The sequence below is a fragment of the Barbatula barbatula genome (genome assembly GCF_947034865.1).
Source record: "Barbatula barbatula genome assembly, chromosome: 13".
NCBI lineage: Eukaryota > Metazoa > Chordata > Actinopteri > Cypriniformes > Nemacheilidae > Barbatula > Barbatula barbatula.
The window spans coordinates 8946507-9018595 of NC_136776.1; the positions used below are offsets into that span (position 1 = coordinate 8946507).

The 72089-nt window shown below is 40.7% G+C and overlaps 4 protein-coding genes across 5 annotated transcripts in view; 1 reads left to right on the forward strand and 3 right to left on the reverse strand.

Moving 5' to 3' along the window:
- Positions 1-7306: 7306 nt before the first annotated feature.
- Positions 7307-9817, reverse strand: fetub (fetuin B). Its single transcript, XM_079471396.1, has 7 exons — positions 9463-9817; positions 9008-9121; positions 8831-8918; positions 8585-8751; positions 8381-8494; positions 8210-8296; positions 7307-8080 (listed from the first exon to the last, which is right to left on the reverse strand). The coding sequence occupies exons 1-7, from the start codon at positions 9679-9681 to the stop codon at positions 7373-7375; spliced, it is 1497 nt and encodes a 498-aa protein (XP_079327522.1). The 5' UTR covers positions 9682-9817; the 3' UTR covers positions 7307-7372.
- An 878-nt stretch (positions 9818-10695) lies between these two features.
- ahsg1 (alpha-2-HS-glycoprotein 1) lies at positions 10696-15299 on the reverse strand. Of its 2 annotated transcripts, XM_079471398.1 has the most exons (9): positions 15101-15299; positions 14315-14358; positions 13968-14227; positions 13734-13841; positions 13559-13643; positions 13147-13313; positions 12472-12582; positions 12240-12311; positions 10696-12134 (listed from the first exon to the last, which is right to left on the reverse strand). In XM_079471398.1, the coding sequence occupies exons 3-9, from the start codon at positions 14169-14171 to the stop codon at positions 11682-11684; spliced, it is 1200 nt and encodes a 399-aa protein (XP_079327524.1). In that variant the 5' UTR covers positions 14172-14227; positions 14315-14358; positions 15101-15299; the 3' UTR covers positions 10696-11681. The 2 variants fall into 2 exon arrangements, with proteins under 2 accessions (XP_079327524.1, XP_079327523.1); XM_079471397.1 differs by having other exon boundaries at positions 13968-15299.
- Positions 15300-19097: 3798 nt separating this feature from the next.
- On the reverse strand, positions 19098-39346 carry LOC306902533 (fetuin-B). The gene is made up of 8 exons (XM_079471163.1): positions 39109-39346; positions 38824-38934; positions 38305-38392; positions 37885-38051; positions 32436-32537; positions 26147-26233; positions 22333-24016; positions 19098-19826 (listed from the first exon to the last, which is right to left on the reverse strand). Exons 1-7 carry the CDS (start codon positions 39301-39303, stop codon positions 23576-23578), a joined length of 1191 nt encoding a protein of 396 aa, XP_079327289.1. The 5' UTR covers positions 39304-39346; the 3' UTR covers positions 19098-19826; positions 22333-23575.
- A 1765-nt stretch (positions 39347-41111) lies between these two features.
- Positions 41112-72089, forward strand: part of anos1b (anosmin 1b) — a 64440-nt gene continuing 33462 nt past the window's right edge. The window contains exons 1-2 of the mRNA XM_079471164.1: positions 41112-41388; positions 60530-60577. Of these exons, the coding sequence (XP_079327290.1) occupies positions 41203-41388; positions 60530-60577 (234 nt within the window). The 5' untranslated portion in view covers positions 41112-41202. The remainder of the gene's footprint in view (positions 41389-60529; positions 60578-72089) is intronic.

The following is a 72089-nucleotide window of genomic DNA, read 5'->3' on the forward strand; positions in this document are numbered from 1 at the left end:
CTCATACTTTTTTGTACGTGTAAGAACTCGAGCTGCCGCATTTTGGACCAGTTGGAGTTTTTGTAATAGGCCTGCAGGGCAACCACCTAATAGTGCATTACAGTAATCTAGTCTTGATGTCATAAAGGCATGTATAAGCTTCTCCGCATCTGATGATGACAGCATATGACGTAATTTAGATATATTTTTAAGATGGAAAAACGCAATCTTACAGGTTTTGGCGACCTGGTTCTCAAATGACAGAGTACTATCGAATATAAAGCCAAGATTCTTAGCTGAAGATGAGGGTTTTATGGAACATCCATCAATAGTTAAGCAGTATTCTTGGTTGTTACGTAGGGCGGTTTTCGGTCCGATAAGTAACACTTCAGTTTTGTCCGAGTTCAGTAATAAAAAATTGCTACTCATCCACTTTTTTATATCGACAATGCATTCCACTATTCGATGGAATTGCTGTGTTTCGTGAGGCTTCGAGGAAATATAAAGTTGCGTATCATCAGCATAGCAGTGAAAGCTTACTCCGTGTCGCTTTATTATATCTCCTAGGGGTAACATGTATAATGCGAAGAGCATAGGCCCTAGTACTGAGCCCTGTGGTACACCGTACTGGACTTGCGATTTGCGTGATACCTCATTGTTTATTTTTACATATTGGAAACGGTCGCATAAATAAGATCTAAGCCATTTCAAAGCTATTTCCTTAATACCGACATAATTTTCAAGTCTATGTAGGAGCATGCTGTGGTCAATGGTGTCGAATGCAGCACTAAGATCTAGCAGCACCAATAAGGAGATACAACCTCGGTCGGACGCCATAAACAGATCATTTGTAACTCTAATCAGAGCAGTCTCTGTACTGTAATGTGCTCTAAATCCAGACTGGAAATCTTCATTAATCTCATTCCTTTGGAGGAAGGAACATATTTGAGTTGAGACTACTTTTTCCAGAACTTTAGATAAGAAAGGTAGATTCGAAATAGGTCTATAGTTAACTAGTTCTCCAGGGTCCAGATGGGGTTTTTTGACAAGGGGCCTTATAACAGCCACCTTATATGCTTTAGGCACATGTCCTAATGTCAGAGATGAGTTAATAATGCTAAGTAGAGGATCTATAATTTCTGGGAGCATCTCTTTCAGAAGATTTGTAGGTATAGGGTCTAGCATGCATGTAGTCGATTTAGATGATCTAATGATTTTCGATAGTTCATCGTGATCTATAGTAGAAAATAAACGTAATTTCTCCTTAGGGGTGCTGTTAGTGTTTCTACAGTAGCAAAAAGCATATGACTGTTGTTGCAGTTAATAGAAATAAGTCTGTATAGCTTTGCCTAATTCGATATTAAAGGCATGCAGGCTGTCTTTATAGATATTATAGTGAACTTCAAGTTTTGTTTTTCGCCAAAAATGTTCAGCATAAGTTTTTTTCAGTTTGGACAGTTATTTTATTTATTTTAGTAAATAATTTCAGAATGGCAGTCAGCAAAGCCCTACTGTCATGACACTGAGACGAGGAAGAAGATTCGGAGACTCAAATGCAGGGCAAACAAGAGATCTTTATTGTCACAAGACAGATAATCCACTCTGGCACCAGCCTGAGACACAACCGCGTAAGCCCGGCGGGGAGGGGTCTCGACCCGTCGGGATTTATGGGAGAACACGAAACCCACTTCGGGAGAACAGGAACGGAGGATCCTAAGAAACCACGGGAGTCCACGGGGAGACGACTCGACCCGACGGCACTCACGGGAGAGCTGCTTGAAGACCCAGACCGGGAGAAGTGTTAGATGCAGAGAAGGCGCACGCCGGGGAGAGCTCCGTCCCACCGGCCAGCCAAACGAGAGACGCGGACCGCCGAGTGGAGAAGAGCCAGCACCGTGCCAAGCACGAAGGTCCAGAGCGCCAACGCTAACTAATGAACAAACAAAAAACTAAACTTGAAAGCAAGCGAACCGAACTACGAGGACTTGGACTAGACTAAGAAAATAAATAACAGGACTGTGACTAAGACTTTTACTATGACAAGAGGAGCCAGGAACGAGAGTATACACATACAACGATCTGACAAAGAACGAGAGGACAAGAGGGACTAAATAGAGGGGAACCAAAAGAAGCTACAGGTGAGAAAGATTAAATGATTACTTGGGGAACGAGTAAAGGGGCATGAGATATTAAATGACTAAGTGGTAAGGTGATAAGGTGATGGAAACCCGGTGCGGGGAAAGCCTGGTGTAGACAAGGGGCGGGGCAATGACGTAGACACCAAACACGTGCGGAGCTGTCAAACAGACTCCGCACGAGTTTGATACAACAACACAGTACAGACAGCCAAGACAAATACTAGAATCACGACAGCACCCCCCCCACCGGCGTCACATGACGCCTAAGGAGGGGGCTCACCTCGCTTCCGGTGGAAATCCACAATGAGTGTCCGGTCCAGGACGTCGCGAGATGGCACCCAACACCTCTCCTCTGCGCCATACCCCTTCCAGTCCACCAAATACTGAAACCCCCGGCCCCGCTGACGAACATCCAACAGTTTCCTGACGGTGTAAGCCGGCGAACCGTCCATGAGCCGTGGGGGAGGAGGGGAGGGGCGCTTACTAGCAGGGTTGAGGGGGGAAATGACAACGGGTTTGACCCTGGAAACATGAAAAACACGGTGAACACGACCAAGATTGGGAGAAAGCTTGAGCCGGACGGCCACCGGGTTAACCTCCTTGGTGATACGGAATGGCCCAATGAACCTGGGAGCCAACTTTCGAGAGGGCACCCGGAGAGGGAGGTCCAACGTGGAGAGCCATACCCGCTGACCACACACATAGGTCAGGGGAGAGGTCCGGTGCTGATCGGCCGCTGTCTTGGTTCTCTGAGAGGTTCGGGCCAGAACCCCTCTGGCCCTCGACCAGGTGCGACGACAGTGGCGAACGAAGGCCAGAGCAGAGGGAACCGCAGCGTTGAGTTCCTGAGAGGGGAACAAAGGCGGTTGATAACCCACAGAACATTCAAAGGGAGACATACCTGAGGAGGTGACCGGAAGGGAATTGTGAGCATATTCAATCCAGGCGAGCTGTTGGCTCCAGATACCGGGGGTCTGAGATGTTAAACAGCGGAGTCTACGTTCGAGATCCTGGTTGGCTCGATCACACTGCCCATTAGTCTGGGGATGAAAACCAGAAGACAGACTCGCAGAGGCCCCGATCTGTCTACAGAATTCCTTCCAAAACCGGGACGTGAACTATCGGATACCACGTTACCGAAAGACGTGGTCCACCATCAGTTGAGAAGTCTCCCGGGCAGAGGGGAGCTTGGGCAAGGGAATGAAATGGGCCGCTTTGGAGAAACGGTCCACCACAGTAAGGATGACGGTGTTGCCGCCAGAGGGAGGAAGACCAGTGACGAAATCCAAGGCGATGTGTGACCACGGGTGGGAGGGGATGGGAAGCGGGCGTAGCAGACCAGCAGGAGGACGATGAGAGGACTTACATTGGGCACAGACGGGGCAAGCCAACACAAACTGTTTAACATCAGAGAACATGGAGGGCCACCAAAACCGCTGACGGACGGAAGCCAGGGTTTCCCGATTACCTGGATGGCCGAACAACTTGGAGGAGTGACCCCACTGCAGGACCTCGGGACGTAGCTTCACCGGAACAAACAACCTTCCCACCGGACACTCTCCCGGTACTTGCACCTCTCGACAGGCCAGCTCCACTCGCCGTTTGAGATCCCAAGTGATCGCTCCGACCACCATCTCCCTGGGGAGAATGGCAGCAGCCGGAGGCTCACCCCCCGGGACCTCGAAGAGACGAGAGAGCGCATCAGGCTTGACGTTCTTAGAACCCGGACGGTAAGAGATGGTGAAGCGAAATCGACCAAAGAAGAGTGCCCAGCGGGCCTGGCGTGATTTAAGTCTCTTGGCTAAACGGATATACTCCAGGTTCTTATGATCCGTCCAGACCAAGAAAGGCTGTGCTGCTCCCTCCAGCCAGTGACGCCACTCACCCAAGGCCAGTCAAACCGCCAAAAGCTCCCTGCTACCTATGTCGTAGTTTCGCTCGGCAGGGCTGAGGCGATGGGAGTAAAAGGCACAAGGATGCACCTTCCCATCCAGACTAGACCGCTGAGACAGAACCGCGCCTATCCCGACATCGGAAGCATCAACCTCGACAATTAACTGGCGTTCAGGTTCTGGAAAACAAAGCACAGGAGCAGAGACAAAACGGGACTTAAGGTTATCAAAGGCTACCTGTGCTAGAGTATTCCACCTGAACGCAACCTTGGTGGAAGTTAATGCAGTGAGCGGAACGGCAATCTGGCCGAAACCCCTGATGAAACGCCTATAAAAATTGGCGAAGCCCAGGAACCGCTGAAGAGCCTTACGAGAGTCGGGAATGGGCCACTCGGCGACGGCTCTGATCTTGGCTGGAAAGGCTTTGCCGGTATGACTCCGCCCATCAAACTGGATGCGGAACGGCAGCACGGAACGGGAAATAGGAGAGGCAAAAGGAATGACGCCCACCCGGACTCTCCGCTCTATGGGTGGGCGTGGTCTTTTAACGGACATCGCATGACTTGATGCCCCGGCTTCCCACAATAGAAGCATAGTCCCCCGAAAAGCCGCTGTTGCTTCTGCATAGACGTCAGGCGAGAACTACCCACTTGCATCGGCTCCTCCACGGAGCTTGTTTCAGCAGACCTGGGACTCGCGCTGACGTCTCGACCACGCCAGGGGGGAGGGGAAAACTGCCGGCGTCGACGGTTGTTGATACGCGCCTCGACGCGAAGACATAGGTTGGTTAGAGCCTCCAAATCCTGAGGGCAGCAATCTCATCCGCGATGACGGGAATTTACCCCGTCCAGGAACCGAGCACGAAGAGCTCCCTCATTCCAGTAGCAAACGGCCGCCAAGGTCTGGAACCTTATGGAGTAGTCCGTAATAGAACTCCGCCCCTGAGACAAATGCGAGAGCTGAGCGGCCGCCTGATCCCCCTGGGCTGAACGGTCAAAAAGCCTTGTCATCTCCGCCCGAAAGGCCACGAAGGAGAGACAACACGAAGCCCGAGCGTCCCACACGGCCGTTCCCCACTCTCTTGCTCGGCCCGTCAGCAGAGCCCTCTGGACTCTTCAGTAGCGTAGCCACGAGGCTGGAGAGAGAAGACGATCGCGCACTGGGAGAGGAAAGGACGGCAGGCATTGGGCTCTCCACCCAAAGTCGGAGGACTGTTGACATGGGGCTCTGTCTCGGCTAGATGTCCCCGTGCCGTGGGATCGGGAGAAGCGCGACTAACCGCGAGTTCTCGGCGTAGTTCCGTGACCAGTGCTGCTAACTCCGTGACTTGACCAGCAAGAACTCCCACATCCTGAGCCGTGACATTTAAGCGTGTGGCTTGCTGTCCGAGAGAAACTCATGCATTTGTCAAGCCTCTACTAAAATAAGAGCAATCTAGACAAAAACTTACTGTCTAACTACAGACCAACAAATCTTCCTTCATAGGCAAGATCATTGAAAAGGTTGTCTTCAATCAGCTGAACAAATTCCTAAACTCAAATGGCAATCTGGACAATTATCAGTCTGGTTTCCATCAGCATCACAGCACAGAAAAAGTAAATGATATTTGATTAAATTCGGATTCAGGCAAGATATCCATACACACACTGCATCATTTGCACTACAGAACTGTGTACTGGTACTGCGATAACTCATCTACTGCACTGTAACTTTAATAACTGCATTGACTCATCTACTGCACTGTAATTGTAATAACTGCATCTATTAACTTTATGAGAAAATGCTTTGTCTTTGAGATTAAAACGCCTTATCAATTTGGGATTTTCATTAGTTGTCAGTTATAATCATCACAATTAAAATAAATAAACATTTAAAATATATCAGTCAGCGTATAATGAATTCATATAATTTACAAGTTTCACTTTTTTAATGGAAATAGTGAAATGCATCAACTTTTTGATGATATTCTAATGATATGACCAGTACCTATGGTTTCCGTAAGCCTGCTATCTAGTGGTAGTTATTATTTTTGCACGTTAGCGCATGGATTTGCAGTTGCGTATGTCCAGGATAAATGGACGGGCGTTGCCTGATACACAAATGCACAACTTCTCATTGGTATGCGCAATATCAATATACATGAACACAAAATAAAACATTGCAATCACAAATCTGCCTCTATTTCAGGGGCGTTTCCTCCGAGGAGGCAAGGGAGGCAGTGTCTCCCCTCCCCCTCGAAAATAATCGAATGAGAATATTATTAACAGTTCAGAAATAAAATAGGACAGCGGATATAACGTATTTAGCTAAATATGAGATAAATCAGCGTGTACAACAGTGTGAAACAGCGACCCCCCTCGAAAGAATTCCAAAGGAAGTCAGCGTTTCTCTTGCCTCCTCTAAGCTCATTGACTTTACATATACCCGCTAAAGCGTGCCGTGAGTTTGAGTGGGGGTATTGAAAAGAATGGAGAAAAGTCACGTGAGAGGAGGCAATGCCTCCAACGGGCTATGATTGGATTAACTCATCAGCGAGATCCCGCCTTCCTGCTCGTCTTCGTCATACGTTTTAAACTGCGGGCGCTAAAATAGATTGAACGTTAATTAAATTGTTTTATTAGTTGTATTAAACAGAGTTTAGGATTCGTGTCGGAGATGGCGGAGGCAGAGGAGTTATCGATTGTTAACAGAATATTACGTGGTTCAGATTTGTTCAAAAACTTTTGCTTGTGATCAGGCTTGCTCAGGATAACAGCAAGGCTAAAGTAAGTCACATCTATTTGATTTGATCTCTTAAATGCTTTGAGTATTTCTGGGACTGCTAATAATTAAATTGATGCATTGAGTTTGAAAGAAAAAACAGCAATGAAAAATATTTTTTTAAATCAATTTTGAATAGGTTTGGGAACATTTGGGAAAATATTGTCGGCTAAATAATAATTAAAAAATGTATCATGCTGTGACATTTTCCACCACTTTACTTGGAAACGAGATCTCTTAAACATTGAACACACAACCAAACAGACTTTTCTTGAATATAGTGCCCAAGAATAAATTCAGTTTTACAGTTTACTATCGAAATCTTGCATGGACAGCAGAAACCCAGATCCAGTCTGCCTACAGATTTCATATCCCATAATCCTGTCATTCAATTTCCAAGTTTCCATAGTAACCTTTCTTTCTCTTTTCTCCAATGATCTCAATGATCTCAGCAGTTTAGAGTTCTTTAGCCTTTTCTTATGACAATGAATAGGATTTAAGATTAAACAGAAAATAACAACAACAACCACAACCACATGACCCAAAAACTGCTTTATTGTACAAAGCTTATATTTACTCAATTTCACAAACATTCAAAGGCCTCTACTCGGTGGTTTTGAAGAGCGGATCCTCGCTGAAAAGCTGCTTGAGGATGACGTTTTCGGTCTTGGACTGTGCTGGACACTCAGGGGACGTTTTGCTTGGAAAGGGGAGAATGGTAGGTTCCCTCTGTCCTGGAATCTGTGGGTCGGGGTGAAAAGGGAGGGTGGATGGTTTCTCGGCTTCAGCGACGGGCTTGTCAGGGAAGGATGGTAGGATCATGGGTTTATCTATAGGAGGCAGGACTTCAATCTTCCCCTCAGGGTTTCTCGCTGCAGTTTTGTTCTTGTGGTCGTGGTGATGATGATGGTGTTCGTGACTGTGGAGGTGTCTGTGCTTGTGCTCGTGATCCAGGACCACCTCATGATCGTGTTCGTGGGTCTCGTTTTGTTTGTGACCATACTGGTGGTGTTGGTGCTCCCACTCGTCCTGGCCATGCTCGTGGGCCTTGTCGTGGTGAGCGTGAACATGATCGTGGTCGTGAGAGTGATCGTGAGCGTGATCGTGGGAGTGAGCGTGAGAGTGATCGTGGGAGTGTGCGTGTCCGTGGCCCTTGCCCTGCTTATGTGTGTGGTGGTGGTGACCTGAACCGTGTTTATGGGGCTTTGTGTGGTCATGGGCGTGGTCACGTCCAGCAGACGAGCCAGTGCTGCTGTGGCTGTGGTCAACTTCACCTCCAATCAAGTGTTTCTTCTTCTCCTCAGAAGATGCCTAACAACAACACATGTAAAAAAATGTGAATGAAATCCAAAAAGACCTGCTGTGTTAGGGAAAAGTGTTGACTGGTCATTTTGATTAAGATCAAACTATGTAAAAGTATGTTACTGACGGAAATCTTACCTCAGGCTCAAAGATTTCACACTCGACATTGAAATGTTCCTGGTCGGGCCTCATCACAGAGTGGGAAGCTTTGCAGAATCCTTTGTGCTAGGAAAATGAAAGATGTGAAAGATGTGAATATATATTGTAAGTGCTCAACACAACACGTGATAAGTGTATCTTGTGACTTACCGCAAACTCGCATGCCATGAGCTCACATTTAGAGATGTCATCAATACTGGTTTTGTTAGAGCATACTGTCTCCTGAATGGTGAACTCCACATGATGGAATCTTCCAAAACCATACTAGAAACAAATGCACAATCCATACATGATAAACATCTCCGGACCTCTTTATTCTTTTTTCTTCTTTAAATGATTCGCTTGCTCACTTACCTGAGCGGAAGCTTGTGTAACATTGAGAGGAACAAAGTAGTTAGCCAGACTGCTGTCTTTATTGTATTTCTCCATGGCCATCTTCAGAGTCTTCACGATCTCTTCATGATCCTCAGGTAGTTGTGTAGGGCAGTCTGGGCACCGTTCTCTGACTTTGGAAGAGGGCACTGCCAAAGAAGAGTCATTTTAATCGACTTGCTTTTTCTCAGAGCATGATAATGAACTCCAGATGTGCCTCATGTTTACCTGGCCTCACGACACAGCTGTATTTGTAAAGACGGCTCACCCTCTGAACTCTGTTCATGTAAATAACTGCCTTACACTGACCATACCGCTGTGGGGTTAAAGAAAAGGTTTTTACCAGTCTGATCAATTTACACATGAAGTTGCATTTTATTGTTTTTTTTTTTGGCTAAGACATACTGGGTATTGTTCAGGGCCCCGGGTTTCACACTCTTTCCAGTTCTTCTTGCTGAGGACATGACAGTTGGTCTCCAAGACATCAAGAGTTAAATAAAAAACGACCCCTGTCTCACCCTGAGGAAAAGAGAGAGATTTGATAGTTGGTCATTTAAAAACTGAATAAATTATTTAAAAAAGCATTATTTAGAACCAAGTATGTTTGATGAATCAAGTATGAGATATGACTATATATAAGATCATGTTGAAATTCTAAAAAGATTAAGGACAGCAATAGATTAGTTGATACTGCAGCTGTTCATGTGGTCACATTGGTTTTTTACTGTAATTTGTTACAGAATAAGGACAACAATTTTGAACAGTATCACATTCCTTTAAGGAAAAGAGACCTTAATATTAAATACTTCCAATATTTACTCAAATGATTAACACGAGAACAACAATATAAAAAGACTCACATGCTTCATGTAGTGAACATTACTGAGACGATCCATACTGAATATGTAACCTTCTGTGCGGTCTAGATTGATCTGGTTCAAGGCTTCTGCCGCAGATCCATTAGCTGCAGCGTCCTGACAGGATCCAGGGGTCAAAGAGTCCACTGGTGCCCCACGGACACACAGGGCGACCATCATCAATATCACGCACTGCTTCATGGTGGAGCAGTGCTCATTCATCCAAACACATCAACCAAGTCTAAAGGATGCATGCAAGCTTATATACACATCCAACAGCCCCTGCCCAGGTCAGTACACAGAGCTATCTCTCCTTGATGTCCCGATTCACTTTGAATCAAAAACATAGCTTCACTCCACCCACTCTTATCACTGGCCTCTAACATGACCGATGATCAAATTATCGATCAACACGACCTGTTGCAACATGCTGTAAACCTTTTCTGAGAAAACGCTGAGTTGTTTTTGTGTCTCACCCACTATTCAACCTTGTATAATGAAAGAAATACTATAATATTACCTCTGATAAAGAATAACAGACGTTTAAACGATTTCCTTATTAAAGAACCTCTTCTTACAAAGGAGAGATTCATTTTTTCTATCATTTTCAAGATGGAAATGTCATAGTTTTCTAAATTAAACCCACAAAACTGAATCTGTTTTACCTGCAAGTATAAACATTCCAATATAAGCAGTAGCTTATGGTTTTAACTTTAACTTGTTGGATGTTTGATTTTAAAGAACATTTAACAAGAACCCAAGGTTGTCCAAACCGCTGTATAAAAGCAAACAAAGCCAGTAAACATATGACACACATAAAAAATGCAATGAAGTATCACACAAGAGTTTAGATTTACAAACAGACAGAGATGATTGTATTTTATTAGATCTTGGGGTTTAGGATTGTTATGTTTTCTGATCAAAAGCTTGAGATAAACATGATTAATCTGGTTTTGCTATCACTGTTTAACTATCACAAGAATTTGAGGTGTTTATTGGCTTCTATTTGAGGCTCTTATCGAGAAGATAATGCAATATAAATCTTCATTGGTTCTTCAGCATCGTGATTCGTTTTTTGCTTTTTTAAGCTGAAGATTATGTCATGCTTTAGTCTTTGCCCTATAACTTCCCATGCACGTGTACAGCACATTCTAATTGATTCAAGGGGTCATGACATAATTTTTTGAGCATCACTTACAACGTTAGTTTGATCAAATCCGCATCACACGTTTGCATACCGTTTTGCACTATTTGCCTGAGTTTTTGTGTTTATTAATATAACCTTAAAATATAACATTGTGCTTCATTTATGTATTATTAAATATAGGAATTTATAGTGCGACTTGACATACTGTTCATTAACCTGGAAGATCACACTAAAACAGAGAAGTGAAGAATTTGTTTCAAATAAAGAAATGTCAATGCTCATTTTAAAGAGTGGATTCTTCATAAAGATGTAAAAAAACACAGAGAAGCAGAAGAACACACAGCAGTTGTATTTTGTAATATTTGTAAGGGCTTTCTCCTTATCACCTCACCTTGACTGGCTGTAGATTTACAGATAGGTTTGATCAAGTTGTTTGATCAATGATTGGCATTATTGATGTGTAAACATCAGTTCATGTGTCCAGGACCGTAAATGTGTTTCCGTGGTAAACCCAAGTTTTAAGCTCTAAAAAGGACATAAAACGGTCAGTTCTTGTCCTTCTGATTGGTTGACCCGAGTTCTAAACCGTTATAAAATACCACCATTTATAACTGCCGACTGCATTACATAGACAAAATATCACTGTATTTACTTTATTTCATGAAACCTTGCAACGCATATGCAATAAGCGTTTTATAAAAGCATGTAGGGGCTTATTGCCTTAGTACAGAATGGGCCAATGAAAGAATAACAATGAATGCCTCACATTAGGGTCTCTTTGTACTGTACAGTAGAGTGTAAGTATATTCGTCCATTTTTGTTCGTTTTTTATACATCTTCAACATCTGAAAAAAACTTTCACACAAAAGTCTTTGTAGTGGAAAAATATAATTATTTTGCAGCACCTTATAGGTGACTATTGTAAACTATTCAATCAGAATGTTCAATGAAGAATATTTTATTGTGCATGACCCTAAATGTTTTAACACTTCTAAATATCTCTGTAAAACTCTCTTTTTTTGCATTCTAGTTTTGCATCCAACCATGGAAACACAGCCCTAATCAGTGGATTTATTTACTGAGGAGGTGGAGGTGCAAAGTCTGGAGGTCCTCTGCAGGGACGTGGTGGAGGGAAAGGACAGATTGGGTAAATAGATGGGGGGATTTTTACAAAGCCATGACAGGGGAATTCATGGTGGCCCTCAGACCTGGATTCTGGGACCACTGAAGGGCCTTTTGAACAGTGGGTTATGTCTTTGTCAGCGTGATGTGAATGTTCTGATCGGCCTCTGTGATCAGGTGTTTTCTCCTTATGGCCATTGCCTGCGTGTTCAGGTCGGACCCTGTGATCAGGTCTTTTCTCCTTATGGCCATGGCCTGCGTGTTCAGGTCGGACCCTGTGATCAGGTGTTTTGTCCTTATGGCCATGCCCTACGTGTTCTGGCCGATGATGGTGGTGAGGTGGGGGACCATGGGATTTGCAGTCTCTTCTTGAATGTCCATGATGGTACATGTGTTGAGTTGAGTTCTGGAAACATATAGAGCAATGGCACAACTAATCAAAACAGGAGAACATAACCAAGTCTAGGCCAGTATTAGTGTGTGTGTGTGTGTGTGTGTGTGAAATACGTACATGAGCTTCAAAAACTTCACATTCCACTATTGGTTCCAAATTTGGAACCTTACTGGATTTACAGAACCCATACTGTTGGAATAAGAAGCACAGAGATATTTTACAAGGAGATAATGACTGTAAATCTCGACCCTCCTTTGCCCACTGTATATGACAATATTAAATTAATAAAGAACTCATTGATGATTTATTATTAGTGGACAAAATACAGTAAGAATTTCCTGTCACTTACAGCCTGATCCACACATAAAGCCTTGCACGCTTCAGGGGATGCTGGCTTGTTTGGACAGTTTGTCTCCACAATGGCAAATTCAGCAAAAAAGCTTTGACCTGAAAGCATCCACTAGAAGAAAAAGATAGATGAGTGATGAATGTACATTGATGTGTTCTTATTCTTTAAAAAAAGTTCAATGAAAAAGTTGGTATGAAGAACAGAAATACAGAAAACATGGCCAGTGGACTTGGTCCAGTTGTACCAGTACAATTTTTCTACTATTTTCATTTTTTTATGATTTGGTTGATTACTTATAAGTATATATCCATTTTTCTTGCCTTAAATTAGCCCCAACTCTGATGCAACAAACCGTGACAGTGATTCAAGGGAAAGTGATCTGCTTTAAGTTCAACACGTCTTTTCCTGAAGACTTTGATTAGCTTGTTCATGTCTGCTTTATCAGGGTTGGGGCTAAGCTCGGCAGGAAAATGGATCTCGTGGCCCAGAGTTGAGAACCAGTGTTCTATATCATTTCTTTACTTTACATAGATATCTGATTCTGTGCCCACTGAGTGAAAACGCTTGGAATCCTAACTCATGTTATGAATTGAGATCTGATGCATTTTACCAAGAAGCAACGACTGTCAATCAGCAAATGTTACTAGAGGTTTTTGCATTCATGTGCTTACACACCTGCGTTCTGATTCTTCCTACTTCCACAAGTTTAAAATAAGACGTTTGGTTAGATTCTTTGTTGAATTTCCGCAGGGCAGTTTTTACAGTTTCCAGACCCTGAGGGTCATGCAGGGGCAGGAGAGCAGGGCAGTCTGGACATTGTCGCACCAGCAATTCACGAGATGCTGGAGAAAAACTGCATTATGAGCGTCAATGGAATCTAAATAATTGACTGGGTCAAAATAATGGTCCAATTGTATTCTGATATTAAACTGATTTTGTGTAGCTATTGTTTTGTTATGGCACATAAACATAAAGTGACTTTGACCTCATTTGACATGAGGGTTTTGAAAGCTAAACTATAGATTTGAGCAGAGGTTAAGTGGTAATGCAAGTAGAAACAATCATTGATTTGTTGGTGTTATAGTACCTGGTTCAGTGTCACAAATGTAGGATTTCACAGCTGCTTTTCCCTCCACACTATAGATGGTCACATTACATTTGGCTGTCACGCTCTATGTGGAGAATGTAGCAGTGGTAAATGAATAAATGCAACAATAAAGACTGAATATCTGAAATAACATCATGTGTGACGTTCCGCTTACCGTCTCACTCTCTGATCTAATGTTACATTGATCTAAGGGTTTGGGGTTCACAATATGACATTCAGTTTCCTTTAAAGTCATTTTGAGGACCACCTCACAAGCATCAGCCTGAGAGAAACATAACAGCATGTGCACAACATTTGTTTTTCTTGTTTAATTTGGGTTGTTTAAGACATTTTGAGTGTCTCATTCAATAACTTGAAGTAGATATGAAAGCAAACATGGACAACTGACCTTCCCTTCTGCTAAGCGACTGTCCAAGGAGACAAACTTGAACTTGTACCCATGGCGATGATGTTTGTTAATGAACTGCTCGGCTACACATGTAGCATTGTTGTCTTGATCTTCTTGACACTTATATTCCACTTCACTTACTGGCGGGATGCTGATGGCGTACAGGGCCGAGATCATAGCCGCTACTATCACCAGCTCTCTCATACTGCATACGGCCAGTAAATCTTCAACTAAAAAACAGACCTCCTCTCCCACCCAGACTTTTATACAAGGGTTGAACAAACAATATAGTGCCAATGTAAATGAAACCTGGCTGGGGGGATGAATATTAAAGATATTTACTGTACCTGATGTTGTGTCAGTGATCTTAATTGTTACCTCAGTGTTACACCTCATAACACAAAGCAGAAGAACACCAGACATTTCTGAATAAACTTTTATTCAGTATGAGCGTGTATACAATGAGAAAACATTAATTCTGCTAATTGTTAAATTACCACAGAAAACAATTTTGCCTGATTACAGCTTTCAAAGAAAATGAAATGCATGTTGAAATAAAGTTTTATTTATGAATGATCGAAATTACAAGAAGGGTTGTTAGGCTTCATGGAAAATCAACTGTGAGAGTGTTTAAAGTGAATGGTCAGCACTGAAAGATAAAAAAATCAATATGAATGAAGGTAACATTTCCCCCTAACAGAACTTGCATCATTTAGAAGGCAAATTGACTAAAGTTTAGTAAACAAAAGCTGATGATACTTTGCCCGTGTTGGAGTAAACATAGAAAAAAAATGACAAATCCATCAAACGAGTTCATCATTCTCTCTTTCGCTTCCTAAAGTCCAGATTTCCACACTGTTATACTGAAGCAAAGAAAACAAATAGACAAGACATGTCTTTCTGTCTTATAATTTATGATTTAATTTCATAACATTTAATGATGTATTTATGCAGTTTAAAAATTTATAACATGATTCAAATTTAGTTTGAATGAAAAGTTAAGGCTCTCTGCATTACATTAATGTACATAATTTTTTTTCCAGTTACTGCCTATAGATGGCACATATACATAATTCATAGATGAATCCCTAGCCCAAAATACATGTTAATCAAAATAGGCTAATACAACTTACCTGCTTAAATACTCCACCGCTTAAACAGAGCATAAGCCTGTATTTCATCAATAATTGTGTTAAATTTGCATGGCAACACTAGATATAGTAACCCTAGCAAAAAAGCAATACATTTAAAATACATTTCATTACATTAGTACAGTTTGTATCTCCACTCTCTAATGCAGACCTATGTTCCTGCCAGATCACTACGGTCTGCAAAGGAACAACGACTAGTGGTACCATCCCAAAAAGGAAAAAAGTCACTCTCCCGTACCTTCTCTGGATCTGTTCCACATTGGTGGAATGATCTACCTGCTGCTACAAGATCAGCAGACTCTGTTGCCATCTTTAAAAAACGCCTAAAAACGCATCTCTTCCGTCAACACGTCGCTGATTGATTTTTCCTAATTTTCTTCCCTTTCCTTCTTTCCAAAAAAAAAAAAAAAACACTTACTAACCTCACTTTTCTTAACTTTTTATACTGTGCTAGGCTTTAATGGACTAGTTTGATGCACTTATGTATTTTGTTGCTTATGTTGTTATAATTGCTTCCAATGTTTCCTCATCTGTAAGTCGCTTTGGATAAAAGCGTCTGCTGTATGTAAATGATGCTAATTACCTGTTCCGGTTCTTGTCTGCATCGCTGCCGGTGGTTTGTTTGTATCACTGCACTTGCACTTTGCTTTAATATTACTGTATTTTATTATCGTTACTTATCACTGTCGTTGCTTACTTATCCTGATATCTCAATAACCCTTTCCTGGTTATTTACTTGAAGATCTCAAACCAAAATTGATAGTTAAATCAACGCTATTAGCATAGCATCAGCTTAAAATAGAGACAGTGTCTTTCCCCCGGATTAGAAAACATAAAATAATGCGTAAACCTCTCAAAGGTAATTTAATTACATTTATACTACTTTTAATTAGTCTGTCCCCCAAGATTATTATTATAAACATGAGCCTTGTCTATAAGGCAGAGGGGGAGGTGTTGCTGCACTTTACCATAACTCTTTTAGCATTTCCCAGAAGTCTAACTTTAAATATAATTCTTTTAAAGTCTTTACCATCATACATTTCCCCATTCTATCTTTGTACAGAGTCTGACTTATTTTAAAAATATAATCTTTCTTTAAAAAGCAACCCCCACTCCTATATTTGCCATCTCCATTGTTGTAAAAAAACTCCTTCACATCTCTATATAAAATCATTCATAATTTGAGATACGGGGAAAACTCCGAAACTTTCCAATTTCTCTAAAATATTATTATCGTCCAGGTAAACTGACAAATGCATGAAGGAAACAAAATACTCTTTATTTTGCAGTTTTCTTAATTCATATGTATTCCGTCTGATCATGACTTCAGAAACGCACAAGTCCTTCATTTTCCAATGTCAGTTCATATTCTTTGTTTTGCCTATATCCATCCATCCATCCATCCATCCATCCATCCATTTTCTACCGCTTATCCAGGGGCCGGGTCGCGGGGGCAGCAGTCTAAGCAGAGATGCCCAGACATCCCTCACCCTAGACACTTCCTCCAGCTCTTCCGGGGGGACACCGAGGCGTTCCCAGGCCAGCCGGGAGACATAGTCCCACCAGCGTGTCCTAGGTCTTCCCCGGGGTCTCCTCCCGGTCGGACGGGCCCGGAGCACCTTCCGGGGAAGGCGTCCAGTAGGCATCCGTAACAGATGCCCAAGCCACCTCAGCTGACCCCTCTCGATGTGGAGGAGCAGCGGCTCTACTCCGAGCTCCTCCCGGGTGACCGAGCTTCTCACCCTATCTCTGAGGGATCGCCCAGCCACCCTGCGGAGGAAGCTCATTTCAGCCGCCTGTATCCGGGATCTTGTCCTTTCGGTCATGACCCAAAGCTCATGACCATAGGTGAGAGTAGGAACGTAGATTGACCGGTAAATTGAGAGCTTCGCCTTGCGGCTCAGCTCTTTCTTCACCACGACGGACCGGTACATCGACCGCATTACTGCAGAAGCTGCACCGATCCGTCTGTCAATCTCCCGTTCCATCCTTCCCTCACTCGTGAACAAGACCCCTAGATACTTAAACTCCTCCACTTGAGGAAGGAACTCTCCACCAACCTGAAGTGGGCAAGCCACCCTTTTCCGACTGAGGACCATGGCCTCGGATTTGGAGGTACTGATTTTCATTCCAGCCGCTTCACACTCTGCTGTAAACCGTCCCAGTGCATGCTGAAGGTCCTGGTTTGAAGGGGCCAACATGACAACATCATCCGCAAATAGCAGAGACGGGATCGTGTCGTCCCCAAACCTGACACCCTCCGGCCCCTGGCTGCGCCTAGAAATTCTGTCCATAAAAATTACGAACAGAACCGGTGACAAAGGGCAGCCCTGCCGGAGTCCGACATGCACTGGGAACAAGTCCGACTTACTGCCGGCAATGCGAACCAAGCTCCTGCTCCGGCCGTACAGGGACCTGACAGCCCTTAGCAAAGGACCACAGACCCCATACTCCCGAAGCACCCTCCACAGGATGCCACGAGGGACACAGTCGAATGCCTTCTCCAAATCCACAAAACACATGTGGATTGGTTGAGCAAACTCCCATGAACCCTCCAGCACCCTGTAGAGGGTGTAGAGCTGGTCCAGCGTTCCACGGCCTGGACGAAAACCACACTGTTCCTCCTGAATCCGAGGTTCTACTATCGGCCGTATTCTCCTCTCCAGTACCCTGGCATAGACTTTCCCGGGAAGGCTGAGAAGTGTGATCCCCCTGTAGTTGGAACACACCCTCCGGTCCCCCTTCTTAAAAAGAGGGACCACCACCCCGGTCTGCCATCCCAGAGGCACTGTCCCCGACCGCCACGCGATGCTGCAGAGGCGTGTCAGCCAAGACAGCCCCACAACATCCAGAGACTTGAGGTACTCAGGGCGAATCTCATCCACCCCCGGTGCTTGCCACTGAGGAGTTTCTTGACTACCTGAGTGACTTCGGCTTGGGTGATGGACGAGTCCACCTCTGAGCCCTCAGCTTCTGCTTCCTCAATGGAGGACGTGACGGTGGGATTGAGGAGATCCTCGAAGTACTCCTTCCACCGTCCGACGACATCCCCAGTTGAGGTCAACAGCCTCCCACCTCCACTGTAAACAGCATTGGTAGGGCACTGTTTCCCTCTCCTGAGGCGCCGGACGGTTTGCCAGAATCTCTTCGAGGCCAGTCGATAGTCCTTCTCCATGGCCTCACCAAACTCCTCCCAGGCCCGAGTTTTTGCCTCCACAACCACTCGGGCAGCAGTCCGCTTGGCCTGCCGGTACCTGTCAGCTGCCTCAGGAGTCCCACAAGCCAACCAGGCCCGATAAGACTCCTTCTTCAGCTTGACGGTTTCCCTTACTTCCGGTGTCCACCACCAGGTTCGGGGATTCCCGCCTCGACAGGCACCGGAGACTTTACAGCCACAGCTCAGAGTGGCTGCTTCGACAATGGAGGCGGAGAACATGGTCCACTCGGACTCAATGTCTCCAGCCTCCCTCGGGATCTGGTTGAAGCTCTGCTGGAGGTGGGAGTTAAAGATCTCTCTGACAGGAGACTCGGCCAGGCGTTCCCAGCAGACCCTTACAATACGTTTGGGTCTGCCGAGTCTGTCCAGCTTCCTCTCCTGCCATCGGATCCAACTCACCACCAGGTGGTGATCAGTTGACAGCTCCGCCCCTCTCTTAACCCGAGTGTCCAAAACATATGGTCGCAGGTCAGATGAAACGACCACAAAGTCGATCATCGACCTGCGGCCTAGGGTGTCCTGGTGCCATGTGCACTGATGGACACCCTTATGCTTGAACATGGTGTTCGTTATAGACAAACTGTGACTAGCACAGAAGTCCAATAACTGAACACCGCTCGGGTTAAGATCAGGGGGGCCGTTCCTCCCAATCACGCCCCTCCAGGTGTCACTGTCGTTAGTCTGATTTCTATTAAATATGGAATAAACAATAGTGGATGCCATTTACATTCTTGCCAGTTTCAAGTTATTTCAGAGAAAATTGTGCAATGCTGTTTTTTATGGAGGTGTCCAACAAATTTGAGCATGTCTGTATTTAATACATAGCCACTCTCTTAGCACCACATACTGCATACAGTACATTACTAAAATAAATAATTAAGAAAGATTATGCAGAATAAATAATAAAGTTATTCAAATACATGTGAATATCACATTAATCGATCAATCTGCAACATTTATATTCCAATGTGACAACAACAGCCACAAATCCATATATCCACATCAACTGCTGAATCATTATTTAATAGAATGAATTTCTTGATATGATGTTCCCCAGATATTCATTCTGATTAGCACAAGTGTTTATCTATTACATCCACAATATATTAATAATAAAAATACTGGTGCATCTGAAAAATGACAAATAGCTTCTAGGTACACTTTTGTTTCTTAGGAACTCAGAACGATGGATAACACAGCAGCCGCACCAGGCTGAACTACATAAAGTTTTTCTAAGTGCCATGCTATGTGAAACAAAACCGCAAGATATTCAACATCTTCTGAGGTTGTGGAAGCTGAGTGCACCTGCAATTTTTAAAGACAAAATCAAGACAGATGGTGTTCACTATACCTGGCTGTCGAAAGGGTGGTCTGTATAATTAAAAACCAAGGTGAGGAGGCAATCCGGAATCTGTGTGGAGCCTTTAAAAATTAACATGCAAGTGCTCTGTGTAGTGATTATACTAGATATATAGCCTTTATAAACTAAAGCTTGGTGTTGAATTATATGTTCTCATTTATCATATTATTTATGTAACTTACTTTTGTTTTGTATTTTTCTTTATGTATGCTATTGTGCCCATGTGTGATCAAACAGGCCTTTTATTTTGACTTGAGTTGAGTGGGAGTGAAGCTCTCTACAAGTGTGTGTTTTTCTGCTGCTCGTGTGTGAGCGCTGATGTTCCCTCGTGTGCTGATGTTATTCCAGTGCATTGAGATGTAAATTAACAAATACTTCGAAATCACTACGCCAGTCAGGGTAAGCCTAGAATTATCGCCTTATACACTGAACTTACTTCGTTATAGAAGGAATCTGACGAGACGATAACAGACTACATTATCCGAGCCGAGAAAGCGGTGACTTCCCTAAGAAACGCAAAAGAAGTAATTAGCGACGGACTGATGATAGCTATGATTCTAAAGGGCCTGCCAGATTCCTACAAACCCTTCGCTATCCATACTACACAGAGTAGTGAAGAATTGACTTTCATCCAGTTCAAAAGTAAACTAAGAAGCTATGAAGAGACAGAGAAATTCGATGATAAACCTAAATCTGACAATGTGATGAAAGTGCACATAGCATCTGTGACCTGCTACGGATGTGGAAACCGCGGTCATATTGCACGCGATTGTCGCCAAAAAGGCATACCATAGAAGTTCAACACACAGTGATGAGACATGCTGCCGAAGAAAAGACGGGCACAAAGATGAAGCAAAACAGGCTGCAGAAAAACAAGCGGAACCTGAGAAAGAACAAACTTTTGTGTTCAAAGTAAGTCAAACATTTCTTCCAGATAATATTACTAAAAATGGACTAATGGTAGACTGTGGAGCAACATCCCACATCTTAACAGAGGAGAAAGACTTCACGAAATTTGACGAGAGTTTCGACCCAAAGTCACACTACATGGAGCTGGCAGATGGAACCAGGGTGAACAACGTGGCACTAAAGCGGGGCAACGCAGAGATGTTACTGCTGGACATGGAAGGAAAATGCGTCCGGATCACCCTAAAGAAGGCCTTGTTCATACCATCATACCCACAGAGCATCATCTCTGTTCAAGCTGCCACAACAGATGGAGCCAGGGTGATCTTCCAGGAAGGACAAAATAATAATAAACTGATAAACAAGGATGGAGCTGTGTTTCGCATAGAAGAACACGAGAGACTGTACTATCTGAAAACGGTAAATGACAACAAACAATGTGTTGATGCATCAGTTACTGATATAATGTCCAGGGATAAAGTGAGTCTAACTTGTGATGTTAAAACATGGCATGAGATCATGGGACATTGTAATATTAGTGATGTGTTGAAATTACCTGAAGTGGTAGAGGGTATGGAAATCACAGGTAATACCAAACTAGACTGTAATGTTTGTACTGAGGGGAAGTTTATCAACAGCAGAAATAGGAAAACTGACACAAAAGCGGGTGAGGCCCTTGATACATACTGATTTATCAGGTCTCATTGAACCAACTTCTCAAGATGGATAAAAGTATGCAATTTCATTCACAGATGATTTTTCAGGGGCAGTATCAGTTTACTTCCTTAAGAACAAGAGTGACACTACTCTAGCGACAGAAAAGTTCCTTGCAGACAGTGCACCATACGGTAAAGTCAAATGCATTAGATCAGACAATGGTACAGAATACACAGACAATGCATTTCAGTCACTTTTACGAAAAAAGGGTATAAGACATGATACATCATCTCCGTACTCTCCTCACCAAAAAGGTACAGCTGACTACGAGCTGTGTTTCAAGAGAACTGACAAGGCTTTAAGCCTAATAGCTTTCAGTGATTCTGACTGGGCATCTTCTGTAGAAGATAGGCGTAGCACCTCAGGATACTGTTTCAGCCAAACAGGACAAGAACCAGTTATTTCATGGAAGTCTAAGAAACAGCCGACAGTGGCACTGTCGACATGCGAAGCTGAATACATTGGTCTAGCAAACACTACTCAGGAAAGCCTGTACCTAACTCAACTGCTAAATGGCATGGACAGTAATGTTTACACTTGCTCCACGATGTACGGTGATAATCAGGGAGCCATTGCGCTGAGTAGAAATCCTGTGAATAGATCTAGATCTAAACACATTGATGTGAAATATCATTTTATCCGTGATGCTGTCAATGAGGGAAGAATACATATTGTGTACTGTGCAACAGAGGACATGGTGGCCGACATTTTGACAAAATCTGTATCAAAAATTAAAATTCTGAAGTTCAAAGGTTTTCTGTTTGGGAACTAAATATTTTGTGATAACATTGTAAATGGCTTAAGATAATGAGAACAAGTGGGGGTGTTGAATTATATGTTCTCATTTATCATATTATTTATGTAAATTACTTTTGTTTTGTATTTTTCTTTATGTATGCTATTAAATTAACAAATAAATAACACGAAGAAGTTATACCTAAAAGAGTCTTTGGTGAATGGATGACGGCAACATATTGTATATTAACATGGCGGATGGAAATGAAATCGTAACACTTGGTGTGCATACAAATATATATTTAAGGTTGAATCCAGCTGAAGTTGCCTAGCAGAGATAAAGGATGTGACATCAGCAGACTTACTGTCCTACAGTCTGAGAACAACACCCATATGTATGTTTGCTCCCAACTGTGCTCCAACTAAGAGAAAATCAGAGGAAAATGGAGGCCAGAAAAACTTGACAAAAACTTCACTAGACTGACTGGATATCACAGAGACCTTGTGATCATTACATAAAGAGGAAACAAGGGGGCGGGGCCAGGAGAGGACATGACAGTAAAAACAAACAATGGCCATGTGCTTCCACAGAAAACATGTGGGTCTGTCATGATCCTGCCGCAAGAATAGAAAAGCAAGATCGTTTTTTGACAGTACCACCTGGCGTCCCTCAAGAGGACATGGGACAAGACAGACTGAGACAAAGACACGAATCAACAAAACATAACAAATAATAACATAGGCAGACAAGAATATACAATAAAAGGGTTGGGGAAAAGGGGAGGAATAAAGTTCACAAGGGGAGGGCAGGGTGGGGACTTTGCCTTTATTGGGACAGGACAGTGGAGAACAGACAGGAAAGCATTGGGCAGAGATGGGGGAGTGGTACAGGCAAAGAACCATCGAGAAATCAAACTCATCTCACTGTGAGCTGACTGGCGCTATATGCTAGCACACTAACAACAGGGCTATTGGCGCTAACAGCAGGTTACATTTCAAAGTGTCAAAACATGTAATAGAATGACAAAGAACCAGACTGCCAAAATGTTAGTTTGAATGGGCATAAATCCATGGTATGGCACTTTATGCAACTCCCATTTAATTGACAACAATTGAATGAAATTAAATAATTGCAAATGTACAATGATGGCATTATACCATATTACATTATTGTTCAAAAGCAGAACATCAGACAAGACTGGCTTTAGACTTTAGCAAAAGAAGGGGTATTGGCAGGTGATCAGTATTTATAGGTGACCTATATTCCAGATATTGGACACAAAATGACACAACAAGCACTACATTACAATGCAGTTCCTGAACATCCATTGAAAATACATTTAAAATGATTTTTAAGAATGATTCTGGTCTTATTTAAATGTTGCTGCCAACATTTAGTTGCATACAACATTTAGTTACATCCATGAAAGCACTGGTCAATACCTCTCTTAATTGTTTGCCATAGTATAAAATAGTTTCTGCATATCTCATTGTGCTGAATTGTATTGTTTTTGTATTCTCTTTATACAGTGGTGTAGCGAGAAACCCCTGGACAGGAACGGAAAGGAGAAGGTATGCTTGGGAAAATGCTCAGGAAGATGGGTGTATGAGGGGATGTCGTGGCTGTGGGCGTCTGCCTCTTATTGCGGGGCAGCACATAGCGGAAGTTCACCGGAGGTTTGGCAACACGAATAGAACCTTCCACTTCCTCGGATGAGTCCGAGTCGGTCTCAGGAGACTCATTTGACTCGCTGGATGATTTGGTACGGGCAACTTCTGAGATAGGGTGTAATCTGGGCTCAGCAGGTACAACCTGATACACAGGGTCAGCAAGCTGAGCGCTTACTGGTTTGACATTCTGGAATGGGGGTGCAGGGATATGAGGAACACCCATGTCATGGGTTGGAGTCTCGGAAAGCATGGTGAACTTTCCATTATGGTGGGTTGGTGTAACAGCATGCACCTGCGGGTCAGAGACAACAAAGAGCTAGAGTGCAGAGCGAAAAGACATGAATTACATTTATTTGTGATAACTTGATAATAAAAAAATGGGTGTATGAGCAACATGAAAAGTTAGAATAGCAGAACATAAGAATGCTTTGAGTGTTTAAAGCGCAATATCGCATGGTCCTGTATTCCAGAGAGAAAAGGGTAGTCCTAGTACATTGAAAACAGTAGGTATACAACATGTTCCTAGGTCAATAACGGGAGGAGACAGATTTCAAAAGCTTCTACTGAGAGCATTAACTTTTAATCTATTTTTTGGTTTTGGTTTATCACGGTCTGCTGTGTTATTACATTGTGGATTTTATATGAATATTATGGAACTGAATACGTTATTATTTATATAAAATGAATTTAAGTTATTGGTAAAGGTTATGAGTGGTAAAGACTGATTATTTTGCATTGGTTACATTTTTTAGAGGACCTTTTTCTGTATCAGAACTTTGCGAGTAGTGCACAACCTGATGAAGACTTATTAGGGCATGTCATTTGTTGTTTTTAATTCCAAGACATCGACCACTACATTATTGAGTGCCTTGGTTTGATGTTTCAATGAATTATTACTGCATGTTGTCCAGATAATTTTATGTATGCATAAGCATATTGATAGCAATTTTTTAAATTGAAATGCAACTTGCAAAATGGCAATGCAGAATGTAAAATTACAATGCATTTATGTCTTTAAATATACATTTAAAATAACGTATGTGCAAAATGAGCATGAAAATTCAATAATATAATTTACATTTGTCAGTTCCTGGACAACTTTTAACATAAATGCTAACTAAAAGTTGTAGTATATTTACTAATTTAAATGGATATTTTAATGCTAGGTTTTTGTCCAGGATATCCCTGTACTTGGCCCCATTCATCTTTGCTTCGATTGCAACCAGTCGTCCGGTCCCTGCAGCTGAAAAACACCCCCACGGCATGATGCTGCCACCACCATGCTTCACTGTTGGGACAGGTGATGACAAGTGCCTGGTTCTCCACACATACCGCTTAGAATTAAGGCCAAAAAGTTCTATCTTGGTCTTATCAGACTATTTCTCACCATCTTGGAGTCCTTCAGGTGTTTTTTAGCAAACTCCATGCAGGCTTTCATGTGTCTTGCACTTAGGAGAGGCTTCCGTCGGCCACTCCGCCATAAAGCCCCGACTGGTGGAGTGCTGCAGTGATGGTTGACTTTCTACAACTTTCTCCCATGTCCCGACTGCATCACTGAAGCTCAGCCACAGTGATCCTTGGGTTCTTCTTTACCTCTCTCACCAGGGCTCTTCTCCCCCGATAGCTCAATTTGGCCGGACGGCCAGCTCTAGGAAGGATTCTGGCCATCCCAAATGTCTTCCATTTAAGGATTAATGAGGCCACTGTGCTCTTAGGAACCTTAAGTGCAGCAGAAATGTTTCTGTAACCTTGGCCAGATCTGTGCCACAATTCTGTCTCTGATCTCTTCAGGCAGTTCCTTTGACCTCATAATTCTCATTTGCTCTGACATGCACTGTGAGCTGAAAGGTCTTATATAGACAGGTGTGTGGACTTTCTAATCAAGTCCAATCAGTATAATCAAACTCAGCTGGACTCAAATGAAGGTGTAGAACCCTCTCAAGGATGATCAGAAGAAATGGACAGCACCTGAGTTAAATATATGAATGTCACAGCAAAGAGTCTGAATACTAAGGACCATGTGATATTTCAGTTTTTCTTTTTTAATAAATCAGCACAAATGTCAACAATTCTGTATTTTTCTGTCTATATGGGGTGCTGTGTGAACATTAATGAGTAAAAAATATACTTAAATGATTTTAGCAAATGGCTGCAATATAACAAAGAGTGAAAATGTAAGGGGGACTGAATACTTTTCCGTACCCACTGTATATACACTGACAAAAAAGGGTAAATTGTTTCTTAAACCTGAGATTTGTCCAGTACCTCAAATATGTAATATTTTAGCTACTTTCCTTTGAAAATAGTTTGCAACAGTTTATATTTTTTGGCACATTTCCCTCAGTATGTTTAGGTACTTCAGTCATCTGCCTCTTCCAGAACCATAAAACACTCACTTTACAAATGAGAATATTAAGAGTACCTGTGAGCGAAATATATCACAGGACACCTTCACCTCTTGCTGGTTGTAATCGGTGTGAAGAACTGAGCCAACACAGAAGCCAATGGGCTAAAATTAAAACAGAAAAAAAACTACATTAATGACAGAGAAACAACAGTCTTGACAAACTGGGAGAAATTAATCACATAAAACTTGTACAATGTGACAAATTCAAAATGGTATAAATGGTGGTGACTTAATTACATACACATTTAAAATATTTTCAGTGATATTGTCATGATCCTGCCTCACCTTGTCATGTTTTTCTATTCTTGTGACAGTCCCACGTGTTTTGTGTGGAAGCGAATTGTCAATAGGCTTGTTTGAGATGCGCCTTGCCTCGCCTGAAATGTAGGCGAGAGTAGACGGCTGCAGTAAGGGGAGGGGTCAAAAAAGACCTTTAAAGTCGGACACTTCTTGAATCTCGCTGTTTTGTCGCTTGCAAACGTGAACAATGGAGGAGATCGCGTTCGCCTTTTTTATCGCAGACGAAGTGGATGTAATCGAAATACCACTGTTTTTACTCACAGAATGTCCAAATATGTATGTGTGCATGTATATTTTTAATGGATTGATTTATTAATTCACACAAACATACAATAGAATGAAGACAAAATTACAACAAGGAAGAATTCTAATGAAGAGAAATATAAAATAAACGCATGTCCTAATTCTTAACTTCACTAGGCGTGTTTTGTTTGCATGTAAATATAAATAAATAGATGGGTAATCTAATTCTTAGAATGAAGAGAAAATGTATCAGTTGACATTCTCAGCCAATGAGCATGAAGCTGTGTCGTCAGTCAGTCTTTTCCCATCATGCTTTTGAGTAGCGCAGTCGGAGGAGAGCAACTGCGCTCGACTGCTCAATCCGACACAGCCGCCTCACCATCGCGAGAGTTTTTTGGCACACGTCAGCATGACATCAGAGCAAGGCGGACGTAACTCAGACACTTTTCTAACCGCCATGCAGCTCGCGGTGATCACCGGTGATCGGTTCTGCGCAGATTTTGCTCATCTCAAACAAGCCTATTGTTTGTTTATGAAGCCATGTGCTCTCCTGTCTTGTCTCTTGACCCTGCCCCTCGTTCTCTTGTTTAGCTTGCCGCCAATGTTTCATTCCCCTCACCTCCTAGTGTAATTATCCTGTGTAAGTTTACCTATTTAATGCTCTTGTGTTTGCTCTTTCATTTAGCTTTGTAGATGTATTTACCTAATGTCCAGGGACCAGGTTCAAGCAACACTGAGTTAAAATATGAACTCTGAGTTGATTTACTCAGATAATCGCTACTCTGAGTTTTCTGTTTCAGAACAGCTGGTTTCAATGAGTTCAATCCACTCTGAGTAAGTTGACTCTAGGTTACGTGTGTTCACCGCGGCTTTAAAAAGCCATCATCAATTGAGCGAAGATAACACGATTCACCATGGCAATGGCACGTGACAAAAAGTGCTCCGTTTATTTCTCGCCAATAGAATAGGAGGCACTGTATATATATCTATATATGTATATATGAACATATATACCTACGATTTTTGTCATGTAGGTGCAATCCTTCTGCAATAAAAAGAACATGGCAGCAGCTGAAAATGAAATATAAAAATATCCTTCAGTCCGGTGAGTTTAAATGCTCTTGCTAGTAGGATGCCTGACTGGGAAATGTTTGATATATTTAATAAACTGGCCTTGAAAGTTATGAGGACATGAGAACCGAACACTGTGGCTATAGAAGACAAAACTGGCCATGCTTGCCCCTGCTCCAGCTATGTCTTACGGAGGCCAGCTAGTGAAGAGCTGTGCAGTGTGAGCCTCACTCCCCGACCAACAGAGATGCTCTAGCGACAGACGCTATAGGGACTGCGGTCTTTAGCCTCCTCGTTAGAGCGCCCGTCTCTCATTCTGACCGACGGCAGTTTGAAGCCCGCGCAAAACGGGGCGAGTGGGACCTTTTAAATGTGCACCCAATCACAATGGGAAATCCTAAAGGGTATTTGAATTATTATCTAATTCCAGAGGTGGCAGCTAGACCACATTTTTTTGATCAGCCTAATTCAGATAGACGTTCACCATTCACCTGCAATCCTATGAAACTCCTCTTTGATGGCTCTCAAAGGAAACTTAACACAAATGTATAAAAAGTGCTTGAGAGCTATGCACACATGTTATATAGAAAGCTTCCATTAGCAAAGAAACGTAAGGCCATACAGAGAATCTGCTCAGATGTAAGAGCGCGTTCACGACGAGTGAGGTTTGTGATGTAAGGATGAAGCAGAGTGTGGATATATTTAATGGACTGTAAAGAAAAACTGTATCGCTCAAATAAAGAATCCTCCGGATATGATAAAACATCCAAACGGGGCTTCACCATATATTCTCTCCCGACGTAAACTTAACTCTCTCTGAATGAACGGACATGCCATTTTAATGTCTGTGTTACGAACTTCTGCACGATTAAGGAAAACGAATGAATAAACAAACGGCGAAGGCAATTTCAACTCCGCTCGCGCTTCTAAAAGGGGCGGAGATTGTAACCTCGGGTTAGAGGAATAAAACCTGCTCCCGACCAGGTTAGGTTCACAGAGTAGGTTACTATGGTCACTCACTCTTAGTATAAGATACCTTGATTTCTGAAACGGGCTTGACTTACCCCACGGTCACAGGTTTGATATACCTCGCGTTTTGAAACTGAAAACCCAGAGTATCCCGTTTTCTGGGGTTAACTTACACTGAGTTGCACTTACCCTGCTTTCTGAAACGGGTCCCTGGTCCCTGAATAGCGTGCAGAGTGTTTAGATAAGTTGATCCTGTTGCACTTGGTTTTTTGCACCCTCGTGAGAAGTATTTGTTTTGAGTTTTTGTTCTGTTTTCGTTTTGTATTTATGTTCTTGTTAATACGATATGTTTGACTTAAACATTAACCTAAAGTAGTTTAAATAAATGTGCATAACTACTAGAAGTATTATATGTGAAGTTATTTAATTAACCAAGATAAGTAGATCATGTTTGGGGTCTATGAGCTGCTTTTGTGATTTCCTTAATGTTTGTTGTGTTTTGGTAACTCTTCTATTAGTTTTATTAAACTCTTTAAAATTCTTACTGAACATCCAATCAGCTTCCATTTGCAAAATAAATGTTGGAAGACAAAGACCATAAAGGCTGCAAAGGCAATCTCCTGATTGGGTCAGTCACGTCTGTAGGATGTTACAGCTTAAGAGACCACCATCTTTTGTCACACTGCATTTACTCCTATTATTGTTACTTGCACCTCATGTCATATTTAGCTTAGACTTCTGTCAGCGGCGAGGGTTTAATATGCAATAAACGGAGGGGAAAAGTTGAGAAGATGTTAGAATTAGTCTCGCATCCAATCTTTATCTGAGGATAGTAAGGGGGTAAGGACCATTGGGAACACTTTGGATGCGAGCAACGTTAACGCACACAGCTCGATTTATGGTTGAAGATCCCTGCAGAAGGGAAACTTCGTGACTGAGACTGTGTTGTCGCATATCAGTCACTAACAGTCACTAACAGGTTTGCCCCACTCAGTGAAGCACCGACTGAGAAACCTACTGAAAGTGCCCTAGTTATCGGTGATTCTATTGTTCGGAACGTTAACATAGAGGCACCAGCCACCATAGTCCAATGTTTACCGGGAGCCAGAGTGTCTGACATAGTCAAATTTAAATGTGCTGGCTAAAGCTCATTTTAAATTCAAAATATTGTAATATTATATTTCAATTCTTATAATCATAAGCATATATCTTTGCAATACCAATTCATAAAAAGCTTGGCCTGCTTAATATAAGATCACTAAATTCAAAGGCAGTTATTGTAAATTAAATTATCACAGACAACAGTTTAAGTTAACAGTTAATCTAGGCCATGTCCCAGTACCCTTTAAAATGGCTGTCATTAAGCCTCTTACACGAAAAATTTCAGTCAGGCTTTAGACTTAAAATTACAAACAACCTGCTTATAGCATCAGATAAAGGTAACATCTCACTCCTAGTCCTGCTTGACCTGATTTGTTTTTAGGCCCCTTGCTATTCTCCATAAACATGCTGCCCATTGGAAACATTATTAGAAAACATGGAATTAGCTTCCACTGTTATGCAGATGATACTCAGCTATATATCTCATCAAGACCAGATGATTCCTCCCAGCTATCCAAATTGGTAGAGTGCATCGAAGATATAACACATTGGATGACTTGTCATTTCCTTTTAAATTCGAATAAAATATAAATATTACTTATCGGACCACAGTTAATCTAGGCCATGTCCCAGGACCCTTTAAGATGGCTGTCATTAAGCCTCTGACACGAAAAATTTCAGTCAGGCTTTAGACTGCATCATAGTACTTCAAATTACACGTAAACCGAATATTTCGGATTATAACCTGCAAGTAGAAGGAGAACTTCTCTAGTTTCCCAGTCCTTCATGTGCACAATACTCTCAGGTATCCGGTCTACCTAGATTTTCAAAATCAAGTGCCGCCGGAGGTAGATCTTTTTCCAATATATCGCCTAAACTTTGGAACAGTCTTCCGTGGAACTGTCTGAGAGGCAGACACACTCTTTTTAATCTTGCATACACTACACTGCCATAATATAAATGATCTGAGGGTTTAGGCTGCATTAGTAAGATCAACAGAAACCAGAAACACTTCCAATAACAACTGATGTACTTTTTACATCAAAGAGTGCAGAACAATACTCTACTCTCAGCCAGTCTTGTCTCATTGTCACAAGGTTACCACAGCAGGCAGGATGCATTTTATGCCCAGATCTGATGGTAGAGCGAAGAATGGGAAGCGGCGACCTGACGAGCTGAGATGATAGGGTTGGATAAAGGATGCGGCGACTTAACACGTCTTCACTAGAAAATTCACCTGCTATTAGATTATTAATGATAATCTTAAATCTATCATTACCTTATTACTAAATTTATTTATTTTTATTAAGAATTGTTGTGCAAGCACTGTTAAAGTTGTGCAGAGGCTGCAGCTTTTGCCAGAGGGAAAATGGAATCCCTGGGTTCTCCATTGGAGTTTTGGGATCCTCGCCAGCATTTGCATACTGTTTTGGATTGTTTGCCTGGCTGGGGAGGCTGCTTTATAATTAGAATTTATAAATTTCATTTAATTAATATTACATTTAGGAATTTTTTGTTTGTTTAATCTTTGACATGTTTTTCTCTCCTTTATCTTAAATGTGTGCTTCTCAGTGATAACCACTGTGCGTCTGTCTGCATGTCCGTTAGTGTGCATTTGTGTGTGTGTGTCTGTGTATTAGTACGTGTGTATATTGTGTGAGTGTGTGGAGTGTTTTGTATGTGGGCCATTATAGAGAGTATGCAAATATGGAAACAAAGATGTTTTGTCTCTCCTTAATTTGTAAAATCTTACGAATATGAGCAATTGTGAAAGTGTTAGCCATGAGTACCTGGCATCATGCAAACTGACTTCCCAAAGTATTTGGATTCTGTTTTTGTAGCTTGTCTTTGGACCAAATAAAAGAATGTGTGTTTGAATTGTCTTCTGTGTTTTCACCTTTTTACTTGTATAACTTAATGTTTTGCTTAGTCAACTTTGTAACAATGGAAACTGTAGAAAGCACTATATAAATAAAGTTGACTTGACTAAATCTTTACTCAGCACAGTAGTGTCGCTTCCATAGGAGCCTTCTATCTTCATTCCTTACTCGTACAGCTGAGCTTGCTCCAGCGGAGCCCAGTCCTCATCCTCAGAGGCCGCTGCAGCTTCTCCTACCTTCGGTCCCACAGGTGCCTTTTTTACACATACTATCCCTCCCTTGTCATGCGTACTTATTATCTGCGAGGCGAACTCGTGAAATTCTTTGAGAAGCTGAATGTAAAGATCGGGTACCATGCTCTGTCATGCATTCTGACTACTTTACACTGTTAAACGTGCTTGCTTCTCATGCTTAATATGGTCAACTAATATAAAAAAATCAGTTGGTCTTATGACACAGTATTTCTGTACTTGATAAACTCCCCCAGTACTCCAACTTGTTTCAGAACCTTTTTAATAATTCTGGATTACTGTGTCATCACACAGGGATCCTATTCCTTTCACTGGCCACTCTCCCGGAAAAGCATGACAAAGCAAAAGAAGGAGCCCAACCACGAGCCAACCGACGAGCTTGACCCACTTACCACCACGTATCCAATACTACTGTATAGTCACTCAAGATTAATATGAGATTTAGTCCAGCAAGTTATTTGTTGATAAAGCACAATGACAGGAACTCACGTCTTTTCCTTTGTTTACCGGCTCACACTGAACCTCTGGGGAAGGACTGATGGAACATTCCTGAATGGTGTACTCCACAAAACTAGTGGAAACAGGGGATTTCTAAGGAAGAGAAACAAAATAAAACTCAAAAATACAATTAGAAAGAAAGATTGTTGGTACAGTGTGCCTTTTACGATTAAAGGCAGGATATAAACAAGTCATAACATATTTGAAGGCTCATCCAAGATATTAAACTTAAAATAAACATATTTTATGTGACTATTAAATTTTGTTTGTGCGTTTGCCCTTGTTCAGAGGCGTAGGAATGGAGCAGGCAATTGCCTTATGCCCGATGTGAGGGAGGCCCCGATGGCTAACCATTGAAACAGTCAAAAATTGTCAAATTGATTAAATGCTCAACAACATTTCGTCAAAACCCTTTGCTGGGCCCTCTCTCCTGCTACGCACGCTTTGATATCCTCAAAACACATGACAACAGTGGCAGACTTCATCTCTGCCTACTCTTTATTTAGAATGCTCTTCAATCCTGTACGATTGCGTATCATGTACGATACGCAAACTCTATGAATTATTGGGCATTAAATCTGTTCATACCAACGTTTTCCACCCCCAAACAGACGGCCTGGTCGAGCCTTTTAATCGCACATTAAAAACCATGATTCGTAAGTTAGTTCACGAGGACGCCAAAAGTTGGGATAAATGGTTAACAGAGTCAGGCTTCATAGACAGCATAACAGAAATCTATTTGAATGTGCACAAGCGTAGTGATGAACTTCCGATGTTGTTAGAAATTGGGATATCATTTTTATAGTTTAATTTCTAAAACGACTTCATACTTAAACAACAACTGGGGTAAACCACATTTCTGTCAAAATATTCTATTAATAAACACTAGCCGCTGTAAAAATAGCTCTTATTCCATGGGTAAATTGAATAATCTCACATTACACATTTTCTCCCGCATGAGTCCATTAGGCTGAACTGTAAGGAAGAGATTAAGTCTTTAAGTACCGGAACAACAACCAGGGAAAACTAAATTCTTTTTTTTAAATATCGATATCAAACATCAGCATGATATCAGAAAAAACGTATGTTCTCAGTTTGCGTTGCCTTGAGCTGAGCTGTTTCCTTATAATGGACTTCTATGGAGGAGAAAAGGCAGAGGACCAGATTAAGCTAAAACCGTGAAATGAGCTGTATAATACAGGTGTATAATTTAAGTGATAGATAGAAACCTATACATATAAGGGCCCGCATTTACAGACAAGGCCCACTTAAAATTTGTATTCTGGCTATGCCACTGGTGTCTGCTATATGTGCTGGATGCTTATGTGCAACGTAGTTAGTTATTTATAACATATCACTATTGACAATATGTGTGTCATGACCGAAACAAGGGATGTTTTGTCAAAAATAAAGTATATTAAATTGTCAACTAAGATGTTATAATAGTGTTTGGTTCAAAGTCTGTCATGATTCCGCCATCATGTCATGTTTATTCTTGGTCTTGCAGCGGAGTCATGGCATAGCCTTAGGTTTAGTGTGAGAAGGCCATGTGCTTTCTCGTGTCTCGTCAGTGTTTCCCGCCCTTTTGTCTCGTTAGCCTTCCCATTAGTGTTTCATTACCTTCACCTGCCCCTTAGTAATTATCCTGTGTTTGTTACCCTATTTAATCCCCTCTTGTATATCGTCTTGTGCTGGTTCGTTGCCTTGAATACTTGTACTTGTACGCTGTATTTGTTACCCTGTAAAAGAAGCCTTGTCTGTTGCCCTAGTAGTCTTGTCTTGAAAGCTACGTTTAAGTTTATTCTAGTCTTGTGAGTGTTTGTTTCAGTCTTAGTGTTTTTTTAGTTAAGTTCTTGTATGTTCTTTTACCCCATTGTGGGCTTTTGTTTTGTATTTATTAAAGTCTTGTTAACCCCTTCATCATCCGTGTCTGCCTGCACTTGGGTTCCTCCGCCACGTTCACGACAGAACGAACCAGCCATTACAGAACCCAGCAGGCAAGATGGAAGCAAGGCGAGCGACCCAGGCTCATCGTCTACTCCGTCTACGCCAGGGCCATTCAGATGTGTTGGAGTTTGCGGACCGTTTTTTTGAGGTGGCAGGGGAGATGGTCCACAGTGAGCAGGAACAGATGGTCCTGTTCAATGGCGGCCTCAACCAACCTCTAGCGGGGTGGGAGATGCAGATGTTGAGACCGCTGGGCTTCACTGACCTGATCAGGTATGCCATGAATCGGCCGGAGCCCAGTGTCTCAGCTCAACCCAGTCTTTCCCCCTCGCTGGCCGCCATCCCCGAGGGTCGTACCATGCAAATCGGGGTTGTGGGCCTCTCCTCACCCTCTGCAACCTCCACCTCGTCCACCGCACCACCTCCTACAGTCTCCCCACCCGCAGTCAGCCTTGGTGGCAAGAGGGGTAGGCGAGAGTCCTGGGGGTCCTCGTCCGAGGCCTCCAATCCCGAGCCGCCCGTGCCCTTCTCGTCATTCCTTCAGCCGACCACCAGACGGGTGGCTCGGCTGAAGAAGAAGAGGCAACGGAGGGCGGGTAGTAGCCCGGTGGTCCCGGTGGTCCCGTCGAGTCCGGTGGTCCCGTCGAGTCCGGTGGTCCCGTCGAGTCCGGTGGTCCCGTCGAGTCCGGTGGTCCCGAGTCCGGTGGTCCCGAGTCCGGTGGTCCCGAGTCCGGTGGTCCCGAGTCCGGTGGTCCCGAGTCCGGTGGTCCCGAGTCCGGTGGTCCCGAGTCCGGTGGTCCCGAGTCCGGTGGTCCCGAGTCCGGTGGTCCCGAGTCCGGTGGTCCCGAGTCCGGTGGTCCCGAGTCCGGTTCCTCAGCCGGCCTTCCAGCCGGCCTCAAGCCATGTTCCTCAGCCGGCCTTCCAGCCGGCCTCAAGCCATGTTCCTCAGCCGGCCTTCCAGCCGGCCTCAAGCCATGTTCCTCAGCCGGCCTTCCAGCCGGCCTCAAGCCATGTTCCTCAGCTGGCCTTCCAGCCGGCCTCAAGCCATGTTCCTCAGCCGGCCTTCCAGCCGGCCTCAAGCCATGTTCCTCAGCCGGGGACTCCTACAGCCCCTGGGACTTCGCGCTCTCGAGCGCCGCCCCCCAGGGTGTCCCCTAAGTCCCCTGGGACTCCGCGCTTCCGAGCGCCAGGGACAAGAACTGTTCCCCCTTATTCCAACCCTTTTGGACTTCCCCCCATGGACTCATGTGTTCCCCCCATGAACTTTGTTGTTCCCCCTCCCCCCCCTCCCTTGTTTGTTATTTTTAGTATGTCACCCCAACCCCTTTGTAATTTATGCTTGTCTGCCGTTGATCTTGTTTTCCATGTTTTGCCTTGTCTTGTCATTGTCCCAGTCTGCCCTGTCTTGTCAGTCTACCCCTTGATGAACACCTGGAGGTGTTCATTTAAGGGGGGGCTTATGTCATGATTCCGCCATCATGTCATGTTTATTCTTGGTCTTGCAGCGGAGTCATGGCATAGCCTTAGGTTTAGTGTGAGAAGGCCATGTGCTTTCTCGTGTCTCGTCAGTGTTTCCCGCCCTTTTGTCTCGTTAGCCTTCCCATTAGTGTTTCATTACCTTCACCTGCCCCTTAGTAATTATCCTGTGTTTGTTACCCTATTTAATCCCCTCTTGTATATCGTCTTGTGCTGGTTCGTTGCCTTGAATACTTGTACTTGTACGCTGTATTTGTTACCCTGTAAAAGAAGCCTTGTCTGTTGCCCTAGTAGTCTTGTCTTGAAAGCTACGTTTAAGTTTATTCTAGTCTTGTGAGTGTTTGTTTCAGTCTTAGTGTTTTTTTAGTTAAGTTCTTGTATGTTCTTTTACCCCATTGTGGGCTTTTGTTTTGTATTTATTAAAGTCTTGTTAACCCCTTCATCATCCGTGTCTGCCTGCACTTGGGTTCCTCCGCCACGTTCACGACAAAAGTCTATATAAACTATTGAATCCATAACTTTTAAATCAGTGTGATCAATTGTATGCCTTTTACAAAGAAAGATTGGATTCAAAATACAACAAATCTCATAAATTACACTTATTGTAATTAATTTTGATAATTACAATATGCGATTATTGTATAATTTGGTATTATAGAATTTTCATATGTAAAAATATTCCGGGTAATTTAATTTTTTTTTCAAAATATTTTCAATTCTGATTTTGCATCAATTCTGTAGAATGGCCTTTGTACAAGTAAGTAAGAGTAAAGTAAGAGATGTGGCTTTCTCCAGTCTTTGTTTAGTTATGATAAGTTGTTTAAGAAATTAAACTGGAAACTGACATCCGACCATCCTGACAACATCGGAAGCTCGTCCCTATGCATTAAAAACAGAGAGAGTCTTTGCAATAACCATTCACATATTTAAAAAACTACAATATTAATTTCTCGCAAGAAATGCTATCAAAAGTTATAGAAAGTGAAAATTAAATGTACATATATACAAAACTTTATAAAACTGTTCCAACCGGTGTTTAGGCTGCCATTTAATTTTTTCGAGCTTGATGCTGCTCCACCAGTCACCTATCCCGCATATTGTTATAGAAACGACTGGTATCGCTACTCGCTTGTCATTGGTTAGCTGTAAAAAAGGTGTCTCACTAGGGTGTTTTTTCAAAATAAATTTGAACTTTGTCTGTTCTTATTGTTTTTTGATTGTGCCCATATTTTAACATACAGTATTGTTTCCTTGTATTACTGTCTTGACCATTAAAAAGCTGCCAATAGATCCATGCTCTTGACACAATGTTTTGTACTGTCCAGCCTAATCGAGCCTGGTTTCGGACACAATTTTCTACTAACACTTAATTGAAGTGTAAGGCCAGTATCACAGACAAGGATAAGCTTTAGACAGGACTATGCCTTAGTTAAATAAGGATATTTAAATGGATTGTAAAAATGAAATACCCAAAAATTCTGTCATAATTTACTTGCCCTAAAGTTCTGCCAACCTGTAGAAATTACCTTGTTCTACTGAACACAAAAGAAGACATTTTAAAGAATGATTGATGTCTTACATTCCGACATTGATACATTCTTCTAAGTATCTTCTTTTGTGTTCAACAGAACACAAAAATGCATATAGGCTATACAAAAACAATTATACTTTGGCAGTCAATGGTTCCACAGAACAGAAAAAAGCTAAGATTCTTCCAAATATCTTTCTTTGTGTTGAACAGAAAAAATAAATGTATACAGGTTGGGAACAACTTGACAGCTTAATTTTTGTGTAAACTATTATTTTAAGTCTTGTCTTGGAAAGAACATTACTGGTGTGCATCTTGAGACAAAACAATGGCACCGATATGAAAATTATTTTTAGTTAAGACAGCTCAAACATTCATTTTAGTCAGGGACTAGGCTTAAGTTTTGTCTATTAAACCAGGGCTTAGTTTCTTACAACAGGAACTTTAAACAGAATGACACAGTTTAATGAATTTGGCGTCCATTGTAACCTGATGGGATGCTCGGTTAATGGTGTCCACAGTGAAACCGACAGGAAGTGTGCTTTGTCTGTTATATTTAAGGAGGGTCGTACGAGCAGTCGACATGGCTTCCTCACTGTTAACAGGCAGCAGCAGAGGGCAGTCTGGACAGGTTAACTGTAACTTCTCTGGAGGGTCTAAGGGAAGTAGAAGGGAATTGTGATACATAATGATGTGCATGATATGGATACATATGAGATGATCAACAGTTTCCAATAATGAATCAGTGAGTCTTATCAATATAAACATGATCATTCAGTGTTTTAAACTAAGCAACTATTTATATAATTACTGCAACTTTTTACTTTAGTCAACAGATATCTATGGTGAAGGTGCAATGTTAGTGATTTTGTATGCAGTGAACTCATTAAAGAGGAGTAAAAGGCTGACCTGGGACCAGCGTGCAGTCATAGCTGTGAAGGTAAGAGAAGCCCTCAGGTGAATGCAGTACAGTAGTGTTACAGTTTCCAGAGATTTGCTACACCACAAGAAACACACATTGGCTTTCAGTCAATTGAAATCCTTTTGTTCATACACAGTCTCTGATCTCGGAGAGATACTGCTAAACATTTCTGTGTAAAGTATCACTTTTGTTTATCATGCAAAAGTACTTCCACGAAAATACTTCAAATAACCTTGAATATTGATGTTAAACCAGAAGCAAAATACATGTTTAAACAGTTTGACTGCAAAAAAAAACGTTTTTAAAAAGTGTTTTGCACACTCTACACAGTTCTGGTTAATCCTCAACATTTGATCAATATCTACAGTAATGTTACAGAGATATAAAAAAGTTTCTAAACTCTGAACCAGAGGCTTAAGAATTTTTAAGACATTTTTGACATTCCCCTTCTACATTTTAGTAGAAGTAAATCATATTTTGTGAGCAGCAAGGGTCTGAAGTCTTACTGTTTCCATGAAAGGTCGTATAGGACATTTCTTCCATGATTTTGGACTCAGGATATGACACTTGGTCTCTAGAACATCTAAATTCAAATAATAGACTTTTCCCGCTGGACCCTATGGCACAACAAAGTGGACTGATATTGTTAACATTTGAAAACTCTTATAAATATAATAATATAATTTCTGGTATCTAAATCTAGAAAACATTAACGTTACTGACAATAAATGTAATAATTTTCTAATGTTGTGGATGCCTTTCCACTGGTAAAAAATAACAGTTTTACCAACCTGTGGATGCGCCTGGACGTTGGAAATTCTATTAAGGGCAAATTTGTAACCTGTTTTTCGGTCCTCATTTATGTACGTGGTGGCCAGGCGGGATAACTTCTCCACGACCTTGTCGTCACAGGGAATGTGCATTAAACTTGTCCCATGGACACACAAGATATTTGTGGTCAGAATAATCCAAATCAGAGTTAACATCTTACTTTCTTATTGCGATCACGGTCTTGCACAAGATAACCAGTAAAACCTCTTTCAGCAGAGTATATGTGTATATAGGGACATAAATGTGACTTTGGAATTAGGTTTGATAAAGATTAACAGGTTGAGCAATCTGCAACCTCATACAGCTGCAGTGTAAATAGTGTGTGCGTGTCATAGGTTTGGGTTACGTTGAGCTCCTTATATTTACTAAAATTTATTTTTACTAATATAACTAATGTCTTGTAGTATCTTGTGTAATTTATTTGAATAATATCTAACACAAATCCTGCTCATTAAGCTCAGTATAAATCTGATATCAAAAGAAAATCGATATGTAATGAAAAAGTTCTGATAGATCTAATTTTAGAGAATGTAGATTATTTGCTTTATCTGCACTAGTTATACCTAATCAGTCCACATGATGGCGATGGTATAAAGCAATAATATTGAACACACAGTACACACCAACACTTCTGGAAGTGAAATGCTATTTATTCAAAAACGTAAACACAAAAATGTTAATTAATATTATACTAAAATTAAGAATTATTAAAAATAAGAAGTAATAATTAAAATTCAAGTAATTATATTTTAAGTGTATTTAATTGGATGCCAATATTATTACAATTGGTTACGAAAGGTTCTTTACAGCGATGTTTAGTTTTCGAAGAACCATTTACTCAAATGATCTAATGAGAAGAATGATCTTTTATAAGCTAAGCAAGCATTTTCCACTACAATTTACCTTGTAAAAAACAGAAACGTTCTGCAGATGTTAAAGGTTCTTTTCTGAACTATATACCGACAAAAACGCTTTTTCTATTGTATTATGACGCACCTGTGTCTGTTTTTCCATGAATGGATGAATTGATAAAGTAGGAAATGTTGAGGGGTTTGATATTTATTTACAGTATCTATACAGATAGGGGTGCATATAGGCTATCATGGCAACCTTATAAATGACCTTTCTTTTATATGCTTCCACCTAACTTGTAATACCTCTTAAACAAAGCCTGTTGATATTGGGAAGAAAACAAGAAAAATAGGAAAGAAACTAAGAATAATGGCACACTTTACAATAACTGTACATCAGTTATCATGTACAAACCAAGTGTTACTTTAATATGAACTAATGATGATTTAAGGCATGTACTTATCATTAACCTTAACTACAACATGAATCACACGAAATTATAATAAAGATTTACAGTTTAAAAAGATTTAAAATAATTGCATATATAAAATAAGAATAATGTACAGAAAATGGGAATAATAACAAGAGAAACTGTGTGTTGTTGAATTTAAATATTTACAGATGGTATAGGCACAAAATATTATTTGCGCGATCCAAAGGTGTTTGTTATTTATTTAAAACAGGGCACTTTTAATTGATTTAATTTATCCCAGTGTTAATTAATAGGCCTACATGAATTAACAAACATGCACTATTAACATGTGAGTAAGGTAGCCGTTATTCACACATGAATTCGTGCGACTCATGTTGTACTTAAGGTTAATTCTTGATAAGTAAATTTCTTAGTCATCATTAGTTCATAATAAAGTAACACTTGGTTTGAACATTAGTACACGATCATTTATATACTGTAAAGTGTTACCAAAATAATAGGGGACTCTACACGCGTTCAGTGCACAAAAGCTTTACATATTGGTCGATACCCTGCTTACCGCATGCATGCGTTCAGTAGGCCTACATTTCAAGTACAGAAAGTGTCTGGCCTAAATTCACAAATCTGTCAGTCACTTGAAAATCACACTTTTGTATGTGCGTATTTGGGGGCGTGTTCGGGAGCGCGCATCTCTCAAACACACGCGCAGCTCGTATTCACCAGCACACACACAGAATAACACACGTGAAGGCTGTGAGATCCGCCGGGGATGAAGAAGAAGATGACGTTCATGAGGAAGATCTGCTGTTTTCTGCTCTTCTGTGTGTTTGACGCGACTGTTACCCGCAAGACTGAAGACGCGCAAACTGTGGAGAAAATCGAGAGCGCGCGCTGCGTGTCACGCTGCCTCGCGCTGCACATCACTCAGATTACTGCGTCATTCACACACCTGCAGGTAAGGGTGATTTGGAGTATTTATTGAACAGTTTGACTAGAGGAAAAGCCATTTACATTTTCACGTGCCAGCGAAATTATGCATTTACATTACATTTAATAATTGAGTTGACGCTTTCGTCCTTACAAATGAGCGAGCATTTGTCAATGAGCTGATAAACAATTGTAGATTATATAACTATTTATAACACGTTATTAAAATAGAACTTTATGAGACAATTATAAAAGTCAGTTTTGATAAATATAACATCTATTTCAAAAAGTAAAACGGATTTGGCCTGGAAGGTCCACAGATAAGTATGTCAGGTTTTTGTTTTAAAACTTGAGCTGCAGTTCAATAGGTTTGCCTTAAAGTGATAGTTCACCCAAATTTAAATTCTGCCAACATACTTGTCATTTCAAACCTGTGACCTATAGCTTTCTTTCTTCCGCAGAACTCAAAAAAGATATTTTGAAAAAATTTTGTTAGCTGGACCCCATTCACTTGCATTGGTTTGGGTCCCTCCATACAATGAGTGAATGGGGTCCAGTCCTGTTCCGTTACCAGCTCGCTTCAAAATATTTCTGTGTTGTGCGGAGGAAAGAAAGTCATAAAGGTTTGAAATGACAAGAGGTGAGTAGGGTGTCGGTGAGTTTTCATTTGTGTGTGAACGATCACTTCAAGTGCATTTGCAAGTTTAAGTCTCACTCGACAATGCATGTAAATCCTTGCATGTGTAATTTATACAGTATGCAGGGACTGGGGAATACTGGCCTAATCTGTTTGCATTTAATAGCATTTTGAGGCCAATAAATGAAATGAAACAGGCATGCAAAAACACAACTGTGGCCACCGAGAAAGTGCACTGCATTGTTGCTAAATAAAAGCAGTAACTGATGCTGTCTGGAGTTGTTGATTACTATGATTGATTACTGATGTCAATTGTAGTAATCAACAACAATGTATAACACTGAAGGACATAAGGCTTTATAAAGAATGATGTGAATGATGGAAGGCATGTTTCATTAGCTAAAGAAAAGTTGATAAATGTGGAAATTCTGGGAATGTACCTCATGAATGCAATTGATGTAATTTAGCATGAATGAGATTATTTACCACACATTTAAATACAGACATGCTCAAATTTGTTGGTACCCCTCCACAAAAAACAAAGAATGCGCTATTTTCTCTGAAATAACTTAGTTTATCTCACTCTTCCTTAGCAAACTACTCCAGCTCTCTCAGGTTTGATTGGTGCCTTCTCCAGACTGCAAGGTTCAGCTCTTTCCATAGATGTTCGATAGGATTCAGATCAGGACTCATATAAAAGCCACTTCAGACTTGTCAAATTTTTTGTTCTTATCCATTCTTGGGGGATGTTAGCTGTGTGTTTTGGGTCATTATCCAGTTGGAGGACCCATGACCTGCGACTGAGACAGAGCTTTCTGACACTGGACAGTACATGCCGCTCCAGATTGCCTTGATAGTCTTTAGATCTCATTTTGCCCTGCACAGATTCAAGGTACCCTGTGCCAGATGCAGCAAAGCAGCCCCGAAACATAACCGAGCCTCCTCCGTGTTTCACTGTAGGTATGGTGTTCACTTCTTCGAAAGCTTGATTTTTCTTGTCTATGAACAGAGCTGATGAGACTTGCCAAATCTCCAGTTTTGACTCATCTGTCCAAAGGACGTTCTCCCAGAAGAATTGTGGCTTGTCAATGTGAATTTTAGCAAATTCCAGTCTCCATGCCTTTATGGTTTGAGTCCTCCTGGGTCTTCTTCCATGGAGCCCACTTTTGCTCACAGCGACAGATGGTGCGATCAGAAACTGAGATCAGAATCAGGTTCATTTTCTACCATTCAAACTATCCGGGGTTTGATCCGGGGTCGATTTTCCTCTTGCTTCCACGCTCAGGGAGGTTGGCTACAATTTTACCTTTACCATGCTTGTCTATTATTTTCTTTCTGAGCTCCTCAGACAGCTCTATCCTTTGCTTTTTCTGGTCCATGGTCAGTGTGGGGCACACAATAATACCAAACAGCACAGTGACTACTTTTCTCTGTTTAAAAAGGCTGAATGACTGATGACAAGATTGGATACATGTGTGATACTAATTAAAGAAACACACATCACTATAGTCCAATGATGTTTTATCTTTTCTTAGGGCTACAAACACATGACACATGTCCAGGCCATTTTAAAATATCTTTGTAGAATACACAATAATTCATCTCTTTCCACAGCTTCTTTGCTTTATTCTATGACATACCAAAGGCATGCAAGTATAAATGATACAATAGCTTTTAATTTCATCACGCTTCAGGATGAATGAAGCATTATTTCAATGAGCTGTAAGGGTATCAACGAATTTGAGCACGTCTGTAGTTATCAGGTAATGTAAGTATGAGACAATGTATAGGGTTCATATTACTCGGGGTGTCCTTTAATTTCACCTAAACCTCTTACAAGACAAAACACCAAATCCTGCTCAATGGCTTTAAATGCACTGGATACTGAGAGGCTTTTGAAGTGAGAGAATGCTTCATGAGTCATAATTTACACAGCTCTCTCGCTCTTATCCTTTCTTGCAGCACCGTCTCTGTGACTGCAGGTGTACAATTTACGACTACTTCAGACAAGGCTATTTGTTGTCTTAATGGCAAAGCATATCGAGTGTCTCTGTAAATGTTTTTTTGCTGAAGTAAAAATGCAAGTTATCACACATCAGTCGGTTGGACAAGAGAGGTGTAGAATGACGGAGATTAACCACGTTTCATCTAGATTTAATTACACTCCTTATTTCTTCTTCTCACATTACTCCGTTCACACTGACAGCAGCCAAATAGCCTAAAGGGATAGTTCAATTTCTGTCATCATTCACTAACCCTCAAGTTGTTTCAAACCTGTATAAATTACTATGTTCTGCTGAACACAAAGAAAAATATTTGGAAGGATGTTAGCAGTTTTCAGTTCTGGGACATCATACCATAGCAGTACAACTAAAATGGCAGTCAAAGGTGCCCCAGAACTGTTTGCTTTCCTAAATTCTTTAAAATATATTTATTTTGTTAGTAAATGGTGTTCTAAAACTGAAAATTGCTAACATTCTTCCAAAAATATTTCTTTGTGTTTAACACAACAAATACATTTTTACAGTCATTACAAAATGTCCCCTTTAAAGATCGGGTAACACACTCCGTTTCTGCCAATCTCATATTGATCTTGAGCACCTATACAGTAGTTTTGCATATGTTGTATCTTCGATTGATCAAATTGATAAAAGAGAGATACAGCTGTACGATTATTTCCTGAAAAACATGAGTTGCTGGAGGCTAGCAGTGGGACGGAATTACAGCATGAGGACACAATTATGTGCTGTAACACGGATCCATAGAAAGGATGGAAGGAGTAGGGAACCGGCGAACGTAACACAACATTTAATAAAATAAACAAAACAAACTTAAAATGCCGGCAACTCCCTCAGGGTCTATCGCCGGCCACTCATCATCACTCGCGTCACCGGCCTTGGCCGTTCCACTTTGGCTCTCGCCCACCTTACTCGTTACATGCACCGATTGCTAACAAAATACAGACATATGACTTATATTCACTTACTGTAATGTGAGAATAAGAAATGAGGAGTGGCATCTTTTATCACTGGGACCAAGCCATCTATCAGTTTCAAACGATTTTCTAACGTTATGTCCACCGTTTATATAACATCCATCACTGAAATGCCGTGAACAAACAGACACACCTAAACTTCACTATCGCAAGAGTAACGAGCTGCAGCGCAGCGCATCTTGACGCAGTGCAGACAATCTTGATGTCAAGCGGGTCTTGCTCGTCGGTTGCTGTGTGGGCGGGCTCTTTCTTTCTTCTTTCAGTGCTTTCCGGAAGGATTGCCCAATAAAAGGAATAGGATCCCTGTTACGAAACAGGGATCCAGACTTTAAAAAAAAATTTCCGAAACAAGTTGTTGTGCTGGGGGAGTGTATCAAGCACAGATATACTACATCACACGTCCACTTTGACAAGAGCCTCTGCAGTAAGGTGTGAGTCTAATAGAAAGTGAAACGAAAGACAGGCTGATTTAAAACCAACCCTATAATCACCACCTTATAACACACCTGTCAAGTTAATAATCTGATCTCTATAGATATCTGTTTGTTATATATAGCTGTTCTCTGCAATGTTTATTTATCTTCTGTGTTAAATAATTCCTCATTGTCTGTCTTTAATATAGGTTTGTAGTCTTTCTGCAAGTCCCTACAAAGCTAATAAATCCCCCATAGTAGTACTTTACAGAGCCCTGTTCATAGTGCACAACAGAAAAGTGGTTTGTGTCCACTATTACTGCTGATTAAACATGTTCTTTAGTTTGAAAACAGCTTGCAAATAAAAACGTTTTTTAAATAATTATTAATAATACATCAGAATTGGAGGACGAGGTGTATATAATCAAGAGGCAAGTCAATATTCTCAGCTCTATTCATGTGATTTTCTATGGCGGTCAATAGGTGTTACTTGGAACAACTCATTTAATTAAAGGTGGTACTTGGTCTGAAAACCACTGCTGTAGATCATCTCATGAACTTACAGTGTATTGAAGCTATACATTTGATTAGTATGCGTGTTCCCTGGGAATCAAACCCATAGTTTTTGTGCTTTTAACACTCACTAACTAAGCTACAGGGAACTATTGATGGTAATACATCAAGCACAAAATCGCTAATGAACAGGCTAATGAATGCATACCATCTTTAAAATGAAAGAAAGACACAGGGATGAAATGGAAGAACTATCAGATCAGATGTGTGCGCTCGTAGACTTCGAAACTTGAGAAGAGAGTGACATGTGGAATTTATATGGTTATTTGAATGAATTACTCAGACTCTTTTCACAAAGCTCGGGATTAATTTAAGATACTGCTTACTTCTCACTCTAACATGTTATATGTTATATGTTATATGTTATATGATGTTATGTTATGTTATGTTATGTTATGTTATTTTATGTTATGTTATGCAAACTGACAGCACTACAGATCAGCTGTTGCACTACAGATGTTGAATGCCTCTGTAATCAAGCCTCAAGTTGTGCAAAAGTTTATTTAGTTTTTTATTATATTTGTGAATGATGCTTGAAACATATATCTTGAAGCCTTTCCCCCTTTTGGTTGTTGATAGAGTATATGATGTAGTGTTTGAATTATTGCCTCACATCATTGATCGTAATCCTAGGTGCATCTTGAGTGAAAAAGTAACTGTGCAGTCTGAGATAAAAAGTGTTTTCTCCCATGCTAATTAGGGGTGTAAAGATACATAAATTCATTCGGTTCCGGTTTTAGTTGCTTCGATAGGCCGTGTGCACATTAACATTTAGTCATTTAGCAGACGCTTTTATCCAAAGCAACTTACAAAATGAGGTAATCGATGGAAGAAATTGGAAGAACATAAGGAACAAAAAGCATTGGTGCAATAAAAGTTTATAAAGCAAAGTTTTTTTTGAAAAAGTTGAAAAAAGATGAACTGATCAGTCAGGTGCTGTTGGAAGAGATGTGTTTGCAGACGATTCTTAAAGATGGCTACAGAATCTGCTGATCTTGTAGCAGCGGGCAGATCATTCAACAAATGTGGAACTGATCCAGAGAAGGTAGGCAAGAGTGATTTTTAACCGTTTTGGGATGGCACCTCAAGACTTTTAGGGAATCTGCCGGGAGTAGGGATCTGCCGGGTACATATTTCTGCATTAGCGAATGAAGATAAGGAGGTTCCAAACCAGTGGTGGTCCTTGTAGCCTAGGAGCAGAGTCTTAAATTTGATGCGAGCGACTATAGGGATCAAGTGTAACTTAATGAAGGGAAGAGTGACGTGTGCTCTCTTCGGTTCATTGAAGACCACTCTTGCCGCTGCATTCTGCATCATCTGTAGAGGTTTGGTTGTGCAAGCTGGAAATCCAGCCAGTAGCGCATTGCAATAGTTCAGTCTGAACAGAACAAGAGACTGGACTAGGTCTTGCGTAGCATGCTCGAATAGGAAAGGTCTAATTTTCCTAATATTGTAGAGGATGAAGATGTGCTCAAGTCAGTGCCGGCCCGAGCCTCTTGGGGGCCCTAAGCAGAATTTGATTTGGGGGCCCCCCTCCCACCACGCGGAGTCACCATTTCCTTGAAGATTATTGACATAAATGTCATGCTATAATGTAACATTATAAATTTATATAGTGAGGTTATGTATTAATACAAAATAAATAATACAAAATCGATACTTAAATAAAATACTTTACTCTTAAACTTCTGAATACAAACTATCGCAAAACATGAAATAAATAATTTGCAATCTTAAAAATAAAACAAAAATAGACAAACATTAATATAATCAAAAATAGAATGTGTTGTGTTCATGAGAAATGTCCAATATTACTATTTGTGCATACTGTTTGTAAATAGTAACGCTTGCTGTTGTCACGTGATGAGTTGTGACTTACGTACGTAATGACGCACGAAAGAAGAAGAAAGTTGAGTAAAGAAAGTTACGGATTCACTACTCTCGTGTTGCCTGGATTATTCTTAAATCATCTTTACAATACCACAGAATGTTACAAAAAAATAGATACTTAAATATTGAAAGCAAACATAAGAACAGCAAGCGGTTCAACAATGACAATTGTACAACAATGACTTCAAAATCGCATAACTGCAGCCTGTAAATATGAGGATAGCCCTGCTACAACACTCGCCACCATATTAATAAAATTGAAGTCTATTTTCATCACAGAAGTCTCCCCACGGTATAGGTATATTTTCTAACGTTCACTTCAACACACACAGCAATGCTAGCTGGCATCGCTTTCACCGAGAAGGTTAAGTTCCCCTTCGGCTGTTTTCACCAACTCAAACTGATATATATATATATATTCAATACGTGAACTACACCTAGATAAATGTATATTAATCATGCGAGACATTTTACTTTTGATGGCGGGGACGTTTACGTTAGCTCTGGTGATGGCTTATATAAGATCATGAGTGCTACCTGAAGTGACGTGAGCAAACTTTGTGCTACCGCTAATCTTGCTCATTTTTCTCCTTTTCTGTCCTTTTCTTCTTTCTCTTTTCGGCACCAGAGGATACATCCTTTTTTGTTACATGGCTTACCATTTATTACAGTGACGCGCACTTGCGCACCGGCGCTAATTGTCAACGCACACGAGATGTCTATTGCGCATGACTCAAACGCTAGCAGACACAGCAGCAGTTGTCGGGAAATCTGAATTTTCTTGTCTTGAATTATTCATTTATTTATTCATTCATATTCATTCGTTCATTCATTTATATCACTTGTTTAAGTTATTTAATTGTAAAAAAATTGAGGGGCCCCCTGGTGGTCAGGGGGCCCCAAGCAGCCGCTTAGTTCGCTTATGCCTCTGGCCGGCCCTGGCTCAAGTTATGTTCATGTCTGTTAAAGATGTGATGGTTAATGAGCCCAGTTGAATGGAGAAGTGAGAAAGTGATGAATCTTTCTGTAGGCCGGGATTGTACATGACGCGCAGTGCCGATTGAGGGCATGACGTTATTTTCTCCATTGGAATTCACTATAACAAGCTCAAAATACCTGTGTTTTGCGTCTTTTCAAATCGATCAAACCATGAAAGGTATTTTCATTGTGTAGCAAAAGTTGATTTTCATGAAGGGGGAAAATGCAAGTATTGGAGATAAAAGTGGCTTGCAAACCTGATTCTTCGGTTGGCATGAGCTGAGCCGGATTACTTTCTAAAACGCTTAACAAGGTTTAACGTACCCAAATGACGACCAGTTTACAATTTACTGTTTAAGAACCCTGTCATGGGCGCTTCAAACATCGAGTCCTGATTAAACAGAGAAAGTGATAAGTCTCACCCATATAAAATCATTATAATGAAACAGCTTAATATACCGAAACACATACACTTAAAAATAAACATATTGTAATAGAGTACCTACTGTTAAAAGAACAAACACTTATTCTAGGAATAAGAATAGTCTCACGTTAAGCTTTTCACTCATTAAAGTTAATTATAAAGAAACCACATAACGTGGCTCAAGGCAGCAACAAACTGAAAACATAAAACTTTTCTATTTATCATGTTTGATTTCAGTAATAAACAAATGTCTTTATTTTGGTTTTCCGTGGTTGTTGTTTTGGTATGCTTAGCTGTTACCTTATCTTATTGCAAGATTTTTCACTTTCTCCATTTAATAAGGGCTTGTTCTTTTAACAGAAGCTAGTATTTATTACAAGTAAGGTTTGACAGAAATACGTGCTTACCTGGTCGTTGTTCAGGTCATCAACATATGTACTTCGACAGTGAATTCCTAAGGAGAAAAATCACTTGCTGCACTCCAGCCGCGCTGCGTGTGTCAAAAACCACGTGACTGCACACAACCTTTTCTGTTCGATTTGGTGGCAGGGTTCATGGCATGGCAATAGCAATGCTAAAGAACACTAGATTCACTTTTAACCTTATAATAATAATAGTATAATAATTAATAATAACATCAATGTAACTTAATAACTTTATACACTGGCTTCACATTTGTCTTTGGAAGACATTCATTTTAGTTTATAATATTTAGAAAAAATACAGCTCTGATTAGTTTTTAACAGTGTTCTTACCATTTTTTTATGAAATGTAAAGGATAACAATAGTTTTGTGATATAGCCCTAAGGCAAACTGATGAGTCACTAATGTGAGCAGCACGTGTAGGGAGGGCATTTCTAACTTGCACCGAGCCGAATTTGGGTTGCCCAGAGCGCAGTTGCACTACATGTTTGGAGCACTGTCCACACAGCCACAGGCTTCAACTTTAGCTCATGCTTTGAAGGAAACTATAAAAGACGATTGAGCGTTAACTCAGCGTGGGAAGAGTGATTGACAGCATGATGCGATCTTTCCCCCTCACACATATGCAATATTAGCACATAAAATTATGTCTAAATGTGTTTTTTTGTTTCTCTTAAGTTAAAGATGAGAAATTATTATTCACTCCGGGCAGAAGTGGTTGACAGTATAATTGGCAATACACAACCACAGATAGTCGGTATATACAATAATTATACCCAGAGTTGCATCCACACCAGCAGACGTTAATTCTAAACTTAGGCTACTACTGTCACACAAATGGTTGTATAGCTAACCTAAATGTGGTGTATTAAATGTTTATATTTACACCTAAATTTGTAGTAATGACAATTTTTGAGAGAGTTTTGGTCAGCTGTGATCTTTCTTAAAAAATAAAACTTTTAAATATTAGTTCAGTACAGAAAAGAATAACAGCCCATTAGTGTCTTAATCTATATTTGTGTTAATTACAACAAACACAGTACAGATGTTGCTTTACGACTTCATTGCTCAAAACGTCTTTCCTTTAAAATGTCTCTGCAAATGCTGCTCTCTGAAGGCTGTAGGTGCATTCATCATATCACAGGGACGCAAATAATATCTTGCCAGCTTGCTCATACTTGTAATATGTAAGAAATATATGTATGTAATATAAGTAATATAATACGTGTTAAATTCGGCCTTAAAACAACACTTCTCAAATGCTTTTACATTAATGATTCCAACAATTTTGTGTGTCGGATCTGTATTGGTATAGTTGCGATGGGAACTCAGCTATTCTCCTTCATTAAAAGTTATAACTTGGTTGCCATTTATCGTTATACTGTGAACGTCCATTAAAGCTTGGTATATATCTCTCTGTTTACTATTTGTAGCAAAGTTCCATAGAAGGGAAGGAAGGAGGCGGGAACCGGCAAACATTCAAACAATAAAACAAACAATAAACACGGAAGTAAAGACCGGCAGCCACCTCACGGTCGACTGCCGGCCATAAAACAAACACAAACTTAACACAATGTCCGGGCCCGGTCCTCTCTCGTCAACAGTCCTGCCGGTCGTCCTTTTAAGCTCCCAATCTCCTCCGTGAGAGATGCAGGACCGGTGCGCGCACAGCTGATTGCAACTATCACTCACACCACCGGCCCCGCCTCACGGCTCTCGTCCCGCCTTCCTCACCACACTATTACAATCATTTAAAAGTTATTTTTTCATATCAATCACCAAAGCTCTACTACGCCAGGTTTGTAGGACAAAATGGCGGTCAGTCACGGGGCACTTAATATCAGAGTTATGATTGGTCAGATCGCATGTCAATCAAACTGCTTGAGAAGGGGCAATTGTGTTTTGTAGAGTAGCGATCATACATCAATGCATACATCAGTGTTTGTCAATGGTGTTTACTGAATTATCTAAATTCAATTATTACTATGTGTATACGTGTATGTTCATGGTGAAAACCACAAGGGCTTCTGGTAATCTGTTAAAATGTGAGGGCTGATTAGTCACAGATACCCTACTATAAAATTACTTTGGGTTGGGCAAGCGGTGGTGAGGCTGTAAAGGCAGTTCAGGGAAATTTCGTCAGGACAGTGTGCACGCTGTCATTGGCCGTGGACTGTGGTCTGAGAGGATTACAGCACTCTTAACAATGTTGGGCTTGTTAAAATAAGAAAGTTCTTTAGTGGTCAGTGTTGGGACCACAAAATGAACAACTGCTTTTTAAGATTAGTTTTGACTTTTTAAAAGTTTTGTAAGTGTGACATGTTGTTGTTTAAGCATAAACAAGATCTTCAAAGTTACAATGCTAAACGTTTAGAGCAAAGGGAGATGTTCTCTTTAACAGAAATATTTTTTTAGGACTAAAGCAAACGGCTCGTAGGGATTACAACAAGATTCTTCCCGAGTTTGTGACTTCACAAATCCTGAATTACATTAACTCTGCCCCCAGGAACACACAAAAAAAGAGGGCAAGGCATTGTTGGGCTGCATTTGAGAAGACTTGTTTCTTAGTCTGACCTGGGCTTTAACTCCTAGGGCAGAACTGACACTGCACAAAGGCATGGAAGGTGTTTTGGCCATTTTTTGTTTTTCCCAGAACGTTTCCCACCACTGGACATCAATAATGAAGACAGCGACTACAAACTGAGAAGCTGGAGCTCACAGACATGCTCAGAAAGTTTCTAACTGTCATGATCCGTTCCATGTTTCCCCTGTCATGTTAGATTTTTAGTTACTTCCTGTCTGTGTCATGTATTTTGTAGTCCGTTGTACATTTAGGTGTTAATTAGTCTTCCTCAGGTGTGCCTTGTCATCCTGTTCTCTGTACTTAACAATTCTTATACAGTTAAGTTCTCTGTGCCTTTCAGTTGTCTGGCGTCAGTCGTTGTTTGATGTAGTTTTGGTGTCCCTGTTGTTTTATTACTTTAGTTCATTGTTTCTTCGTACTTTTGTTGGGTCATACTTTGTCTGTTGAATGTCTGTTACATATAATACTGCGTGTGGACCCACTTCCTGCCTAGATAAATCCCTGTTAAAGAAAAACTGCACACTATGTATCCAGCAGTTGCCCTTGTCTGCCTTCGTCAAGGATCTCTCACCCTTGAGGACCACATTAAGGTTTTTTTGGACATTGCAAATTTTATGCTCATTGACTTTTTCTGTTATGGACCAACCACTCCAAACTAAACTTGTCCATGATGGTCCTCGGGGGCCATTGCATACAATTTTGGAATATTCTCTGGCGTATGTTTGGTCTCCTCTCACCGTTGGAGATGGACAATTCCCCTTAGACTTTTTTGGGTCTTGCAAAATCCCGCTTGCAAAATGGCCACCTAACCAGTGGTCTCAGGTCTCGTGGTCATTGAGGTGTCCGTTCCTGATGTTCTGCTCTTGGAGTCTTCTCTAATGGTGGTGGCTGCTGCCCTGCTGTGTGTCTAGGCTGTGCGCTGTTCATCTTCACCAGAGGCTCCAAGATGGCTGCTTCTGAGTTTCCTGCCTTGTCCAAGATGGCTTCTTCTATGTTCCCTGCCTCGTCCAAGATTGCCAACTTTGAGCTACCTGCCTCGTCCAAGAAGGTTCTATCCACTAACTACTCCTTCACTCACTCTCCCCACCAAACTGGAAGAGGAGGAGGCACAGGTTTGCTTATCAACAATAATTGATACTTTTCCACACTATCTTCCATATGCAATAACTATTCATTTGAATACCATGCTGTTAATATCCCTTCTCCCACTCAGCTAAGTATTGTCATAGTTTACAGCCCACAGGTCCTCTTCACAACTTCATTGAAGAGTTAGAACTTCATTCCTGGAGCATGCCAGCTCTCTTGTAGTCTTTGGGGACTTCAACATCCACCTGGACAAACCCTATGCGTCTGACTTCCACACCCTCACCGCCTCGTTTGACCTCACGTGCCCAGGCCACAGCCGGTACTCACAGATCAGGAAACCAGCTTGACCTTAGCTACACCCGTAAATGCACCACAGACAACATTAAAGTCACACCTCTTCACATTTCTGACCACTTTCTTTATCACTCCTGCACTTGGCTGTTTAGATTAGATAGATTAGATTCAACTTTATTGTCATTACACATATACAAGTACAGTGTAACGAAATGTAGTTTAGGTCTAACCAGAAGTGCAGTTAGCAAGTGCAGGATATACAGTTAGAATAAATACAGAATACAATTTGAGAGAATATAATACAGTGGGCATGGACTATAAAAATATTTTGCAGTAGGAATGTTCTATGAAAATATGACAGAAGGTATATACTATGAACAATATATACAGATGGCTATATACTATGAACATTAATGTACAGGTGGCTATGAACAGATAATAATTTAGACTAAAAATAGTGCAAGTGACTAGGTATGCATAAATTATTGACATTGGCTATTAAAGTTGCAGTGCAATAGGTGAGTTAATGCAGTTGTTGAAGTTAATGCAGTTATTAAAGTTACGGTGCAGTATACGATTTAATGTAGATTAGTTAATGCAGTTATTGAAGTTACAGTGCAATAGATGAGTAGATGCAGTTAATAGTTACCTTGCAGTAGATTAGTTAATGCAGTTATTGAAGTTATAAATAGTTACCGTGCAGTTATTAAGAGTTACCGTGCAGTAGATTAGTTAATGCAGTTATTGAAGTTACCGTGCAATAGATGAGTAGATGCAGTTAATAGAATTACAGTGCAGTAGATAAGTTAATGCAGTTATGGAAGTGGTCCATTAGTGCAAATGAGCATTCAGTTAAATATTCCTGGTGTGCAAGTGAGCAGTATAGAGTGCAAATGATGCTGTGTATGTGTAAACAGTCCAGTAGAGCAGATAACATGAAGTACTGGTGTGTACAGTTCAGTCATGCATGCATCCCCGTTGTGCAATGTAAACAATGTTATAGCAGCATTGGAGTAAAAGGTAAGAGAGGTAGTGGAATCAGTGGGGGGCAGAGTTCAATAATGAAACAGCTCTGGGAAAAAAGCTGTTTCTTAGTCTGCTGGTTCTTGTCCGGAGGCACCGGAAGCGCCTACCGGAAGGCAGGAGACTAAACAGTCTGTGAGCGGGGTGAGAGGAGTAATTGAGAATGCTGCGAGCTCGACGCAAACAGCGTTTCTTCTGGATGTCCTCAATGGCAGAAAGTGTAGTCCCTGTGATGCGCTGGGCTGTTTTCACCACCCGCTGCAGTGCCTTGCGGTCAGCAACAGAACAGTTCCCGTACCAGACTGTGACACAGTTGGTCAGGATGCTCTCTATCGTGCAGCGATAGAAGTTCACCAGGATAGTTGAAGACAGTTGGTTCTTCTTCAGTGTCCTCAGAAAGAAGAGACGCTGGTGAGCCTTCTTGACCAGGCATGAGGTGTTGGTGGTCCAGGACAGGTCCTCCGAAATGTGAGTCCCCAGGAACTTAAAACTGGAAACACGTTCAACAGCCATCCCATTAATGTGGATGGGGTCATGTGTGCCTCCTTTCGCCTTCCTGAAGTCCACGATGATCTCCTTTGTCTTGGAGGTGTTAAGGAGCAGGTTGTTGTCGGTGCACCATGTGGTTGTTGCTGATGAGACCAATCACTGTTGTATCGTCTGCAAACTTGATGAAGGAGTTAGATCCGTTCACAGGCCTGCAGTCGAGTGTGAAAAGGGAGTAGAGAAAGGGGCTCAGTACGCAGCCCTGTGGTACACCAGTGTTGAGGGTGGTGGTGGTGGTGGAGCAGATGGGGCCTAACCTAACAAGCTGAGGGCTGTTCGTCAGGAAGTCCATAATCCAGTTGCAGGTAGAGTTGTTAATGCCTAGGTTTCCAAGTTTGACGATTAGCTTGGAAGGGATGACGGTATTGAAAGCAGAACTGAAGTCTACGAACAGCATACGTGCATAAGTGTCCTTATTGTCCAGATGTGTGAGCACGGAGTGCAGTGCCATGGACACTGCATCATCTGTGCTCCTATCTCATTAACTCATCTTCTGGACTGCAACCTATTAACTACATTAATTCGTATATTGCACCGTAACTTTAATAACTGCATCAACTTCTACAACTGCATTAACTCACCTATTGCACTGCAACTTTAATAGCTAATGTCAATAATCTATGCATACCTAAGTCACTTGCACTATTTTAGTCTAAATTATTATCTGTTCATATCCACCTGTACATTAATGCTCATAGTATATAGTCATCTGTATATATTGTTCATAGTTACTGTCATATTTTCATAGAACACACCTACTGCAAAATATTTTTATAGTCCATGCCCACTGTATTATATTTTTCATATTGTATTCTGTATTTATTCTAACTGTATATCCTGCACTTGCTAACTGCACTTCTGGTTAGACCTAAACTACGTTTCGTTACACTGTACTTGTATATGTGTAATGACAATAAAGTTGAATCTAATCTAATCTAATCTATTGTTGCGAATTGGTATGGGTCCAGTGTGGGTGGTAGAGAGTCCTTTAGGTGTGCCAGGACCAGCCGCTCAAAGCACTTCATGACAATGGGTGTGAGTGCTACAGGGCGGTAGTCGTTCAGGCACGTCGGGTTAGGATTTTTTGGCATGGGCACAATGGAGGTGGATATAAAACATGCTGGAACCACTGCTTGGGCGAGGGACAGGTTGAAGATGTCCGTGAACACCCCAGCGAGCTGCTCTGAACATGCCTGGAGTACGCGACCAGGGATGCCATCTGTGCCAAGCAGCCTTGCACGCGTTGATCCGACTTAGTGCATTGTGAACATCAGTGGGGTTAAGTGTGATGATTGGGTGGTCAGCAGAGGGTGTGAGCTTGGTAGCTGTTTCCTTGTTGTCTCTCTCAAAGTGAGCATAAAAGTCATTAAGCTCGTTCAGGAAGACGGCATCTGTGGCTATGGGGGTGGAGTGGTTGGGTTTGTAATCACTGATGGCCTGGATGCCCTGCCACATGCGTCGAGGGTCAGAATTGGAAAAATGCTCCTCTAGCTTCAGCTTGTAGCAGTGCTTGGCCTTTTTGATGCCCCTCTTCAGATTTGCCGTAGAAGTACTATAGGCCTGTGCATCATCCGATCGGAAGGCAGTGTTACGTGCTTTCAACAGGAGGCGCACTTCCTTGTTCATCCCTGGCTTCTGATTAGGGTACGTGGTGATCAGGATTATTATTTAGCCTAGCACTTAGGCCTCCGCGCTTCCCCCGCCTTTGTTTACGATCTCGACGCCGCCGACAAGCACTTCCTCCCGGCCGTGTAAGGTGCGTTGCATCGGTTGTTCTGACGATCTCAGGGACGAGTTGAATGTTGCTGATACAACTTCCGGACATGCGTAAACTGATATCCAAAAGCTCCTGCCGGGTGTACGATGTAAATGCTCAACTGATCTGGACGAACAGACCCGAGATGAGCAAGAAATACACTCTATAAATGCTAAAACTGGAGAGACGCTGAGCCTCGCGATGTTCACGCGCCGCCATCTTGGTCTTCCTCCGTGAACATCCTCTGTGAACAACGGAGTACACTCAGGGCTGCTGAAAGGAAATAGCACAAGACCAAGAATCCTGCTGACCTAAGGGACTACCAGTCACTACTTTCCTATTTCTCTAATAGTGTTACCACAGCAAAAACATATTTTTATACCACCAAGGTGAGCCATGCACCTATAGCTCGGCAGCTTTTCAAGACCTTTAACTCTCTTCTTTCAGAAAAGTGAAAATAATAAGTTCACAAACTGTAAACAGGAAACAGGGTAGTCCAACAACGGGGGGGATAATACTGTGCACGCAAGACATTAGTGTTGAGCATAAACACAAACATTAGACAATGCACCGACACTGAACAGAGGGAAACTGAGACTATATAAAGGGAGACACTAACGAGGAGTGATTACATGGGGAGAGTGGTGACAGGTGATTGGAATGAAACCATAACGAGAGTGATTAACAGACCAGGTGATGGGAATAAAACCCTAACGAAGGTGAAACACAAAGCAGTTGATGGGAATGAAACCCTAATGAAATTACAGGAGATAGGAGGGTGGGGCTGAGAGACATAACAGGAAGACACGTAGCGCCAAGTTACAACATAAAACCACATGTCTCCACACATAACACAACAGAAACCCGAAAGATGTGGCAATGTCATGACTCTGCCCAGGGAGCTAGAAAGCTCGAGATAGGAAGGACAGAGTCCTAACAGACCGCTGCTTTTTTCCATCTACAGGATATCCTTGGGACCCATCATACGGGCACACAGCTTCTCGTATCACTGTTATGCTGATGACACCCAGATCTACATTTCGTTTTACCCAAACGATACCACTGTAGCAGCTCGCATAACAGCCCATGTTTCCGGCACACCCCACGGTGCAACACAATCTTACCATCCAACTTGGCAATACCACAGTCACTCCTTCCAAAACAGACAGGAACCTCAGAGTCATATTTGATAAACAGCTGTTCTTCAACAATCACATTACAAAGACAACGCGATCATGCGGATAAGCCTTATTCAACATTCGAAAGGTTAGACCCTATCTCACTGACCATGCGGCACAACTCCTTGTCCAGGCCCTGCTAATCTCTAATAGTTGGACTATTGCAATGCTCTCCTTGCTGTTCTTCCTGCAAAGGCTATCAAATCACTCCAGCTGGTTCAAAATGCAGCAGGACGCCTAGTCTTCCAACAGCCCATAAGGGCTCACGTGACACCCCTTTTCATCTCTCTCCACTGGCTTTGGCACAAGCCCCTATAAGATCCAAGTCACTGATGCTTGCTTAAAGGACTATCACTGGATCTGCACTGGCAAACTTTCACACCCTCCTACACCCAATCAAGAGCCCTGCGTTCAGCAAACAAGCGGCATCTTGTATTGCCTTCTCATAAGGGCATTAAATCACTTTCCCACTCATTCTCCTTCACAACTCCTTCCTGGTGGAACATTCTTTCTAACTCGGTCCGGTCAACCACATGTCTCACAACCTTCAAAAAACTACTTAAAACCCATCTCTTCTGTGAATACTTGAAAGACAAATGAACATAATAATAATAAAATAAATAAATAAAATTATTAATGTTCACTAGCCCTTCAGCTTTTGCTGAAACTAGTAACTTTTAACCTATTGCATTATTGCTCCTTTATGACATATTGCTTATTGCACCCTGAACTCTTTGTCGCTTTGGATAAAAGCGTCTGCTAAATGACTAAATGTAAAAGTAACATAAGTACCTATAATATATGTTACCTATAATCAATGGTCTGAGCTGTCTCGATTGAATTGAGGCAGGGATTAATTTGCATAAGTGAAGCAAGGGGGGAACTTTTATATATGCAATTGTAATGCTTAAAGATTAATTTTAAGTGATAAAATTATCAAATGCAGTGGGACTTATATATACTGTATGTATGGTTTTCACATAGTGATGTATATCTGCCTGCCGTCTACTCTGAGAAGACAGTGATTTTAGATAATTTACCTCAAAGTAAGGGGATAACAAAAGCTCTCTTCTCCACAAGCAAGCAAGTCTTTAATCTAAAGAGTGAGGATTTACCTTCTGTTTGTTTTCTTGAGATAATCACTCACACAGTGAGTTTTCATTTCTTCATTAAAATTTGTCACATGAAGCTATGAGTGTTTTGAGTTTTGGTTTTGTTTGAAGGTGAGGCTAATCAAGACGGATTTAGGTTTGATGGGATCTCCTGGGATGATGTTACTCTCCAGCATTCCTTTGGAGATCACCAGTGAAGACTTTGTGACACACAATGGGCTCTCTCTGTCCATGAAGTCCTAATTAAAACTTCACAAAAGCCTGCTGGGACCTCAGAGGAGGCGTGAGTCATGTTTGCAGGGGAGAAATATCGGTTCCCTATAGGGATTGTTAAAAGGATTATTGTGGCATTGGCCTGATGAGTGAACACATAAGTGTGTTCGCCGCAGGTTTCGAAACATTTGGCATTTCGAGAACATCAGTTACATGCAAAAAATTTTGTTTGTCATGACTGATGTCCAGTCATTCACACTGTGACATAACAAAAGTCCAGACTCCAGACACTCCACATGGCCACTCATCAAGATACATGCAGCGGTTGGGTTTTGACGTACACTGTAGGCTTTGGTTACGGTGTGTTTACTTCTTTCTACATGATTCATTCTACATGATTCAGTGTCGCCCCAGACTGGAAGAAATTCAGACCTCAGACTTTAAATGTCTCATGACAAATAGGCTATATGTTAATAGTAACAGAAATGTTCTCATGCTTACTGTTGCACATGGGTTCTGATTTATTCCCCGGGTATTAAAAAGATGCCTTAGAAATGTCCATCTATATGTAAATATGAGACTTTCATTCTGCTCAGAAGGATTTAAGGCATACGTTTTTCTCAGTTGGTGGGTTGCATTGTGATGCATTGCGAGTCTATTCAAACAAAATGACAGACAGGTGTATGTCTCATGGCAGTACATAACTACTTTTAGAGGTGGCTAGTTTCTTTGAAAAAAGTACAGTGTTGTTTGTATGTTTTAGTATCTGCTGTGGCGCCAGTGATGTTTAGGAGTGTGGATAAGGGTGGTGCTTCATATTTCTATTTATCGTGTGTTTTTAATTTACACAAAACATGCACTGAAATAGTCAACAAAGTTATGAATTCCCATGAGATCATACTGGTATGTCTTGTCAGCAATTTCTTTGTAATATATTTTATTAATATAAATGTTGTGTGATATAAATGATCAAATATAAGTTATCACATGTTGTTTTAAGGTTGTTTTTCTTTCATATGCTTCTTGTTTTGTTGTTTGTTTCAGAATGACCGTGTGTTAGGCTGGTGTAAAATCCACAGGAGATGTTCACAGGTGAGATCTTCTCTTACTGCAAATGTCCTTTTGATTGAAAAATTACATCATCACAGTCAAATATGATTTTTCTTTAATGAGCAAATGGTCAAATGTTAATGCCTTCACTTCACAGGGCATAGCCCTTTTGAACTGTATTTAACAGAGGCTTTCATTTAAAGTGACTTCAATAAAATAATAATAATTATAAATAATCGAAAATAGCACCCAAATTCCGCACTTGGAAGATCAAGCTGTCATTTAATTGTATGCCATTTATTAAAAGAGGTTGAAGTGCCAATCAGTAAAACCTCAGAACATTTATAAAAGAACATTTAGCATCTTGCCATTTGAATCAATAAACACAGTATACAAATCCAAGTTTGAGGAAAACTACAATTCTGAAGTAGTACATGGACCACCAAACCAGTCTGTAAACAATGGGTAATGATGCATGTTCTGTAAAAAGTACAGGATATGTGTTCTGCTAATGTGGCCAGACCAACATATTTCAGAGCTGTCCAAAACGCATAAAAATACAGATGCTGACAATGTGTTTAGCAGTAATCTCAAAGAGAAAGACTTAATTGCTCAGTGGAACAGTGAAGTGCTCAAAATGATAAAACAATACAAGAAGAGCAAAGAAGGTCACATGAAGCTTAAATGGCGGATCGAATGATTGCTGCGAGCACGATCTCAGAAACAGGTGTGCTCTGTCCAATGACATGACAGTTTACACAAACTTTTTAAAATATTGCCATGTAAAATCAAACCAAAACAAAAACATAAATGCAACATTGTAACATTTGAATCCCTATTTCAAAAGATAGAAAACGATCTTCAGGTTTCAAAACCCTCTTACACGGTGTCCCAACAAAACATGGTGCAGCGCTTTGGGACACTGTGACACATGATAAAAGCTATAACTCTGTATGTGCACTCTCTTTAGCTGTTCGGATTAGCTGTGTTTTGTGCTGGATTGTTGAGCCCGCCCCTTTTTTCGTGTTTTTTCAATAGAAAAATTGCTAATCGGTGGAATCTTATCCAGTCACATTTGATAAAATGCAGTATTAGACTTATTGTAAATGTTGCAACATCAAACCCAGTCTCATGGCAGATTTTAAACAACCGAAGAATTTCGAATCTATTGATCCATAAACACAAATTTCCCCCTTTAATTTGTTGGGGTATCCGTATATGTACAGTATATACATATTTTATGGGAGGCGCAAAGGCCAATTTTGCTAAAATGCACAAATTTTCTTTGGTGGCAAAGCATTGATAAAGGCCCACCCTAACCCCGCCCCTAACATCACAGGGGCAAAGTCAAATCATGATTAACATCAAATTTGTGCTGAGTGACACAAGAAAAGTGGGAAATTCCTGTGAGACTGTGTTGCAACATCAGCACACATGCTTGACTCAGGGACCAGGGTGGATAAATAAATACACAAAAGCTACTTCCAAAAGATGCCATGAGTCTTAAGAAAACCAAAAACAATGTAATCCGAGAGAAGTGGTTTAAGCAGTTTTAATATTAATACAAACCTTGGAATTTTTCATTAAGATAAAAATGATTATTAATTGATGTCATTATAAAGGCATATGGAAAAGTTTGATCTCCAGAGTTTAGCTCATTAACAAAGGTTTAAATCATGGACTATGAAGACTAGGCGAGATTGAGTTTACAGGAAGAAGTGATGTGCGATAAGCCTGTAAACACGGTTAGCTCATTAATGGTAATTGCTTTAACCCAGAAAACTCTCACCGGTACTCAACAGCCGCTGCTCACCGAGGCTCTGAGCTTTAAACCCCTTTCCTCTTGAAAGCTGTGTTTCTCACACCACCCGTTTGAGCCGTCCTAATTGCTTTCAGATGGAAGTTATCCATTGTCAGGCCTTCCAATAACAGGTAAAGTAAATGTTGTGTTTCTTATGAAAATAGCGAGGGTCATTTCAGATCCTCCCGGGCTGAGCCGTGCTTTAGAAATTACCTGCTGTTTATACGTTTAAAGGCCAGGAAGACACTGTTTATCATTCATTTTGTTTGAATGTTTTGTTTGGTTGTAAAATACTTTCTGTGTCCCTATTTGTGGTTCATGTATTTTGAGCACAGGATCAGTTGATCTGTTAATATGAATGCTCCTCAAATCCCCTCTTCACGATACAAAAATGAACAAGCTAAATCTAAAAAACATTTTGAATGAGCAGGGTCAGTGTTGGGAGTTTGATCAGGGCGTCACCCTGGTTCCTGTCCAGTCTAATCCTCCAGATCTGACCCTGGACAACCAGTGACATTGCTGCTGCGCACATGTGGGCCAAGACGCCTTTGGAGTGGGATTACCCCAAAGCTATTCTCTCTTTTCTGACGTAAAGCTTAGAAGCAGCTGGGAGCTGAGCACACCCCTGCCGGTGTTGACCCTGCTTGGTCTAGGGCACAAGCTTCAGACCTCAATCAGCATGACCTGAAGGTTTGTCTTCAGTCATCATAGGCTTTGAGGCCGGCTCTCTTCTCTTGCTAAACCTCTTTTTTAGTTTTTGAACCGTCAAAAAAAAACCACTTCTCTCAGTACTGTAAGGTCAAGTTTTAAGGCTTGCAGTAGGCTACAGAATCTAAAGCAGTCCAAAAAGGTTTTATATATGGAGAACAATTATTCATAGGTAGTGTTAACATAAAATAAAAGTCTTTTAACATTTTGCAGAAAAAACCCTGTTTTTCAATAGTTTTTTGGCATTGTTAACAAAGAATTTAATGAGCTTCCTGAAATCACTCACACTGCGTTCTGAAAACCATTATATTAAGTTCTTGCTGCTGACAAACTCTCTAGTAGTATAGTATATAGGGCCGGGCCTTTTTTTTACTTCCATAAAACACATGTAAGAGATGATAGCATTGATGACCTTGGATTCGCTCGAGATCATTACATTAGCAGTGTTGGTGCAGTCAGACAAATGAATGGTAATACCAGTGGGGGAGAGAGTACTGGAAATGTGTACTAAAGTACACATTGTTACATTGCTGAAATTGTACTCAATTACAAGTAAAAGAACTGGTGTAAAAAAAGTTAAAACTACTCAGTACTAGTTACTCATTACTTTTTAGACGGTTTTATTTGATGAATTGTGAATTATTATTAATAATCAAATTTGGAGATGTATATAGAAAATAGCTACTTTTAACAAAACATATTTACCTTACTGATAAAGCATATAACTAAATACAACTCAGACAGACAGAACAACACATTGAATGGTTATTTTGTCTATCATGAGCTCAGTTTTCCAGTTAAAACTAATAATGCACTTCCAACACTGTTCAATCATGTGTAGGCCTACTAGGCCCAGCAATGCAGAATGAATAAATAAGAGCCCAAAATACTGCATGCAAAAAATGTGTTGCCTAAATTGGATTGGATTAACCTTAGCATTAACTGTCATATCTGTAGAGGAGCTGGCTGATCAATTACTCAACCTCAAGCCATCCAAGATGTACGTGACATTATTTCTTGGGTAGAACACTAAAGATTTACCTGGAGTTGTGATCCATGGTTTTTCATTAAAAGTCCACAGGTTCGTGTCTTTATAAATTCAAAATACAGTTAGAGGCAACATAAATGCGGCTTCTTTCGATGTATTAACTACATCTTAATCAAGCGAATCGATTGATTTGTGCGAGAAATTGAACACTATTTACAATGTTATAACTGGTAATGCATAGCTTGCGAAAGTGCTTCGCAAGCGTTCCAATTGCATATCTTCCCTACTCGCTTATGAGAGCAGAGCACTTGATGTAGAGACTCTGTAGAGAGATGGACACATGAAAATTAAACATATAAAGTAGCCACAATAATGTGAGGAAAAACATTACATTAAACCCAAGTGCCCTTTACTGTGCTGCGCATAATAGCAAAAAATTGTTAAAAAACACAAAATATTAACCTGCGTTCTTTTTTTCTATCATGCGTTAGATGATTTTGTGATGACGTTAGATGAACACACACGCACCAGGATTCGATAGAAACAAGTTCCAAACCAATGAAACAAAACCGATGCTGTGGGAGGAGCCGGGAACAAGCACACGTGGTTGGGTAATCTAAGAAACGTGATCAATCTAAAAACGCCTTTCGTCTCATCTTGACTTGATTGACTCATTCAGTGAATGGCGTATTCATTCAGTAAATTAAAACGCTATGACCGAGCTCGAACACTATTGGCTCATGCCTCTGTAAAGAGAGCTGCAGCACTTGTGCACATACATAGCAGAACTCATTCAGCATTCAGCGAACCTTAGTAAATCTTTTAAATAGACATCTCACATAAACTATAGTACATTTCTTTAATCATACAAGCATGTTACATACATGGTTCAATTCAGAGTCGGCGCCAGGGAGCACAAAGTGAGGGGCTTCTATGTTTAGTGGGGGGGGACAGGGTTTAGAATGGGCCGGTGCCATCCAAGGTTGAGACACAGCACATACACATAGGCTGATGGTCTCACTCTGCTTCATGAGACTGTGCAGCTCTTCAGGTGTTAAAAAGCGGCACTGCCCCAGTATTCGTAAGTTTCATTTTTAACAACTTTTTTACTCAGTGTATTCATTTAGTAGGCTAACCAAATCATACTTGTAAAAGCGGCACATTCACACATTAACCGAGGGCGCAAAGAAAGATCCATGTCCGCATGCGTCAGCAAAGTTTATTCATTGATTAACGTTTAAGAGCCACACATTTTTTACTTAAACAGATTTGGAACTACAAATTGTGCAGGATTTTAAATATCTTGGAATATTTTTTTACTCTTATTTAACATTTGAAAAGCATGTTAAAAGAATTGTTATTGTAGTGTGATTTCAAATTAGAATTTTTTATTTTGCATTCTTCAATCTTTTCTCATTTTTCTAATTATGTAACAAAATGGTCACAAGTGGGAAAATCCCAACGTGATGTAAATGCAAGAAAATGTAAATTTGTATCCCAACGTGATGTAAATGCAAGAAAAACACAAGCTTCGTCAAGAGGTGACTGTGAAGTGAAGTTAAGAGGTACTTACTTTAGTCAATTACAATTTATGCTAAACTTAAAACTATGGATAAAAATGAGTCAAGAATGTGATCGTTGAACACAGCTTTTACTGTGTCTTTACTATGGTTTTGAAGAATTTATGCTGGATATATTTCCTTTTAACGCAATCGTCCAATAACATTTAAGGAGGTTTTGTAATAAATATTGTATTGGGTTATCTGGTTTATTTGGTGTTATGTGAAGGAGCTTTTTTACTAAAGGATGTATTTAATGGTTATAATTTGTAGAATTCCTGCCCAGGGACTACAAATTAAATTTAGCTCTTGTGGCTAATTCTGGGGTATTCATTGACTGTCCTTTGTCCCTGTTAAATAAATAAATAAATAAAAGGAAAAACAAATTCCAAATAAAATAAAAAAAGAATAATACAAACGTCTCTTTAATGTAAGTAAACTAAGACTTTGTCTGTGCTTTTTTAGGATTTTTTTACCTTTAAAAAATACCAGCATATAGTTTTCAAAGTTTGCATTAAACACAGCGGCCCCTGCTGTTCAAAACATGTATTTCGATTCAAATAGCATCTTAATCGTCATATTATAATACATTTTTGACCAGGTCCCAGTGAATCGTTGTGTACATGATGTACGGTATATACACATGTTACCTAAAAACAGTTTTATTATTATTGTTATTATTATTATTATTAATGAACCAAAACAGCTACTAATTATAGTTCTGTTAATGCCTGCTATCTGGCATCTTTCCTCCAGAATCTTGATGGTAGTTTTGTCACATTAAAGCCAGAGATGAAACTCTTCCACACATTCTTATACCACAAAGTGGTTTTACATAAAGCGATGTCTAGAGTTTAAAAACCACAGAGAGTCTTTAAGCTAACATTACAGATTTTACGCTTGGTTACTATTTACATATGTGAAATATGCTCTGTTACCTTTAACGGCACGTTAAACACTTTATGATGATGGATTCATTCAAACCATATGCATTAGAAGACAACTCCTCGCTGTTGAGGCTTTCTGCAGGCGGATGAACTCTCTGGCCTTGTATCACACTTTCTCCACCCTTGTTGTGTGTGGCCTACAGACACCTGAACTGGGTTAGATCACAAACATTTTGTCCTATGCAATGGCAGGGGAATAAATTGCAGACTTTTGGAACACCCAGGTTGTTGCCGCAATGCTCCAGTGCAGATTGTAAGTTGACTGCTGATTTAAGGCGCAGTAAGCAACGGATGTTTTCCACTTCATTTTCTGCCCATGTGACACCTTAATGATCCGCCTGTCCCGTATTCGTCATGGTGGCTGACGTTTCACAGTGAACGCGTCAGCACGTTCCCTACGGTACTCTCGGGATTCAGAAATGCTCCGAGTCTGAAGAAAAGATGTTTCTTCACATATGGTTTTTGTCATGGAGAGGCCGGAGCCCATGAGAATTTAAATGTCAGTATACTAAAGCAGAACGTGTAGCCTTCCTTTTGAGTCATGCACAGGCAAAAAGGAGAACGTTGAAAGCAATTGAGGAAAGGTCAGCGAAGGACCTCTGGACAGCGTCTTTCAAAATCCACAATGATTTGAGTTTCAGCAGGCGGGTGGTATGGACGTTTGTCATCTACTTCCATATGGATAAGCCATTTGAGTTACTTTTGACAAGTGAGAAATAATGTGCTCGCAAGTTTCCTTGTGCTGCACTATATCTCTTAATGTCTCAGTTTTTCACGTCTGGTATTTGAAGGTTCATCAGAGGTGAGAGCAGGAACTAGAAGCTACTGTTTAGTTTTCCTCTTGACTCTTTCAGGGAGCACAGCTTTCTCCCATTTGTTGCAATCTTGTTCTGCATGGCTTTCATGAGGTCCCGCAGGGTTCTGCTCTGGTTCCCAGAAAGATTTTCTGAATTTGTTCCGCCACATGTCGCAGACCGCGCAAAGGCTCTTGAAAATGATGGCCATTTACAAAAAATCTTTTTATAAATAGTCTTTTTTTCCTATGTAGATTCGAGGTGATTTTATGTGCACGCTTTTCGAAAGCCACATGCATTTGGAAGCAGTCATGAAATGTTTGTAATGCATATGAGTGCTAAATCTTTGGCAAGAAAGGCTTTATGGCTGTGTTTTCTGCACTCTTTGTCATCAAATCATTTGATGGAATTATCATTCTTGCGCAACATCTGAACTAGATGTTCATTTTGCAGTGACCTAAAAAATGCCCCGGGTGCCTGCTTTATGTTCTCTAATAACTCTATTATTGAACACTTCATACAATGTCCTGTTTCAGTGATGTTTCTCATTGACTATAGTGACTCATTCAAAATCTTGACCTCATGCAGTCAAATGCATTTCAATCACACCTCAAGCTTGTTTGTCTCAATAGAGGCCTTTGCGAAACCCTGTGATTTGTGCTGCTTACATTCAATGTATTTTCTCAACTTTTCTGATAAATGTTTATTTTACTTCTATAACTTGAATAAGAAATTGAAATGAAAATAAATCTGATTCGTGCTTTTTTATACAACACGAAAATATGAAAACTTCCCTGCTGTGATGAATGGTCGTGCACTGCAGGTGACTCACTGACAGAAATGATCTAGTACTGCTTCTCCAGCAGCTCCCACACGTATGAGCTAGTGTAGTCTTTACTTATAGACACACAATGTTGTATCACTCCTTGTATTAAACCTGATTTTGTTGGTACAAATCCTACCTTTAAACTCACAATCAACTCACATGATTGTAGGCTTACTGTATTTAGATCTTTTCATGTACTTATATTGAATTTCGTCCCACAGCTTTAATAGAAAACTTTTGTTTATCGTTATTTTTTGATCTAGCTTAACCCATCACTACACCCTCAACAAGAGATGCACATGTGCAGGAAATGCGGTCAGGTTAAAAGAATGAATTTGATTGGATGGGAGCCTTCTTCACTGCTTCATCCATCTGGTGTCTTGTATTTGTCTTGTATTTTTATGATGAAGCATGGGCTTTTATCTTCACGAAGACGTTTTCCATATTGTCTTTAATGCTTTCCAGCCCACACATTTTTCACTTTTTTTCTGTTGGGCCTGGATGTCATCTGCATTTTTTTAAAGGAGACAGCCGTTAAACCAGCAGGAGACCAGAGAGTGAAACACTTTACAACTTCTGAGTCTGCCACCATATAGATGTCACAATTCAGTTTTCAAGTACTTTTTAAGCACTTGTTCGTCATTGCAGGTTCTGATAAAGTGGTGGCACATTTTGCATAGGTTCAGAACAACATTATCTTTAAGCTGCAAGCTGCATCCTCAACAGACCATCTAACTTCAGTGCAGAATGCAGATTCAACAAAGTTTTAATCAAAGATTTCTTGATTTGCAATGTTGTGAAAAAGTTGTTGCTACCTTCCTGATTTTTTCTTTTATTGCATATTTAAATGATTCTGAACAACGGACAAATTATAAAATTATAATTTATAAATATAGAATTATAACATTAGACCATTAAAAATACACGCTGACCAAAAGGAGCACAATAGTTCAGCTCACATTTGCAAAAAAAAACATTTTGATTACCCCCCACAAATCTGGGCAAATATTCTTTGGATTTATGAGACAAAAGTCGAAGAAGTTATAACATCTGGCAAACAGTCAACCATGGGTATGGTTGTGCAATAGTCTGGGGCTAGTTTGCAGGTTTAGGACGTGGACAACTTGCCATAATTGTGGAACCATGAATTCCAACAAATCAAACTGAACAAATGTTCAGTTTTATACAAACGTACATTGTTTATCTTTATGGTTTTGATTGCTTTTTAAGATGAACCATTTTTCAGAGGGGTCTGCTGAAACGGGGTCTAATATCCTAGTATCATAGTATAAACTGTTCTGCAGTAGTGGATTTGTTTTTATGACATTTTTGTCCAGGTGCCCAGAAGAACAAACATTAGAGGGAACCTTGCTTTTGAATAAATATTTATAACTGCTTTGACTCTTGTACAATTTCAAAGCCAGCACTTGTGTAGTGCAGCAGAATGATCCATTCCTGAAGGCTTTGTGTATGTGACGTGTCTGGTTTCAGATATATCCTGTGTGAGAAAGACACATTCAGAGTGTTAAACTGAGGTGAGGCTTTGTGTACAGGCTGGTACAAGACTTCTGAAGTGTGTCACCTGCTGTGGCCGGCGGTCAACCTGCGATCAAAGCTGAGCTGGGGCTAAATCGCAGACAGACAAACCAAAAGATGACTGGACCCTTGGGATTCTCAATTCTGAGCTTCCTGCTGTATTTTCAGCTCAGATTTCAACAGTGAAGATATTTGACAGTATTTCATTCCACTGATCCACCTTTCCTTGAATCTTAACCAACCAGAGAAAAAAAGAGACAGGGGGCTAAAAAGAGTGATTTGAATTCCCGGACCACTAATAAAAATACAGTAGGTAGTAAAAATTGTAAGCTTGTTTTCATAGTTCGTTGTTACTTTATCGCTAAACTAAGTTACTTAGCGAGGTGGTTCACAAACTCAGGATTTCAAGTGTTCTACAGAAATATGCTTCACATCAAGACAATAAGAAGAAAATGGCTTGCTATAGTACAATGGTGTTGTCAGATTGTGCCAAAGTGGTGCTAAATGTATACATTTAGTAGTAAATTTAAAAAAAATATTTGCCAACAACATACAGTTGTTATATTTCAACTTTTTATACTTTTTATTTCAACACTGTAAGTGTTAACAGTACTTTTTATGATGTTTTTATGAGCATTCAGTTGAAGGTCTGAAATATTCCCCTTAAATCCATCCAAAACTATCACCTGTTGACGAAGTGTCATAACTCTCATTGAAATATCTGCGTTTCTTCCCTGTCAGTGAAGATTTAGTGTAAAGAAGTCTCCAGCAGTGTTTCCGTCTGGGATCAGTCAGTGCAGTCTGACAAGGGCAAAGAGTCACGGTTCCTCCTGAAGTGTCCAACTTATTCTGAAATGGATAGAGGAGGATAAAAATGCTCTAGTCTCTCTGAAAACATGCACATGAAAGCCTAAATGAAAGAAAGCTTAGGTTCCTGGGTGAATATGAGAAGCATTAAGGGGACTCTGACGCTTCAGCCATCATCAGAGTGCTCCCATTCAAGTATAAATATGTTTGGTTAAAACATGTTAAGGCTTTTCGATAAATAACAAAACCTCACATCAACTATTTGGAGCATTGTCCACAAAGCACAGCATGCAGTCATAATCCCTTACGTCAATTAATCACGCTTTTATTATACTGTAGTTATTTATTTATTGTTTCATTCTTAAAGCCATTCCAGCATCTAACACTGTGTCTACACCGGACATGGCGCGGCCAATTAGAACAAACCATGTGTCATGACGCGTCATGCCAGTCGCGTCTGGTGTAGGGCAAATGAGAACAAGTCAATCTATACAAAAGTCTGCTCTATACGCAAGTCGATCCATACATGAGTTGAGGGGACAATTTGGAATCCTCAACCTATCCTACATGTGTTTGGGCTGTGGGAGGAAACCAGAGTAAACACACGCTGACACGGGGAGAACACTGTACCGCCCCTCCACTTTTATTATAGTAAAAGTGCAATAACCATGTTTGTCAGATTGATTACCATTTGTAGGACCACAGTTTTACTACACATTTCATGGTAAATCTCTTGCAGACCTTCGTTCATTGGTGGCTAACATGGTAACTATAGTAAGAATGTTTTTAGCCTTATTTGTAATTAAACCGTGGTTGTTTTTTTGTAAGGATAGAGGTTGCCTCACTTTATGTATGCCCTTATTCCAATGTTTATAAGATAAACTCACTTGATCAACTGTCCTGATCCCTACTTCAAATTCCCTAAATGTGAGTTTTAATGTCCATGTGTTTCCACCCCTTACCGTTACTCTTAGATGGTTGTAAACGAAAGCAGCAGATGGATCGGTTATCCATTTATTATCATAACCAATAATCATGTGACCTTTGTCTTAGTGAAATTAGTGTGTGATAACCTGTGTCACAGCCACTGAATTCTATACGTTCACCCCACCTCAGGCTTTGGGAAAGAGATCTGTTGTATAGCAAGCAGAGGGCATGCAGGTGGATGCTCTATAATGCAGTCCAGATCTGCCAAATACGCATAGAGACAGACACCTTACTGACTAAACACACAGTTTACTTATGACCCTAGAACAACACATACCTTCCTATATACATGATGTGTAATTGGAGGGACTGATCAGTGTTTTTGTACAAAAAGCTATAAACTGTTAAAAATTGACGTTGTTCTAGTCTTAGCAGGACAGTCCCACTATTAAAAGTTAGATTTTTTTGCTGCAAAGTTTCTCAGTTCAACACCATAAGCATTTTTGAGGTGCCAAATTCTTTACAGACACCCACACAAACAAAGAGTATTCAAATGGCACTTATGGTTAAGACCTGGGTATGTGCACGTATTGATTCTTAACAGAGTGACATCACTAAGGCTGACCTGATATGCATATTACAACATATTGTGCAATACTGT

What these genes read in the sequence shown, in the direction of transcription:
- ahsg1 (XM_079471397.1), bottom strand. Translation starts at nt 14,390, where the DNA reads ATGTCTGGTGTTCTTCTGCTTTGTGTTATGAGGTGTAACACTGAGGTA. An exon ending in GTCGCTTAGCAGAAGGGAAG is followed by an intron (nt 13,842 to 13,967) that starts GTCAGTTGTCCA and finishes TGTTTCTCTCAG; the next exon opens with GCTGATGCTTGTGAGGTGGT. An exon ending in TAGGAAGAATCAGAACGCAG is followed by an intron (nt 12,583 to 13,146) that starts GTGTGTAAGCAC and finishes TTTTTCTTCTAG; the next exon opens with TGGATGCTTTCAGGTCAAAG.
- LOC306902533 (XM_079471163.1), bottom strand. Translation starts at nt 39,303, where the DNA reads ATGTTAACTCTGATTTGGATTATTCTGACCACAAATATCTTGTGTGTC. An exon ending in TGACTGCACGCTGGTCCCAG is followed by an intron (nt 38,052 to 38,304) that starts GTCAGCCTTTTA and finishes TACTTCCCTTAG; the next exon opens with ACCCTCCAGAGAAGTTACAG. An exon ending in GTGATATATTTCGCTCACAG is followed by an intron (nt 24,017 to 26,146) that starts GTACTCTTAATA and finishes TCTGACCCGCAG; the next exon opens with GTGCATGCTGTTACACCAAC.
- fetub (XM_079471396.1), bottom strand. Translation starts at nt 9,681, where the DNA reads ATGAATGAGCACTGCTCCACCATGAAGCAGTGCGTGATATTGATGATG. An exon ending in CAGCTGTGTCGTGAGGCCAG is followed by an intron (nt 8,752 to 8,830) that starts GTAAACATGAGG and finishes CTTCTTTGGCAG; the next exon opens with TGCCCTCTTCCAAAGTCAGA. An exon ending in TCATGGCATGCGAGTTTGCG is followed by an intron (nt 8,297 to 8,380) that starts GTAAGTCACAAG and finishes TCATTTTCCTAG; the next exon opens with CACAAAGGATTCTGCAAAGC.